Raw genomic sequence first — 72089 nt, forward strand, 5'->3', positions numbered from 1 at the left:
GTTATTGAATTTTCGAGCCCCTGGCAATATATTTTTGTTGCAGCCATGCATAGAAATATGCATTAAGTATATTACAGGCTCACAGATGTATTGGGTTGTCCAGAAAGTCATGATGCATTTTTGCATAGGAGAACATAGAAAAATACGTCTTGACTTTCCCAACAATCTAATATATCGTAGATGATATGAGTACAAGGTGACATATAAACTTTGCCACTGTGGCCCCAAGTCTTTCTTAAGTGCTGATAGTATGAGGGCAGAGGATTTATTTCTGTTTGGGGTAATGATCTGTTTTGGATCATTGTTGATCATTATAATTCTAAAGTGAAATATGTACTGCAATTCAAAAGATTTGTTTCCCCTTAGATCTCATTTGTAACTCTCCTATTTGTGATATAGAATTTCAATATATATTTATGATATATGCTGCTACAGATATGCTACAACAATGAAATAGGATTTGGGGCTAAAGTTTTTCTTCCTCTTTAATGAGTTTTAAAATATTTATGAGGAGAAAGGCATATAATATACTATTTTAAGGGTGCACCAGCTGTTCTTCACACCAAGTACTTATAAATACATATTTTAGTCAGTGTTCAAACACATTATTATGTCTGGTAAAAATTAAGAAGATAATTTTGGAAGTTGGTTTAGAGGAGAAGGGAGGTAGACTGGGTGTGGTATCGAATTTAATATGGAACATTCAGTGTTTAAAATTTACTCTTATCTCATTCTTCATTAAATAAGCAAGTTGCAAATGCTAAAATTACTTGTAGTTTGGAGGCTGTGTTGCTTATTCATACCTTATGTATTATAGAGGTTTAAACTTGCAAAATGCTTTCACATATCTTGGATAATAATCTGAAGAAAAATCAGGTCAGCTAGACATCAAATAAGTGGTTGAATCAGTGTTGGTGATGTCATCTCTGCTTCTCCTCACCAAGTTTTGAAGTCTTTTCACTCCTATTCTAGTATTCCTTGAACTACAATCAGATATACTTAGTGCAATGTACTTACCTTAAAGATCTTAATACTATATGGATAATTTACTCATATATTGTATATAATTATAAGTAAAAGTATAATCAATTTTTGAAGCTTCACATAAATATAAAATTAAGCATAAATTAAGGTCTTTTCTAAACTTATTATTTGTAAGATACATTTATAAAGTAAGTTAACTTCTTCTAAAACAGAGCAGTTACATATAACTCTCATAATACATATACAGGATTTGTATTCAGAAAACTATAACTCACTGATGAAAGAAATCAAAGATTCAAATAAAGGGAGAAATAATTCGTGTTTATAGATTGGAACACTAATTATTGTTAAAAGGTTAATTCTAATTTGATTAATAAATTCAATGCAATCCCAAATAAAATTGTGGAAAGTTACATAGAGATGGAAAAAAAAAACTGATGCTAAAGTTAATATGGTTAAATCAGTTTGTGCTCCATAAATATATAATTATTTTTTATTTGTTACAGAAGTAAAATTGAATTAAAATATGAAAAGGCAAAAGACCTAGAATAATCACTACACACACACACACACACACACACTCACACACACACACACACACACAGCTGGAGAAAACACACTACTTAATTGCAAGATTTTTATAAAGCTAGAATATTTGGTGCAGTGTGGTATTGATGAAAGGATAGGCACATAGATTTCTGGATCAAAATAGAGAACCCCAAAATAGATCCACACAGATATACTTAATTGACATTTGACAGAAGAGCACGGACAATTCAGTGGAGAAAGGATTATCTCAAAATAAGTGGTGCTGGTCCACCTGGTGTGGCGGCACTTGAAGTGACTGGATCCCATGTGGCCAACTACAGTGTTGGAGTCTTGGGTCCAGTGGCTTGAGAGGCATGCCTGTCACATGTATATGTGTACCTAAAATCCCGAGAGGAAAATGAAGAAGTGATTGTGGCATAGCCATCCCTTTGGGGGAGTGCTAATTTGGTGGCTGTGTTGCTTATTTATACCTATTCTTACTTTCTCTCTCTCTCTCTCACTCTTGGGCAAGTTCATATGCCTTCTAACAAATTAAAAATAAATGATGCTTGCAGTCTTTTATAAATAATTAAATGAGTAAATGCATTTATATTACACAGGTAAGAACTGATGTTGCCTCAGATGAAGGTGTGGTGATGGAGGTGTTGAAAGTGGTGAGATATACTATATGTCTTGACCACAGAGTCAACATGATTTTCTAATGAATTGGATACAGATTGTGAGAGAAAGAATTTTTCCTAATTGGGGGCTTTTGTAGTTGAAAGAGTAGATTTGCCACTAATCAAGTTTGAGTAGTCTATAGTAGAATAGATGAGAGTGAGTCGATAGTAGCCAAGGGTTCAGTTTTGGATGTGCTAAGCTGGTAGTGTCATTTACATACCCAAGTGGAAATGCTTGATAGACAGATGTATAAATCTGCATTCAGTGCAAAGGACTGGGCTAGAAATAAAGTTTCAGAAAATTTTAGCTTTCTGTGATATTTAAAGCTGTAAGATTGAATGAAATCCTGTGAAGAAGAAGTATAGAAGAGAGGACAGTAAAAGTTATGATAATAATTGCCTCTTTTTGTGTTATATTACCAAAAGAACAAACAACAATAAAAACAAAGCTGGATAGTAATTAAAGCAGTAAAACTAATTTTTTTTTTTTTTTACGTTTAATCACTTTACATCTTTACAGTACGCAACATGGTTTTTCCTAGCATGAATACAATTTTCTTCAAGACAATAGCAATAGAGGAAAGAGACCTCTCAGTACAGAACTTGGGCTCAATTCTGATACAGTATCGGCATGTGTGAGTGTATAGGTAAGGAGCATAGTGAAGGTTGGTGCAAAGAAAATTACTAAGAGGAAACATTAGGGGCTGACAGGTGGTGTGGTGGTTAAGGCACTGGATTCACACATAGTCAAACACAGTTTGAGTCCCAGCATTCTCTCTCTCTCTCTCTCTGTAGTCAAATTGAAGAAGAAGAAGAAGAAATAAAATTAAAAAAAAATATTTTAAAAATTGGTATTATTTTCTTAAAGAGAAAACATCAGGGATAAGGAGATTTCTGACTAAGCTAACCTTTAGAATTCTTTCTAAAGAGATTTGTAAGAGGGTGGGTAGACATCAGGTTGACCAAGACAGAGGATGAGGAACCAGAGCAGGTCTTTTCTAAACTGAAATTTTAGGGCCCCCTTCTTATCAAATCATAATTCATCTTGACTTAGCAAGATTCTTCTCTAAAATAGGGTTTTACGAGGAAGTGCACAGAAATTTCAGGAGTCTGATTGAAGTGTGTTTAAGCAAAGACTCTGTAAATTATAATCCAATATTGTAGTTCATAAATAATTTAAAAATAATTTTCTCCATTTTATTTTCATAGGAATCCTTAAGTAGACATATTGTAAAACTTTTATTTTTTTAAATTGAGGAAACTGACAAAAAAGTGAAATTGCTTTCCTAATATGATTCCACTTTCAAATGGCATAGACCAGGCTTAAACTCATTTCTATATATATTTTTTTTTCTTTTTTTTTTTGGAGAGATTTTTGCTATAGGGCATGTGTGCTCGCCAGAAAGACAGAGAGAGACAAAGAGAGAGACAGAAAGCAAAAAATCACTCCCCGGGGGGATGGCCACGCCACAATAACTTCTCCTTCATTCTCCTCTTGGGATCTTGGGCATGCTCGCACATGTGCCCGGTGTGAGTTTAAGCCACTGAGTCCAGGACTTGAACAGCAGTCGACTACATGGGAGTTCAGCGACAGCCATTACGCTAACTGCTGGTCCTAAAATCGTGCACTCGCCCAGAGGGACAGAGAGGGAAGGTGAGATGGACTCGATGCTGCAATCCTCTAGCCTTCATAGGTTTTGCCATAGGGCGGGTGCCACCATGCCCTCATTTATATAATTTTTAAATCTACTAAGTTAGTGTCTTGCTAAGATATTTTATATCACATGGTTGACTCATATTATTCTTTTTTCAAATTTTCCCTTTCTTTTTTAAGAATATTATTCTAGTAATAGCTCTACGCAGAGATGCTAAAGCAGCAGTAAGGACCAGTCCCATAGTACAATGGTTAAGCACTGTGCATAGGGAGCCAGATCCCACACGGCTGACCTCCTCTGAATCCTGATCACACCAACTTGAAAAACACATACAATGCATCTGACCACATCCTCAGAATCCTGATGGGAGAGAGAAATGGAGGGAAAAGGATCACAGTGTGACCATACCCCATTGAGGATAGTTTCTCTCTGGCAAACAGACACACTGAGACAAAAAAAATAAAAGATTAATTCATATATTGACTATTTATTAATATGACAATATGGTTGGTTCAAGGAAAACAAAACAAAATAATCCTACTCTTTGAAAGTTCACATTAGAGCATGAGAGACAAATACTTGTAATGCAGTATGATAGGTACTATGACAGGGGTAATTGGAAAGGACTAAGGGAATGCCAAGAAGAAATAACTACCAGCATGAGTGGTTGGACTAAAGTGGCACATTGTAGGAAAAAGTCAAGATGATTGAAAACAGAATGATGAATACGCTGTTCTTCTCACTCAGCACACTGAGCTGTGCAAGCCTCGAGGTAGTTATGACGGCTCACATATCCATCACCAGCTTTATCTTAGCACCAGACACATCAAGGTCAGGACAACAAGGAAACATCCCAGACCCAAGCAAGCATCAGTGTTGATGGATGACTTAATTATCTTTGTCCCCTGATGAATGAATAGAGTAACCATTCCCAGGAGATATTTTGTAGTCTTGAAGTTGACAATGACTTAGTTAAGTGGGATATTACAACCATGATCTGATAAGATAAAAACATTTCTGGAAAACTACAAAGCTTCTGTGGTTTTCCTTTAGCTGGATATACCTTGGGCTTGACAATGTATTAGTGACATAACAAGATAACTGACTTATGAATGGATGCCACTGGTATCTGTTTGGATAAGCTTTCAAAGAAAGACATATTTGTCATTTGTTGCAGCAGATGTTTTGTCAGACAAGTTCAACAGAGAGGACTAATTGAATGCCTAGTTTAAAATATACACACACAAACACATGCACACACACATGACTATAGTTAATAGAGGAAAGAAAAGAAACACTTCTGTCAGACTATCTAAAAATATTCAAAAGAGACATGACAATTCGCTTTCAATAAGAGGACTAATAAATTGTCTAGAAATTGATAATTGGGCATGCAGTAATTCAGGGAAGGGTATGTATTTGGTTTATCTAGGAAGTATTTTTATATTCAGTTTAAATCACAACTTCTAAAATAGTCCCACAGTTGCAATAACTAATCCCATTTTTTCTCTCTTTTTTATATAGAAAGGAGATATATTCAGAGCTATGAAACTTTTCAACAAGAACTTGTTTTCCAAGCACAGACTTAGAAATATTCTATTTTGAGACTAGATGTTTATAATGGATATTCAGAATTGGTATGCTCAATCAATTTAGAAAAGCCCAAATTTCCCACATATGCTGAATTCCAAACCAGTCTCCTCTATGTTCACTCTAAACTCTCATAAATTGGGAGGGGCCTCATCCCAATTGGAACCCAGCCATCAACTGGGATAGCAGTACCTGGACTTAATTCACTAATTAACTTCACACTGTTCCCACTGATTCTATATACATTTTGACTTTATTACAAGTCTTAATTCCACTCCACATTTGCCTGATTTTTCTTTTTTATAATCATCCTGTTCCTGTAGACATACTGGAAATGTTCTTGGCTAAGAAGCTTTATTAACTGTAATTTTCAATACCATGTTTAAGTCTTTTAACTTCAGCTTGTTCATCTATAAAATGGGCTTGATTATGTTACCCCTCACAGACATCTTAAAAAAGATTACATAAAGCAAAATGCAATAAATACATGTAAATTACTCAGCAAAGCGATCAGTACGTAACAATCAAGAGCTGTTTTTATTATTTGAGTCTATGTCTTCAGTCTCATTCCTATTTTCTTTCTTAACATTTGTCTCTGTCCTCTAATATATGCTACCATATACTTACTCTATACTGTTTTCTGGGCACATGATTTAAAACTTTAGATAGATTTTTTTTATTTATTTTTATTTATTTTTTTTATTTTGTCATAGGCATGTGTTCTTGCTGGAGAGAGACAGAGAGAGAAAGAGAGATGGAAAGTTAGAAACCACCCTCCCAGTGGAGACAGCCATGCCATAATCCCTTCTCTATTCTTCTCCTGGGATTTTGGGCATGTGTGCTGACACACACACCTGAGATGATTTTTTCAAGTCCTAACGTCGGGACTCAAACCATGCAGTTGGCCAAGTAGGATTACATTGTATTAGTCTCCATGTCACATGTTGGCCTAGAGTTTTTATTGTTTAGGGTAGATATATACTAACTCTTTATGTCAGTGTTCTTTATATAAAGACATCTCTTCCCCGTCTCTACCACTGACCAAAAATTACTTCTTTACATGCTGAAGGATAGTTTAGCATGGAATCTAAGCATGGTGATCGTGTAGACATTTATCTAAGACTTGAGAAGCCCCAGCTCCAGATCCTGTGAACCGTGAGACTAATGTCAGCTCACTAAATTTAAATTTTCTTAACTTTAAAATGGGGTTCTTAATTATAGTGCCTACATTATAGAGTTTTGACAATTAACCTATGCCAAATACCTGGCATGCCATAAGTACTTAATATTTGATACCATTAAGAATATTTACTCAAGGGACCAGTAGATGGCATAATGGTTACATCACTGAACTCCCACCTACTCGACTATAGTTTAAGTCCTGGACCTTGTGGCTTAAAACTCATACTGTGTGCATGCGCATGTGCCTAAGATTCCTGGAGGAGAATGGAGAAGGGATTGTAGCATGACCATCCCCCCTGGGAGGAGATTTCTTGCTTTCTGTCTCTGTCTCTCTGGTGAGCACATGTACTCTATAGCAAAAATCTCTCTCTCCAAAAACCAAAAGAATATTTGCTCAAGGGACCAGGAGTTGGTGTAGTGGTTAAGGCACTGCACTCTCACATGGTCAATTATGGTTTGAATGTTGGACCTGGTGTGGTTGCTTTCTCATTTTCTCTCTCTCTTTGTGTTGCTCTCTGGTGAGCTCATGTGCCCCGTGATAAAATTTTAAAAACAATAATAATAAATATAATTCTAAAAAAAATTTATTCAATGCACAGAAATATTTTTGTGTACCAATTCAATGTCAGATACTGTTCTTAATAATTAAGATGTATCATTGAATAAAACATGGAAAAATACTACCTCAGAGCCTATATTCTAGTTATGGGAGTGGACATGAGGGAGACAATAACTAATAAACATTTAAAAAGATGATATATTTTTATTGGCTGAATTGTGTCTCCTCAAAGGTTTATGTGTTGAAATCCTAACCCTCAGTACCATAAAATGTAAATGTATTTGAATATAAGGTCCTTTAAGAAATGATCAAATTAAAATGATATCATTGGGGTGAGTCCTCAATCAATACGTCTGATGTCCTTTTTAAGAAGAGGCCTTGCAGATACAGGCACACAGAGGCAAGACGATAGGATGAAGATGATCATCTACAAGTCAAAAAGAGAGCCCTGGAGAAGATCCTTCCCTTACAGTCTCAGAAAAACATAAACCCTGCTGACACTTTGATTTCAGATTCCCAGTCTTTGCAAGTGAGACAGTTTTCTATTAAGTTTCCAATTTGTCACAGCATCTGCAATATACTAACACTTAGCGTCTCTTAGAAGTTAATAAATCCTACACAAAAGAAACCTAAGCAAGAAAGTTTTAATGCAGTTACAGAGAGCTTCTGACAGTATGTCATCACTTTACTTCCTCCGAGAGGGCCTGGTCTGGCCATTATGGACAGTTCTGAGTCCCATATCATATAAAATATATCATTCACTATCATTAGTAAAAGATATCCATGATAAGCATTATACAATGGTTTTGAACTTATGTTAGGACTGGCCCCATGGCATAGTGGTTAAAGGGAGCCAGATACCACATGACTGACTGCAGTTTGGTTTCTTCTGCAGCAGCTTAAGAAATGTCAGGCATTTGTGTATGAGTGCACAACATTTTGATGAGAAGGAGGAATGGAGGATAAAGAACTGTGTCATGACCATGCTCTGTTGGAATTCTCTCTTTCTTCCTCTCTCTTTGTCTCCATTTCTCCTTCTTTTTGTCTCCCTTTCTCCCTCTTTCTCTTAGGCAAGTTAAAGCACCTTGTAGCATGAATGAATGAATGAATGAATTTTTATTTTGTAGCCAGGCACAGTAGCCTGTACTTGAAATCCATCTCAGGAGGCTGAGGCAGGAGAATCATGGGCCTCTGTCTGGCCCTGGGAACATACTGCCTATCTAAAAAAAGGCAGGTGTAGTGGTGTGTGCCTGTGGTCTCAGTTGGGAGGCTGAGGAAGGAGGATTGCAACAGCTCATGACCCTATCTGAAAAAAAAAAAAAATTATAAAGTTACAGTTTGGAATACAAAATGAATTTCCCCTGGAAACACTTTATATTTCAATAACTTATTCCCTCAACAATCAACAGCACAATTGACCAAATTTGTTTTCCTAATTTCATATCAATCCCTGTGGAGATCCTAATGGCTAGTTGATTAATGACAAATGCTACCCAGTGGTTAAGATAAAACCTGTGATTCTTTGCCCCATATTTAGTAATAATTTTTTTGGCAGTAGCGTGATGAATACAAATGCTTCTGAGCCCCAGTTTTCTTCTCCGGTAATTTATATCAAGTGTCCATGACAAGTATTATGCCCACAGTTCCCCCTTTACAAATGCCTGTTTTTTTGCATGCTTGTAAGGTGACTGAAATACAAAATGAACTTTTTATTCCTAAACAAAATGATAAATATTATATTTTCAGGACAATTTGAGAATGCATTTTCCTATTTGGAGCATAAATTATATACATAATATTAACAGCAATTATTCTGAGTATTTCTGAGAATCAAGTGAATCCTGTGTGTGAAAAAACTTTGTAAAACTGAATATACATACTATTACTCTCAATACTGCTCCCTGGAAACTGAACTATAAAAGCTAGATGAGTGACCAGCAGTTAGCGTAATGGCTATGTCGCTGGACTCCCACATAGGCGACCACGGTTTGAGTCCCAGACCCGGTGGCTTAAACTCACGCTGGGTGCGTGCGTGTGTGTGTGTGTGCCCAAGATCCCAAGAGGAGTATGGAGAAGAAGGGATTGTGATGTGGCCATCCCCCCTGGGGGGTGATTTCTCGCTTTCTATCTCTCTGTCTCTCTCTGTCTGTCTGGTGAGCACACGCGCCCTATAGCAAAAACCTCTTCAAAAAAAAACAAAAAAAAATGCTAGATTGTCCCAACCAGTGGGACAGTCGAACAGGTTCCCTGGGGGAGGGAGGCACACACAAACGAGATGCTGATCAAGTCTTCTTCTTCCTCAGTCTTCTTCAGTTTATTGAGGAGAAATGGCGAGTTATATACAGCTGGTGGGCACTAATTGGTTGCCCGAAATGCAAATGAAACAGAACAGCATGAACCAATCATTGATGTGGGTGGATCTCTCCCATTGCCTAGAAACCCAACCACTTCCAGGGAGAACGTTGGTCACATGATTTCTGAGAAATGGTTTGCTCAGTGAGGAAGTGAAGCCTAATGATTTCCAAGATGGTGGATAGCTCAAGATGGCGGATAGCTCAAGATGGCTTCCGTAGGCTGGGAACCAGCAGTTAGCGTAATGGCTATGTCGCTGGACTCCCACGTAGTCGACTGCTGTTCACGTCTGGACCCCGTGGCTTAAAACTCACACTGGGCGCATGTGCGTGCGTGCCCAAGATCCCGAGAAGAGAATGGAGGAGAAGGGATTGCGGCGTGACCATCCCCCCTGGGGGGGGTGATTACTCGCTTTCTGTCTCTATGTCTCTCTCTGTCTGTCTGGCGAGTGCACACACCCTATTGCGAAAACCTCTCCCCCCCAAAAAAATAAATAAATAAATAAAAAGATGGCTTCCGTATGCAGTGCCTGCCACACTAGATGAGACAAATAATGTCCTAACTTCTCCTTTCTGATCTGGTCAAAATGATACAAGTATTTGTTCAAGTCTTGGCCTGAGAGGCTTGAAAAGCACCCCAGGTGCATGTGCATGCATGCTCAAAATCCTGATGGGAAGGAGAATTGGACGAAACTGGGTCGTAGTGTAACCATGCCCTCTTCCTCTCTCTCTTACTCTCTCTGACAAGTAGACATGGCCTCTGACCTCTGGCAACAGAGATATACATAGTACATTTGTTGTAATGAATGATTTTGGTACCTTATTATTAACTAAAGTCACAGTTTCTTCAGGCTGTTGACTTGATCACCTGATGAAGGTAGTGTTTGCTAGGTATCTGCCCTGGAAACTTACTCTTTATTTTTTCTTGTTTCTATATTGTACTATTTAAAAGAAGTACTATGCTAAACTCACATACTGAAGAAAGATATGGTTATGCTAACTTCATTAAGAGAAGAAAATTTACATAAATTAGTTTCAATTCTTTATGAGAAATTGTTTTCATCCATTCATTAATGTGTCCAGTCATGCCTTTATATAAGTACAGACTCATGAATGTTTATTGTATACTTTGAGCTATGATCTAGTAACATTTTATGTATTTGGTGTTCAGTCCTTCCAATTTTGGCCAATGGGAGCCAAATCAATATGAATTTTTTATCACCTTTCTCACTCTCTGTTTCCCCTCCCCTCCCCTGCTGTCCCCTTCCCTACCCTTCCCTTCCCTTCCCTTCCCTTCCCTTCAGTACATCCTTGCTTTTGGACACTGTAAGTTGCTCCAGGCTCAATTTGTATATAATCTGCCTCAGTATGAAAGTCAGTGATTTTTCCAAAGAGCGATTTTTCCAAAAGAGATTTTTGCTATAGTTCCTTTGATTAGAGAATGGCTTTAAAACATTGGGACCAGCAGTTAGCATAATGGCTATGTCGCTAGACTCCCACATAGTCGACCTTGGTTTAAGTCCCAGACCCGGCGGTTTAAACTCACACCCGGCATGTGCGCATGTGTGCCCAAGATCCCAAGAAGAGAATGGAGAAGAAGGGATTCCGGCATGGCCATCCCCCCTAGGGGGTGATTTCTCGCTTTCTATCTCTCTGTCTCTCTGGCAAGTGCACGCGACCTATAGCAACCTCTCCAGAAAAAAATTTTTAAAAAAAAATCAAGAATTTATCTTTGTGCATAAGAAATTGACTCCTGGGGACCAGCAGTTAGCGTAATGGCTATGTCGCTGGACTCCCATGTAGTCAACCGCGGTTCGCGTTCCTGGTCCTGGTGGCTTAAAACTCACGCTGGGCACGTGTGCCTGCGTGCCCAAGATCCCGAGAGGAGAATGGAGGAGAAAGGATTGTGGCATGGCCATCCACCCTGGGTGGTGATTTCTTGCTTTCTGTCTCTCTGTCTCTCTCTGTCTTTCTGGTGAGTGCATGTGCCCTATAGCAAAAACCTCTCAAAAAAATAATAAATTGTCTCCTTTATCATTTTGTTATGGTCACTTTATTTCTAATAATTTCCCTAGTTCTGAAGTCTTATTTCTTTGATCAATATAGGTTCAACTACCTTTTAATTAGTTGCATAATAGCATATTTTTCTCCATCTCTTTACTTTTCACCTGTCTGTTCTTTATGTTTAAAATGGAATTTATTTGTAGTTAACATATTATTTGGTCTCATTTTAAGAAATGTACTCTGACAGTGCTTGTCTTTTAATTGGTTTATTTATATCATTAGTATCTAAAGCAGTTCATGATATAGTTGTATTTATATTAACCATGTGGTAGCTGTTACCAATTTGTTCCTATATTTTTCTAGTTTGCCTCTCCTCTTTTTCTGCCTTCTCTGTTTTTTTGTTGTTGTTGTTTGTTTGTTTAAGAGAGATTTTTGCTATAGTTCTTATGTGCTCACCAAAGAGACACAGAGAGACAGAAAGCGAGAAATCACCTTCCCCCCAAAACAGGGATGGCCAAATCACAATCCCTTCTCCTCCATTCTCTTCTCAGGATTTTGAGCATACATGCACACATGCCCAGTATGAGTTTCAAGCTGCTAGGTCTGGAACTTGAACCGTGGTCAGCCATGAGGGAGTCCAGCACATTAACCCCTATGCCACCTTCTAGTCCCATGCGTTCTCTGGTTTAACTGAATATATAAAATGATTTAATTTTACCTTCTTTCATGACATATTATACTTTGCTTCTTAATTTGTCAGAGAACATGTGCACACTCACCAGAGAGAGACAGAGAAAGAGGGAGAGGGAGAAAGCACCCCTTAATGGGGGATGGTCATGCCACAATCTTTACACCTCCAGTTCTCCATCCTCTCAGGATCTTGGGTACATATGCAATACAACCAGCATGTTTTTCAAGTCTCTGAGGCTGAAAAAGTACAGTCAGCCACATGGGATTCAATTCCCTCAACCACCAGACCTATATATGTGTGTGTGTGTGTGTGTGTGTGTGTGTGTGTGTGTATGTATATATGTGTTTGTAATGTACCTTTACAACTTATTCAAGTCTACTGTCAAGTAGTACTATACCAGTTTCCAGAAAATACCAGTACTTAGTATATTACCAATTCCTTTTTCCTGCCCCTGATAATATTTATGTCACTCATTTTACTTCTCCTAACAATAAAGGCACCCAATACATTGTTACTATAATTACTCTGAACAGGTAAATATTACATCAAATAAGACTAAGAAAAATAAGCTATTTTATTTTACCTTCATTTTATTATTTTCTTCATGATGGCCCAATTTCCTAACCTATATCATTTTCATTTTTACAAAAAAAAAAAAACATAAGAAATTAAGGTGTATTTTAGAATAGATCTGTTACCAATGATTTCCTATATTTGTTTAAGAAAGAGTTGTCTTTTATTTTTAAAGGATAGTTTTACTGAATATAGAATTATAGGTTTGTATGTTTTTCTTTTTTTTTTTTTTGAGAGTTTTTTTTTCTTACTATAGGGCGTGTGCGCTCGCCAGACAGACAGAGAGAGACAGAGAGACATAAAGCGAGAAATCACCCCCCAGAGGGGATGGCCACGCTGCAATCCCTTCTCCTCCATTCTCCTCTCGGGATCTTGGGCATGCATGCACACGCACCTGGCATGGGTTTTAAGCCACCGGGTCTGGGACGTGAACTGCGGTCGACTACATGGGAGTCCAGCGACATAGCCATTATGCTAACTGCTGGTTCCCTGTATGTTTTTCTTAAACAATTATTTTTACCTCACTTTCCTCTTGTTTACATGGTTTTTGACAAGAAATATAATTTTTGTCTTTGTTTTTCTGTTAATAGGCATTTTTTTATAGCTGCTTTACAAGTTTTCTCATTGCCTTTGACTTTCTATAGTATGAATATGATATACCTACTTATTCATTTTAGTATTTTTCATGTTTGTTGTTTTTAGAGTTTCTGGGTATATGGGATCTGCCAATTTTGGGAAAATATGAGACATTATTTTTTTCCAAATATCTCTACTTCATTTGATGTTTCAATATATCTGTTACACCTTTAGGAATTATCCCACTGCTCTTGAATATTATGATACATTTTAAAATTTATTTTTGACTGTCAGTTTGGGATGTTTCTATTGCTATATCTTTTTTTTTTTTAATAAGTTTTAGCTATAGGGCATGTGTGCTTGCCAGAGAGACAGAAAGAGAGAAATCACATCCCTGGGGGGATTTCTCCTCTATTCTTCTCTTGGGATCTTGGACATGCACGCACACTTGCCTGGTGTGAGTTTAAGCCACCGGGTCCAGAATTCTATCCACGATTGACTACATGGGAGTCCAGTGAATAGCCATTACACCAACTGCTAGTCCCTCTACTGATTTATCTTGAAGCTTATTGACTCTTTCCTTAGTGGAGTCCAATTCAATGACAGCCCATCAAAGCTTTCTTTCATTTCTATTTCAGTTGTTTTTGAAATAATTTTTAGAAGTCAAATTTTTCTTAATGTTTCCTCTCTATGGTTACATTATCTACTTACTTTTGCATGCTGTATGTTGTTTCCTTTAAAGTTCTTAATATAAATACATCATCATGTTATTTATTTATTTATTATTTATTTATTTATTTATTTATTTATTTATTTATAGTTTTGTTATAAGGCACATGCAATTGCTGGAGACTGAGAGAGAGAGAGAGAGAGAGAGAGAGAGAAAGAGAGAGAGGGAGAGAGGGAGAAAGAGACCAGGTCTGGGACTTGAACCACGGTAGGCTACATGGGAGTTCAGCGACATAGCCATTACACTAAGTGCTGGTCTGTGTCCTTTTGTCTTTTAGCATGCCTTGTAATTACTGGTGGAATGCCAGTTGTGATGTGTGGAGTAATAGGAATTGAGGTAAATAGGCATTTAAGATGTGATGGTTTTATGATCTGACTAGTAGTGGTCTGTACTAGTGTTTCCTGCAATTGCAGGTACTAAAATGTCATTCTGTTTTGTTTTGTTTCTCCTTATGTCTTTGAGTTTTCCTGAAACTTCTTCCTTAAATAGTCTGACCTTGTGTGCACAGGGCACAAGCATATATAATCCAGGGCTCCCTGAAACTGAGGGTACATTATGGTTCTAAAACCCTGTTGGGTATTCCATCCCTCAGTCTCTCTCTTATGGAAAAAATAAATGGACACATTTTGAAAAAAGAAAAGCAAAGCTACTAGAAATGGACTCCATCCGAAAGAGAGACTGTGTCAGAAAGATGAATGGAGATGGTTTGAGAGACACTATAAAACTGTGGATGGAGGATGCCATTAGGTAATTCCTGTTATGGTCAGATGATCTCCACGGCCTCTTCTTATATTATTTTGACTACTTCTGATTTATTAATAGCAAGTTTTGGGGCCAGCAGATGGCATCACAGTTACATTGCTGGACTCCCACATGGCCAACCGCAGTTCAAGTACTGTACCAGATGGCTTGTGGTATGGTTATTTCACTCAGGGGGGGATTTTTCATTTTCCATCTCACTGTCTCTGTCTCTCTCTAGTGAGCATACACACTCTAAAGCAAAAACGTTAAAAAATAATAGCAAGTTTTAATACCCTACTTTTGTCCATATAAATAAAGTTGTTAAACTTTATTTTTCAGAATAAGTACCTATCTCTTGAAGTGGGTATGTTCATAATTGATAGTTGATAAAGTATTTGAATAAATGGCTCCCTTGTAATTTATTGGCAAGTACAAAGTAAAATTTTTCTTGCTAGATAATGTTGTTTCAGCAACATTTAAAAAAAATGTTTTGCCAGAGGGCACATACATTCACAAGAGAGAGAAAAGAGAGGAAGAGGGAGGAAGCACCGTGCCATGGAAAATGGCCATGCCACAATCCCATCTCCATTTCTTTTTCTTGGCAGAATTTGATGCATGCACATACATACGCATAGAATGTTTTCCAACCTACCAGGGCTTAAACTGTAGGGTTGACCACCTAAGATTCTGTCGCCTTTACCACTAGGCTATAGAGCTGGCCTTATAGCAACATTAAAGTAGGTGGTAATCAGAAAGGACTCACAACATGAATAAATGCCATTCTAGGAACTTCCAGCTTTGATACTTCATAATAATTTCTTCTTATGAGTAGTATTATGAGTTCTTAAGAGTAATATTAACAATGACAATGCTATTCTGACCCAGTACTTTGATAGGAAGTAATATTTCTCCATTGAAACTCCTTTGTGTGTGTGTATGTTTAATATTATTACTTTTTTTTTTTAACTTTTTTTTTTTGGAGAGGTTTTCACTATAGGGCGCACGCGTTCGCCAGACAACAGAGAGAGACAGAGAGACAGAAAGCCAGAAATCACCCCCCGGGAGGATGGCCATGCTGCAATCCCTTCTTCTCCATTCTCCCCTCAGGTTCTTGGGCATGCACACATATGAGCCCAGCGTGAGTTTTAAGCCACCGGGTCTGGGACGTAAACCACGGTCGACTACGTGGGAGTCCAGCGACATAGCCATTGAGCTAACTGCTGGTCCCTTGTTTTTCTTTTTAATTAGTTGAGACTCTATATCTTTGATGTGATGTAAGTGAAATAATTTAGGATTTCTTTCAGCCTCCTCCTCTTTTTTCTTTCTCTGTTTCATACACACACACACACACACACACACACACACACACACACTCCCAGAATTTTTGCTTTGTATTCAATATCATCTACACATTATGCGGGCTGCCACATTAGCAATTTTTACTCATAATAGTTTTATATCATATTGGCATTTGTTTTCATTAATATGACAAAAACCTCATTAGCAGAGACTCTTATTAGCATTTTGTCAAGGAAACTAGTTTCTTCATTTTATATTAGCACTATAATATGAGATAACAAATGACTACTTAAAATCTTCCCAACCCCTCAACTTGAGCAATGGAACTTCCACAGCACACTGAGAAGTAGGATACCATGTGTGCTGTTATTTGCCTTTGTTACTAGAAATTTGGTAAGTAACAGTTGAGTTATAGAGAAAGCAATTAGGCAGTACAATTGAATACTTGATATTGTATTGTCTTTTCTCATTGTTTTTAAATATAACTATCCTAGATCCTCATAGCTTGTCTGTAGGTGTAATAAGAGGGAAAATAATATCTAGACTCTGAAGCTAATTGGATTTTTATGAAAGTTGTTTCTATTCTTGCTGCACCATTGACAAAAATGAATGAGTGAATGTACTAGGGAATTTCAAAAAATTGATGGAAAATAAAATTAAGGTACGAGTTTATATTGGTGCTAAAATTTTGAAATCCATACATACATTTTTTCATAATATATACTTTCCCTATGCCTTTTAAAGACCACTGTAATTCCAACAATCTGTATTGTCTAAACCAATGTTATTTAGGAGAAGAGCAAAGGAAAAAGAGCTCTGTGTTTATGAAATGAACCCCAGGGGCCAGGAGATGGCATGATAGTTAAGACTCTTAACATCCACATGACCAATCACAGTTCGAGTTGTGGACCTGGAGGCTTGGAAAATCACGCTGGGTGGATGTGCACGCATTCTGAAAATCCTGAGAGGCAGTGGAGGAGAAGGGATTGCAGTGTGGCCATCCCCTTTGGGAGTAATTTCTCAATTTCCCTCTCACTGACTCTCTCCAGTGAGTGCATGCACTCTGAGGTAAAAACCTTAAAAATAGAAATTTAAATAAATAAATGGATCCCAATTTCATTAGTAAAATTCACGTATTTACTTGAGGGACACTTATGTGAATTATTTTAATAGTATCCCCCTGTCCTCAATTCTTGTCTATTATTTTTTTTTTATTGCCAGAGGCCACATGTGCTTGCTAGAGAAAGACAGAGATAGAGACAGAGAGAGAAGGTACCTGCCAGAGGGGCATGATCACACTGCAATCTCTTTTCCACTTTTCCCTACCCTGTTGGGAATTTGTGCATACACACATGGACACACACATTCTTCACACTGCTGAGGCTGGGATGTGAACTGCAGTTGGCTATATGGGATCTGACTCCCTAACTGCTAGGCTGTGTGGCTAGCCCTCTGATGTCTTTGGAAGGGACATTTCTATTTGGATCTCAAATGAAAAGAGAATAATTCAATTTAATACCAGAGAAGGTATAAGAGAGACATTAATCTTTAAAAACACAGTAAAAGTTTAAACGTTTGGGGCCAGATATATCTGGATTTCATTCCTGTGCTGGCCAATGAACTCCAGCTTATATTTATAGCCTATATTATTGGTCAATCTGTATTTCTCCAACCAGAAGAAATAGAATTAATTTGTTATATCACATAGTTGTTTTTAGAGTTAGGTAGAGTTGTGAATGTAAGACTACCTGTATATTGTCTGGTATGTAGTAAGTTCGAAATTAATATTGTCTTTTTCATGATTATATTCTTTTTTATAAAATATATTACTTTATATCATTACAGCTAGCAAGATGAATTTTCCAGCATGAATACACTGAATGTTAGTCCAGTTAAAGATGTTATCCTACATGTTATCATCGACAGATAATTTTCCATTTCCATATCCCTTAAATGTTTGCTTCTTTCTTTTTCCCCTTGATTCCTTTCTTCTCACCCCCAACCCAAGTAGATAAAAATATTTTAGACAGAAATGGTCCCTAGAGATTATTTAATATTATGTTCCAATCTTTGATTAAACACTTTATTCCTTTGGTAATTTACTTGGTAGCAGATGTCTACGACTTGGAAAGGAACACAATTTTGACTACTTTGTAACTGTTGAAGACACTTAGGCTTACACTTGGACTATAGCTGTATTTGGAACTATTGTTGTAATATTTTTCCCTCAAAATTCCTTATATGGGTAAAAAATATAAGCATATAACTTCCTGAAAATGCTACTTTTAGAATATAAGTCGGACATTAGGTTTAATTTTTTTAAAAAGTATTGGACAAGTAGAAAATGTGATCTTTTTAGGAGGGTAAGGGAAATGTTTCACTCAAGAGGAAAACAGTATCTTTATATTGTTTAACTGAGGTTGCAAGTGGATGAATAAAGATAAAGGGTGAGGAGGGAGGAAACTGAAAATGTTTTGTTTAAGATTTGCAGAATTTTTCTAGGTCAGAGATTCTGTCTTCTATATCTGAGATTCTATCTTCTGATTTTAATACTTTCATGGTCTAATCTGCTTTTAATACTTACAAGGGAGGTTTTAATTTCCTATATTACTCTTCATCTCTAACAGTTCCATTTGATTATCTTTTATGGAATACATCTCCTCTTTCAGATGTTACAGGAACTTCCTCACCTCCTTGAACTCATTGTCTCATTTTTCCTGCAACTTCTGGAGTTTGTTGTCTCTCTTCTCTTGCATCTCTGGTAGCTTTTTTTTTTTTTTTTTTTGGGGGGGTTTTTTCTATAGTGCCGGTGTGCTCAGACAGACAGAGAGAGACAGAGAGACAGAAAGCAAGAAATCACCCCCTGAGGGGATGACTACACCGCAATCCCTTCTCCTCCATTCTCCTCTTGGGGTCTTGGGCACACATGCACACGTGCCCGGCGTGAGTTTTAGCCACCGGGTCTGGGACGCGAAACGTGGTTGACTCCTTGGGAGTCCAGCGACATAGCCATTACACTAATTGCTGGTCCCCATCTCTGATAGCTTTGTCACTATGAATATTTAAATTATTTATCTGAGATGTCCACAAGTCCCCTTGTACTCTCTGTGGATTGTTCTTTCCCCTTGGGGGAGAGATATTTTTATTGTTTCTCATATTTCTTGTGCTGCTGGGGTGGTTTCTGGTCATCTGATAGATTATACATTATCTCCTAATTTCTTGGAGTTAACTCTGAATGTTCAAGGCATGCAGGAGGAGATGACCTGCAATATTTCTGCAGTTCTGTTTCCCTGATTCTCACTAAGCAACCTGCACTTTTGTCCCTGACAGTGCATTGTTGTTTCCTTTGGAAGAAAACAATGCTTTCTTCCATTTCAATTTAACTCGCATTTTTAGACCATTTGGGGTAGTTATGAAAAAGTAATGAAGCAGTCTTTGTTATGGTTTCTAAATCACTAGAATCTTTCCATTATAGAAAATTCTTTTTTCTTTTTACATTTTTAGCATTTTTTTTTTTTTTAGAGATTTTTGCTATAGGGCGTGTGCGCTCGCCAGACAGACAGAGAGAGACATAGAGACAGAAAGCGAGAAATCACCCACCAGGGGGGATGGCCACGCCACAATCCCTTCTCCTCCATTCTCCTCTCGGGATCTTGGGCATGCATGCACATGCGACCGGCGTGAGTTTTAAGCCACTGGGTCTGGGACGCGAACCGCGGTCGACTATGTGGGAGTCCAGCGACACAGTCATTACGCTAACTGCTGGTTCCCTAGCATCTTTTTTATACTATATTTTATTTTCTTTTAATTTCCTTTATACATTCAATTACTATACATCACTTAGCTTGTAAAGTGAATTTTCCAACATGAATACATTTCACACCGTTTCAGCTGGGAATACTATACATGTTATCAACAGATAATAATCCATTTCTGTTTCCCATAAATATTTTGCCTATTTTTCTCCTTGATGTTTTTCTTCATATTCTCCTCTTCCTTCCACCCTCTTCCCACACTATATCTAAGATCTATAATCATTTTCCATGTTCTATATCTTCTAATCTTTCAATTTCAGCATAGAGTGTGGACAGTCGGTATATATTAAGTGGAGACATACAATGTCTCTCATATCCTGGCTTGCTTCACTCAGCAGTAAATCTTCCATATTCATCCACTTTCTATCAAAACCCAGGGTCTTATTTTTTTTTAATTTTATTATTTTATTTTTTCATGACTGAGTAGTATTCCATAGAGTATATGTGCCATACTTTTTCAATGCATTCTTCTGTTTGTGGACATTTGGGTTGGTACCATTTTTAGCCATTGTGAGAAATGCTGCAATAAACATTGATATGCAAGCACTTTTCCAACTAAATGTTTTCCTTTCCTTTGAGTAGATACCTAGTAGTGGGATTGCTAGATCATATGGCAGTTCTATTTGTAGATCTTTGAGGAATCTCCATATTGTTCTCCACACTGTCTGGACCAATTTACAGTTTCACCAGTAGTGTGGGAGAGTTCCCCTTTCACCGCATCTTTGCCAGCACTTATCATTCTTTATCTTTAATATTAGTCATTCCAACTGGGATTAGGTGGTATTTCATTGTGGTTTTGATCTGCATCTTCCTTATGATGAAGCATGTTGAACATTCTTTCATATGCCTTTTGTCTGTTTGTATGTCTTCTTTAGAGAATTGTCTTTTCAACTCATTTTCCCATTTTTTTAATTGGGTTGATCTTTTTTTTCTTTTCATGGGTACATTTACAGTCTCTTAATATCACTTGGATGGCTAGCTGATGTAGCACAGGTTGTTTACCATTTCACCATGTTCTATTGTCATACTGATCCAAGTGGGAATTTTGAAATCTAGACTTGACCAAGAGACTCTTGTTTAAAATTTGTATCTTCCTTCCTGTTTTATATCATTATTCCATGGTCTATTTCCTAGAGATCTATATTAAGTTCTAATTGACAACTTGGCCAAGGGATGAACAGAGAGAGTCTGGGAACAGCTGAGGCTAGAGTGATGAAAAATGTTATGTTAGGGTAAAAGCAAGAATTAATGGATAGAAACACATAGCAGAAAAGTATGTATTTGCTCAAGATGAGCACAAAGAGAAAACCCTGGGGAAAGAATTTGGTTCATATGGATGCGTAAAATAAAACTGAATTCATTCAAAAGCCAACTAAAAGTATAAAGTGGATGATCTCTAGAGTTTAGTTTTACTTTTTTTTTTCTTTTGGCAGAGGTTATATACACCCACCAGAGAGAGTGAAAGAGAACCCTCCTCCACCCCGATTGGGGCATGATCATTCTACAATCCCTTTTTCTCCACTTGTCCATCCCATCAGGTTTTGAAGCACATGCCTGGCATGTTTTTCAAGTGACCAAGTACTGGGATTCAAACCACAGTCAGCCAATGAGATTTTGTTCTATAAATATGGATTGGAATTCAGAGAAATTCCATGTTGTTTCAGAAGAGTGATTGCAACCTCCCAAAATGTAGTTGGAATATGTCAAGAGAGTGAGGTTCATTCTCATTGGCTGACTGATATTGATTATATTTGATCCATTTTCCTTCTTATAGTTAATATATTCTGTGCTCAGCATTCAAGTTTATGATTGAGGTGAAGGAAACATTTATTTATCTCTTTCATAAATGATAAAAGACTAAAGAAGGACATTTGAACCGTTAATCAAGGATGGGTGGCAGATGTGAGAATATGAGCTAAATGAATTTGAGCTCAGAATCATCTTCATGCAGATTGTTACACACCATCTAAATTAAACAGAGCAGTTAGGATAAATATGAGTAAGTGTCACTCTTAGCTCAGTAGGGAAGCATTTTAAAGTTACCTAAACATCAAGCTTTTGCATCAACTGTGTCTTTTCAAAATATGTTCATTTAAATTATAAAATCCTGCACAGAATTTGATAATTGTGTAAGTGTTGCACAAAACGCTTTGTAATACTATATGCAAATATAAATGTCATATTGTCTCATTAGCCATGTGTGAATCTTTATTACGATAAAACCCAGATCTAATTTGGAGTTTTTACATAATATATTTTCATTCGTGGATGAAGATCTGCATTGTAATTACAAAACTTAATTTAATTAAGCCATCCATCTGATAAGAACATTTATGCAGATTTATACATATTTAACTAACATCAAAGCTGATAGAATTTTTAAGCTAAGTTTTATCCTGGTTTCCAGTATTTGGGCTCTCAACATATAATTTCCATATAGTAGTGAAGATAAATACTGATGCTTTGGTGCATGTATTACAGCAGAGAAAATTCCTCCATCCTTTTTCGATTTTTTAGAGATGTTTAATTCCCATTCTCTATGACATTCTTAGACACTGTAACATTCAGTTTCAATATAACTTTTTAGTTGAAGACACTTTTGTATCATATTCTTTTTTTTTTTTTTTTTTTTTACTTCTTTTATTTTTCCTATAGGGAATGTGTGTTCATCAGAGTGACAGAAAGAGGGAAATCACCCCCTTGTGGCATAGTCTGTTCTCCTCCATTCTCTTCTTGGGATTTTACACATGTGCACACACATGCCTGCTAAGCTTTTCCAGCAGCCAAGTCTGAGACTCGAATCATGCTGTCACCGTATGGAATCCAGGCGCCCCAACCAGCATCATACCAGCTGGCCCCTTTTGTCTCATATTAATACTGTTAGGGAAATCCAGGTAATTGCACTCAAGGATGAGAAACTTTTCGAAAACTAAGGCAAATTTCATCTGAAATAACTCAATTGCTAAGTTGAGTAGCTAGACCAAGATTCCCTTCTACACTGCTCTCTGTTTTAAATGCCCAGGGCACATGCTACACTATTCACTTTGACTTTTAATGAAATACTGCCTTAGAAAAATAATATACTATGAGCCAAATAATATACACTTCATGGGCTAAAAAAGAAGTACTGGAAAAATCAAATCTCTATTATCTATTATTGCACTTTAACCCTGAAATTTAATTGAGCATTTAGTATGTGTGATTAAAAAAAATTGTTAGGTTTCATATACACTATTACATATAACATTTGTAGCAACCTAGTAAGACAGATATTATGTTTTTACCTTGTTTTTCTTCAAACAAGAAAACTAAGATAAGTGAAAGAAATTTCCCATGGTTATACAAGTAGCAGTGGCAGAGTTAGGATTAAACTTATGCTATTTCAGGGTAAAATCTGGTGTTTAATACTATTCTAATGCCTCATCGATGTGCATACTTCTTCAACTTCAGAAACTTTCAAAATAGGGAAAAAGTTAAAATGTATCTCAATAAAACTGTGACATTCAGTATAATTGATGGAAAAAATATAAGACTTGGAATTTAAAGTGTTTAATAAACATCACAGTGTTTGGTTTTCATTTTTATTTCATTTTAATGTGTGTCTTTCCTCCACTGCAAAATTTGAATAGAATGTGCAGTTTGAAAAGTGTTGCTTGTTGATTAGAAGGATTTAATGAGGGCAATGCATAAACATGAATGTTTCTCTTCCAAATCTGATCCTATATAATGGACTAAAAATAAAATTACTTTTATTTAAAGTAAAAAATCATATTTGACGGTTATTCTGTTTTCATTTCTTGGAACTTTTTTATTTCCTCATGAACTCAAAGAAGTTTATTATTTCTTGGAACTTTTTGAATGTGGGAATTCAATAGAAATAAGTGGACAAAATTCCACAAAAGCCCCCCTTCATACAGCAGAAGCATGAAACTCACAGATAAGTGTTCCAAATTTCAAGCCAATTGCTCTTAAGCCTTGCAAAACGTCAGTGTGTGAAAGCAGGTCATTTGCACTGAACCACTGCCAACATATCGGAGTAAAACATATTTCTTGTTGAAATGTAAATGACTGGACCCTGAACTCTTTCATAATATGTCTGGCATTATAGAAGACTTGAGGTCATTGTTTGACCTATGCTAAAAATAAAAACCACAGACACTGGTAGACCTCAGTTTATTGACTGGAAAATACTCTTCTGTTGGGGAGAAAAGGTCTTAGGAAGAGTTGGAGACTGAATTTCTAGTTCTAGTCTGCATAGAGTAGTTAGACTTGTAAGTGGTAAACTAAATATCCATAGAATGCACATCTCCATGACAAGAATTTTTTTTATAAAATAGGAATTTTATATTACAAATGAAATTTCCATCAAATCGCACATTTTGAATTGAATCTGTAGTTAAGTCATTCCAGGTAAATGTTGTTTCCATTAATAGCAGAAGATTGAGGGTTAAAAGTATGATTTTAGTCATGAAGAAATATGATTTTTGTCATAACTACATGCTTGAAAACATTTAGAAGGGTTTTGCTGGGTCATCAGAAAAGTCGTGACGTTGTTTTGTATCAACAAACGTGAAAAAATACATCATGACTTTTCCTATGGCCCAACAGTTCATTCTGCTTTATCTAAATGATCTCAACTCATGTTCACATTATTCCTATAAAGAAGTTGATTCTGACTAATTTGATTCTCTTATTCTGACTTGGCCATATTCACTGTTGCAAAGTTACTCCACATTCATACACCATACTCATATGCTTTTTCTTTTTTCTTCCACAGAGTCAGGGTGAAGCCTCTGGTCTGTATAACAGGAGACTTTGTCATCTTCAGGTTTATCTCCCAGTGAGAGATATAAAAGAATATGACTACTGCATAAATGATAAGCTGATCTAGCTAGTCTTCTGTCACTATTTTCATCTTTCTTTCCATTGGGTCAGTCATAAAATGGCTAAATCCCTAAGTTCAGAGTTAGACTTAAGAGGTAAAAGGGAATAGCATAGGCCCAAATGACCTCTCCAACCTTGAAAACTAAATTAAAACTTGAGATATAATCCTAAATAAAAGCATTATTTTCTCACATTTGATGGTGTCTCTTACACATTTATTTTTTTTAAATAAAACAAAGAAAAGGGAGCTGCTCAAGATAGGGTTTGTTTATTTCTTGACTTGATGGCATCTCAAAACTCTTCCTTTTCATGGTCCTATATAATCTTTGGAATGGAAATGTACTCAATTCAGTCATTCCAAGATTTGTTCTACCTCACTCATGATTAGTTGCATGTGTGATAATCTTTTTGGGATAGGCAGATTTTTTTTTTTTTTTTTTACATTTTTGTCTGGCTTTCTACAGGGTCAATTAAATGCAATTCACTACATCCTCACAAGTAATAACAACTCACCTGGGTGTTGGGATTTCATAGTAAACAAATACACAAAAGAATGTGTGAATTATGACATTGGGCTTGGGCAGTGTTTTATGAGGTTCTTTACTCTTCTAAAGGGTAGGTTTAACAGAGACATAGAGAGTTGGACAAAGATACAAGGCACTGATGTCATGTTGCTTACTGACTGAGTTTAGTGGGAGCTCACATCACAGAGCTCTTAGTAGGCCTCCAAAACCCGTAGCAGCACTCAAAAGTGCTTCCTCCCTCTTGTAGCTAGTAACACATGTGCCAAATGCACAGAGTGGCATCCTCTGTCTCGGAGCTCACAGCTCATGGAGCTAAGCTGAGCCGAGCTGAGCCGAGCTGAGCTGAGCCAAAGACCACCAGGGCTCTCCAGCCTAAACCAAGGCCAAACAGAGCAGGGCTAACTAGCTCAGTAGAGCAGGGCAGTGCAGAATTGGGCAGGGCTGAGCAACATAGAGCTGACCTTAATCTTTAAAAGGCTGCAGACAGTAGTGGCTCATTGCCAAATCTGCGCTGTCACATATGCACATTATATTCAGTGGTGTAGAACAGCAAAGGTGTACTTATGTAAGCTCACAATTGCAATACTAACATAATAGCATAAATAATTTACCCCATGGCCTTCAAACATAGTACGATAGGAAATGAGGGAGCCAGACTAAACCATTCTGACTCCATCTGCAATACAGAGTGGCACATTTGAACAGGAAAGGAGATAAGATACAAACTGGAGTTACCTTACTCATGTAAATAAGCTCATAAAGTAACATGAACTGATCCTGTAGTAAGCAGCTATTAGAACTTCCACCAGTCACTTACCTTCTCTGAAAGTCAGTTTCTTCATTTTTGTTACTAGATTTTTGAATTAATAGATAATAACCAGCTCTAATAGGAGACTAAACTTTGTAAGGTGAACAATTTTTTATTTCTCCTCCTAAATTATTGGTATCCCAGAATAAGTGATAGGTTAGTAGAAACTCAGAACTTAAAGAGATACAAAACAATCAAAAAGAATTACTCCAGAGAATCTTTGAACTGATAGCTGGATTAAAGTTCATCCACCTTGAGTGCATGCCAAGCCCTGATTTAGGATGTAGTTCAAGAATTATCAGAGCAGTCGGACAATCTTTACGTAGAACAAAAGAAATACTGTGCAGAAAAGCTACTTGGAAGCAGCAAGCTGCTGTTGTCCATCTCTGCACTATTGCTTTCAATAGCTGAAGTCAGTCTTTGCCCTAGGTACTCCATTAGAAGGTCTTAGCCTTTAAGTGACTCAAAGTTTGAGTTTTATTATTTCTATTCTCACTTTCTTCCATGGCATAAATACAGGAAAGGGTTGCTTTAACAAAACTCCCTTAAGAGGTTAATTGGTACATTTATCATGCTTGAAATCCTTCCTAGAAAGTTGATTCCTTTAGCTCAACATTTGATTTTTATAAAAATGTAATCTTCTATGGGAGAAGTACAGCTTTAGTTTGAGTGTTTTTGATAATAGGGTTTTATATGGCATCACCATGAAGATCAGGAGCCCTAAAGGAGGAAGCGGAATCAAGAAAGGAGAGCTATGGGTGAGGGTCATCCTATTTTGATTTCCCCATCAGAAATTTCAAATTAATTATCCCCTTAACAAGGGATACGACTGTATATAAGCATCAGCATCACTTATCAAACTCTTTAAAAACCTTTTAACTTATTTTCTCTAAAGAAAAATTACAACCTCAGTGTCAGGTCTATAAATGATATGCATGCCTATAAAGCCATCTTATATGGCAATGATAAATCAGGCAAAACCTGCTTCTCGTTCAGGATAGGGTTACAGCGGCAATAACATTTACAGGATTTAAATGTAAACCTGTGGAAGAAAAACACTTCTCAAGGGATACATTTGGACTCTGTATTGGCCCAACGTAAATATTAGGCCTTTACCTATTAGTTGTTACAAGGTTTGGAGGGAGTAAAATGGAACAGGTGAATTTGCATTGTTGATGTGAAAATGTGTGTGGTGAGTATTGAGAGGGGTGAATTCATTAAAGTGAAAATTATTAATTTATTTAATATATTTTAAGCATAGCAAATCAGTTAGTCAGACGTATTTATTGTGGCCATCCATTGTAACTAGCACAGTTTTTATCCAGCTTTTATGTTGCTATAACATGTGATAACATACACATGCATGAGAAACCCATGACAGACTCAGGTTATATTAGCTGAAATAAGAGAAACATGTCTAAGAAAAATTGAGCATGAGCAATTTATATTTTGACCTCCTGTGCAAACTTTTAATACTGTGCGAAGAGGGCCAGTGGTTGAGTACTACCCACATGGCACATAGTAGAGATTTAATAAATAGTGATTGTGTCAAAGAATGCATGAATGTCTAGCTTGGCACAGACCATATTAAAATATGAATACCCTTGTCATAAATTTGTTTAATATAATGATGTCTCAGCATCCATTTCTAAGCCTGAGGGAAGTTGTAACCTAGAAACCCAGTTGTACCATTCACCTTTTGCCTAGTTAAAACTTCTCTTCCCCATGTGGTTGTGTTCGATCTCACTTGCTTCTTATCCCACTGATGAAAATACCTAACACACTGCACAGCTGCTGACCATGAGAAACCCTAATGGTCAGCACCAGATCGGTAACTAACAACGCCCCTTCACGCACATTTTCTTTACACTGGCTAATTCACAACCCCTTGAAAAAGCCTAAGGAGAAAGCCAGGCATCTTAATAAGAGCTTGGACCCTGCCACCACCGCCAAGATCTTCCTTCTTTTGCTCCCAGCTCACCGGGTGATGCTCCATGCTGGTCCAGACTTGTCAGCCTCCTGTTGGCATCCCCAACATCTCCGGAATCTGTAAGTAAGACATTTATTCTGTTTCATGCATTTCGGCTTAATTTCCTCAGCATTTTACCTGAACAGCACACCTGATACTAATGTCTGACCTGTTCAGGGTTCTCTGAAAGAGAACTTCTGGCATCTCTAGAGAGACAAAAATTAAAAAGAAATTATGACAGTATAAATCACACCAACCCTCAAAGAAGACAACTTTTGGGGGGAAGCTGAATTAAGAGGAATAGTACAGGAGAGAATGTTTTTACTGTAGATATGGTTTTTAAAGGGAGAAGGATTGCTGTGTGTTTGTATTGTTTATCTTCAAGATAATTTGAATTTATCCTTTTGACACACATATTGAGCTTACCAAGAATAAACTATGTACTAGGCATCTGTAATACAAGAGTGAATATGACTGAGCTCTGTCTTTTAAATGTCTTCGTTCTCTTGGGAGTAATTGCCTTATAAAGAAAGAGTTATTTACTAAACCAGATACCTTTCTGAAAAGATAGAAGATAGAGTGTGGCAGAGCAAATATAAAATTAAAATACCAGTCCTCTATTATTTAACAACCTTGTAACTGCCTGGGAAGATGGTTACTTTTAAGTTACAGTGCTATAATTCTATAATCCATGAGAAATATGTATCGAAGGGGAACAGATCTTGGGAATTAAACATATTTGTAAATTTAATTGTGGTTATGTGCAGAGATAGTTGAAAACCGTTTGCTTCAGAATTCCTTGCACACAACAAAATTTAGTATCATTTTGTCATAGAACATACTCTGCTCTTTATTCACTGGAATTTGAGAACGCTGCTGGTCAAAAGACGGATTTCATATCCTCATCTGATAGAGGTAGATGATGTGCTTTTCTGAACTCCGAGTGGCGTGACTGTTTTTTTTCCCCTGTGTGGGACCCAAGATGCATTTTTGAATGTCAGGGTGGCATTTAACATTTGAGACTCATATCTGATGAGTCCATTAGACCTTTACAAGTCCACTTCCCGGGGCCTTTTTCAAAGGAGAGCCATAGATACTTTGCACTAAGCAAAGAAGAAGCATGAACTCTTGTAAAAGAGGGAGTGGTTCAATTAAAGGCATTAAATTGGATGGGGTAAGGAAAGTACACAACGAAAATGACTTACCATGTTAGTAACCTTGTGCTAAGAAGGGCAAGCTCTGTTGGAGTTCATGGCAGAAGCTCCATACAGCTTCCCAAGATGAAAGCCATCAGAGCTTTCTAAATGTGAGAGGTTTGATCAGAAAGCTTGTTTTCCTTATTGTTCTTGTTCACACACAATTTCCCAAAGTAAAAGGATTAGGAAAAGTAACACCGCATTCCTTTAGTCTGACTTTTTACGCACCTGTATCATCAGTGTTTATTTATAGAGCAATAACAACAGCCTCTGCAAACTTCTTCCTAAATAACCACATTTCCCCAGCCATTATTTAAAACTACTGAATAGATTAATTTTTTTTTCTATTTTACACCTTCCTATGGAAACTATTATTTACACCTGTCACAGGTGGGGATTCAGCAAAATATAAATGAACCAGAACCTGAACAAAATGCATGAAAGAGGTGGAAAAGAGGCTGTGGGTGCTGACTAAGCTACAGGCATGTAAGTGCTATTTACTTACTGTAGCTGACAAACAATACATTAGAGTTCCTGTGTTCTCTGGCTATTGTCCAGACAAAATATTATCATATGGAGTTCAGAATGAAATTGTACTTTATTCTACAGTGATAGGGAACCCAATATTAATATTAAATGCTTAAGAAGACTGAGGGACTGGGAACATTGTTCTGAGTGGTATTAAGACTCTAGTTACAATGATGTTCAAGAACAGACTTGAACATTTGCAAACAGAATTGGAAAATCCTAGGGTTTAACCTAGGTAGGAGCAAAAATGCTAACTGGTAGTAAGACTAGGACATTAGAATCTGGAACAAAGGCCTTGTTAAGCACTAAGAGGTACACACAAGATGTTTTAAATAATAATGCCTCTGAAAAATTCAGGAGATGTCAAAAAGAGAAACGTGACTAACTTCTGAAAGAGGTACGTGGAAACTGATTGCTGTCATGGTCTTGGGGTAGTGAGAGGTTTCTTAGCGGCCACTGTAGTGGGCAGTGCCATGAATTTGAATGCAACTTTCCTTGTTAGGGTTTGCATGATGGTGTGTTCCTCCAAAGTTTCATGTTTTGGAATTCGATACGGGGAGATGATGATGTCTTGCCATAGGATGGAGGAAACACTCTCACAAATGAATTAATCTGTCACACAAGAACCAGTGAGTTCCATCTCTGGTGAGAAGGGGTTCGCTCTCAGAACATCTGGTTGTTATAAAAGAGAGAGTTATCAGAAGCTCACATATTTTCTCTGTCTTGGCACATGTCTGCCATCCTCTGAGCTTCCACGGTCCTATCATAGGCTGACCTGATGCTAGGCCTATACCTTTGGACTTTCCAGGCACCAGAATAGTGATTAAACCACACATCTCTTAAATTCAGCCAATCTCTGTTAGCAAAGCAAAAATGGATTAACATCTTCTCTATAGCTTTTGTTTTGGCTTGCTCTCTGTTGCTTAATAACGGAGTACCACAAATTAGGAAATTGATGAAATACACGGGTTTATTTAGCTCATGATTTTGAAGGTCCAAGACCAAAGGGCCACATCTGGTGGGACTCTGCAGAGTTGCAAGGTTATGTAGGGACTCGCATGGCAAGACCAAGCAAGAATGTATTGTCTCACTGGTCTTACTGTGTCCCGCAGGACTTCTGTGTTCTATTATAATATATTAGAACTTTTCTAATGGAAATAATTTAAGCCAGAAAGTTGTGAATCAATTTCTCTAATCTGTTGGGTGCAGTCTCAAAGAATACCTGATAGACTGCCACACTTTTAATTTTAATTACTCTCCGATATCATTACTTTATTGTCTAGAAGTTTGTGAAGAAATTGTAAGGTTCAGAATACTGAAGGTTTCTGTTGAAATCCTGCCTTACCTTGTTGTTTCACCCAGCTGCCTGTTTCTCCATCTGTGAAATGGAGATGACAATATTAGTGATAACTATTTTTAAGTTTGTTTTATTAAATAGCAAGTTACTTTATCATATGTAAAATAGTAAATGGCTAAGTGCCCAAATATTAGTTTTTACTAGTTTGTCCCTTGGCACCTATCATTTGGGTCTTTGTAATCATCTTCTATTGGTTACGCTAAGCTCTGAATCTCACTATCCTTTAATATATTTCCCATATTTTTATCATAGAAAATCTTAGAATTTATAAATCTGTAGACTCATTTCTCAAAATGCTTTGAAAACTTAATGTATTTAAATGAGTTAGTATAAAGCCTAAAATAGAGAAGTGTTCCAAAAGGTCATGGAAAATGCATTATTAAAACAATGCATGGGTTTAAAAATTTATTTGCACCAAAATAAATGTGTACTTGAATTCCATTGCTCCACAACTGTTTCAAGTTGTCTTTCAGAAAACACATAAGGGCTTTCAGTTTCTCCTTCACTGAAGATCTTTGCTTTCTGGCTGTCCTCTTTATGTCTCCATTTTCCTGGAAGTTTCTCAGATACAACTAGCCTTTTCATGCCACCAGTGTATTTTATGTATTAAGTTCTCTGTTAGTCTTCTCCCTTTTGACACCTTCTCTCTCTCCCACCTTTCCATTTTCTCTGCCTGCCTGCCTTTTCTCTTTCCTTTAATTTTCAATTAAAATTACTTGGCAAATTACTCATCTGCAAGCCATACTGCACCACTTTACTCAGCTTTTCTCATTGCTTCTACAGATCTTTAAACTTCCCTGGCTTATAGTCATCATCACTGACTTAAACAATTGTGTTTGCATATCTGTGTGTGCACTAGGTTCTAAAGACCACTATCTTCTACTCTCAGCAGCTAGAACAATGTCTGAAACATAACAGCCATTAAATAAATATTTGTGGACAATGAATTATTTTACTCAATATTCTGAATCTGTGGGAGAGAACAGTGGAATCTGGTTATTTGATGACAGCTATTTAGTGGAAGAACTGGGGTGTAACTGCAATCTCCAGGTGAAGGATCTGAGGGATTGCCTAGTAGGCGATGTCACCATGTCATAAATAGTAGGGACTATCCTGTAATGCTGTGAAAGGACGCATGACATGCACACATTTTTATTTGATTGATTATACTAGTTTTGAGTAAAGTTTTAAGGCTTTATCATAAGTACCAGATTATATATTAAGTCCATTTATGATAAAGTTTAAAGTACTTTAACACAGTATAACCAGTGGTTTAGTAATAATGATGCATCAAATAACAGTGTTTACTGAATCATTAATAACCACGTCAATTTGGTCAAACTCCTTTCCTCAACAGTGCCCAAGAGTTGGCTGGCTGGCTTGCTTATTTGTTTATGACTGCCTTTCATTTTAATATGTTGGGCTACCTCCAACAAAATAAACTTTGAACATCTGAGCCCAAGTTTTTACATAGGCTCAGCACCTGGGAAAATGTCTGAAAGATTTTATCAGAAAAGTATTTGAAATTATTTTTTGCCTTTTTGTCTGGCTAAAACATGAAGCAAACCATTGTGGCCCCACCCTACTTAGCCAGAATTTAGGGGTTCCTGCATCATCGGCACTAACAGTTAAATCTACTCACAGGCTCTGTGTAAAGTGCTCTCCATCCATTAACTCATTAACAGAATCTAAACTTCATCAGTTTCCACCTCAAAAATCACTATTCATAACATACATTATTCTGACAACCATATGTTCACTTCTAAATAACATACTTTCCAGCTATAAAAATGAATGCAAGGAAGATAAATGCTTTACATGAAGATAGTTGAATACGTTGTACCATATAAATAAAATTAGAAATTGAATCTTTAAATGGCAAATTTTAGGAAGGAGGAAAGTATTAAAGAACAGTGGGTACTAAAGGGCAAAATTTTTACCACTTCACTGTAGACTGAATTTGATGCAAAACTACAAGACATCATATATATATATATATACACATATATATACACACAGATAGAAATGTCAGGGATGGGATCAGCAGGTGGCATGGTGGTTAGGGTGCTGGACGCTCCCACATGGCTGATCAAGGGTTCAGTTTGTTGCATATATACTAATTTTGAGATAGATGCTCATTAGAAATCTTAGGGAAAGTCTTGATTGTACAGTTATGATTCTGGAGTTTAGGGGAGTAGAACAGCTTGGAACATAAGGGCACAAGGAAACTTTGGGAGGCATTTGAATATATCTGTTACTCTGGTTACGATGAGTTATGGATATTTGCTTATGTCCGATCTCAAAGTTTATACATTTAACGTGTAGGTTTTCGTGTACAAATTATTTCAAAGCTATTACAAAAGGGAAATAGATAATTAAGAAAGCTCAGTATTGAGGCCAGGAGGTGGTATGGTGGTTAAGGTGCTGGATTCTCACATGGCCAACAGTGGCTTGAGTGCTGGACTTGCAGGCTTGAAAATCACACTGGAAGGGGCCAGTAGGTGGCATAGTGGTTGAGGCACTAGACTCCCACATGACCTACCACAGATCAAGTCCTGGACCTGGCTTGCTTTCTCATTTTTGCTGTTTCTCTTTAGTGAGCACAAGTGATTTATAGAAAACTTAAATAACAATTATAATAATAAATAATTTAAAAGAAAATCATGCTGGGCATGCGTGCATGTGAGCCCAAAATCCCTAGAGAAGAAGGGATTGCAGTGTGATCATCCCCCTTGGCAGGGAAGTTTATTTCTCACTTTCCCTCTGTTTGTCTCTGGGTAGTGCATGTGCCCTGTACAAAAACCTAAAAGTCAATGTTTCTGTTATCACTGACTGTCTTCTATAGAGCTTGAAGTCTATCTTTCATCAGATAGTAGAAATGCTGTAGTAAGTACTTTGTTACGGAAAATGATCATCGTTTTTATAACATTTATTCTCTTTATTTTACTGCTAATTTTAATTAAAGAAAACATCAGGTCTAACTTAGGCAGACCTAGGACAGGCTGTGCCAAACAACCCAGGAAAAACAGTTCTGGTGCTTCTGAAGGCCGTAGTAAGAAATATGCACCTGCCAACCAACAGTCTGACTTTTCCTCACAGTCATTTTTTTCTCACATATTCACAGACGTAAAAAAGAAGGAAACAATGAATAGTCCTCCACTGACTACTTTTTTCCTAAGTCGAAATTTAGTAATTTGCTGAGCTTGGTTGATCTTTTCCAAAATGAGGGCAGTTCCAGAGGGTGTCTGGCAGCACACATCACTGCCACTGGAGTGTCGGTCTCCAGCAAGATAATTGCATTGCAGGCTTTGTGGCTACTGTTTCCATCAGCCAATTGCTCCTTATCCTCAGCTGCTAAATAAAACTATTCTTTCCAGTTTGTGGGTAAGGTTTTAAATTTTTATACACACATATACATGCACCTGTTTGTACGTACTGCAGTCTCACTCACGTATTATGGGAACACCGGCTTCTACGAGTAGGAAAATATCAAGGTTGCAATGGAAACATTAACTGCTGTACAAATCTAACACATCCTTCGAATAGCACTTTGTGGAAGGGATGAAGGGATGAAGTAAAACTTAGCCTTTTAGCAGGGAGTTGTAATGTTACAAAGACTATTTCAGTTATGAAGAAAAATGTAACATATTCTGAGAAGTGATTGTCTGATCTAAAGTAAAGATGAGCGAATAAGGGGATGCATGTGTTTCTGAATAGGCAAATCCATGGGCCATGGAGGTGACAGGAAATGAAGAACATTTAACTTGATGACAGGATGCTTCTTTGAGGAAGAAGCAGACATTTAGGATTCAACCAAAAAGAGCTCAAAATGTGGGTGTTTCACAGTGATGACAGCACAAATATTTAATGTACTTACAGCAGTACAAGCAGCTAACGTTTGCATAGTGTTTTATACTTTGCACAAATGTCACAACTTCATTTAATCATATTACAGTTCTATGAGAAGGATAAAATTGTGACCTTTTGGGGGCCAGCAGGTAGCATGGTGGTTAAGGTGTTGTACTCCACGTGGCCAGCCATGATTTGAATCTTGGAACTGGTGGTTTGCTTCCTCATTTTCCATCTCTCTGGTTGTGTTTTTTTGTTTGCTTGTTTGTTTTGTTTTTTTAAATTCTTGCTGTAGGGCATGTCTCTGGGGAGACAGAGACAGAAACTGGGAAATCATCCCCCAGGAGGAATGGCCCAGTCACAATCCCTTCTCCTCCATTCTCCTCTTGGGACCTTGGGCATTGCACGTACATGCACCTAGCATGAGCTTTAAGTCGTCATGTCCAGGACTTGAACTGCAGTCAACTATGTGGAAGTCCAACAACACAATCGTTATGCCACCTGCTGTTACTATCTGGTCAAATTAAAAAAAAAAAATACTGGGTTGTTGGAAAAGTAATGCTGCATTTTTGCATAGAAAATTATGTCATGACTTCTCTGACAACCCAATAATAATAATAAATAAAATTAAGTAATTCTTTTAAAAGATTTTTTCATGAAGATTAAGATACTAAAATCCATAGTAGATCATTAAATTGCCCAAGATGCTACAGTCAACAAGTTTAGTGAGAACTTGTGTATGATTATGAGGTGTCATGTGCACTGTTACTCCCCTTCGTGTTTACACTGAATTATTAGTTGACGGAAAAGTCATGATACATGTTTGCTAGAAAACGTGTCATGACTTTCCTGATGACCTAATACTTTCTATAAACACATCCCATTATTAACAATTTATAGCATTCCACATGCCTATATAATTTATCTAGTTTCAATCCACAGTAATCCTAAAATCAATGTATAAGAAAAAACTTTGTAAAATACTATCGCTTAAATAGGATTTAGTGAAAGGCTAATAGGACGACTTAGTAAGTGAATTCCTATAATCAGTTCTGGAAATTTCAGGGTTTTTTTTCTTTTACTAAATAAAATTAATGTCTATTTAAGACTGAGGAAAAAATATGATTATTGAAATTAGCACTGTATGGTTTTTTAAAGAATTGCTTTCCCTCTTTCTGTCCTTCTCTCTCTTCCACTATCTCAAGAGCTCAAGTGTTCTATGGATAAAACCTAAATGAAAGAAAAAAATTGCATCTTTGAAAACAAGACAAGGTTAGATAAAGCTCAGCATGTGAGCAAAATAGTTCATGAAAATGAGTATTAAGATAGAACTATGGGAGGACTAGCAGATGGCATAATGGTTATGTTGCTGGACTTTCATGTAGTCAACCGCAGTTAAAGTCCCAGATCCAAGGCTTAAAACTAATGCCAGGGGCATGTGTGTGAATGCCCAAAATCCCGAAAGGAGAACATAGGAGAAGGGATTGTGGCATGGTGATTCTCCAAAAGGCGATTTGTCACTTTTTGTCTCTCTTCATTTTTCTCTGGTGAGCACACGCATCCTATAGCAAAAAGCTCTTATGGGGCGGGGTGGTGGTGGTGGTAGTGGGAGGGTGGATAACAAACTATGGAGCCAGTGGGTTCTGTGGTAGTTGAGGCGCTGGATTCCATATAGCCCGGCTGCGGCTCAGGTCCTGGTCCTGGTGGCTTGCTCTCTCTCTTTCTCTTTTTCTTTCACATGCCCTGTAGCAAACTAAGAAATAATAAGGATACAATTTTAAAAATTAAGTAAATAAGTCTAAAAAAAGGAACTATGCATAGATTTTATTTTTCTTTGCACCAAAATATTTTCATCTCATCTTCCACAAACTTTCAAAGTCCCCTCGTATTTTAAGACACACATTTATCTTTTAACATGACTACAAGAAACTTGAAATTACTCAAAACACATCCTGTGTTGTTTTAAAATACCAGTAATAACCAGTACTCAGCTCTATATCCTTGATAAATATATAATTATATACTTTGAGGCACATGATCCTTGCTGGAGGCTGGAGATATTTACAGAGAAAAGATACACACATGAGTTGGATGGCATTTAATGAACTAATCAATTGTACAAATTCCTCAAAGGTAAGAGTTTGAATACGCTCATTACATAAATTCTGGATGTGAAGGTAAAAAGAGAACACTGAAGTGCTGATTTAATGAAGTTTTCTGCTTAATGCATAACCATGACTAACCACAGCATGGGGGAGCTTTCTGTTAATGAGGCAAGCTTTCCTTGATACAAGTGAGCAACTAATAATGTCTACCTTTAGGGCAGATGAATCTATTATTTTAGTCCTGGAGAAAGAATAGATCAGAAAATGTAATATAGTTAGTTCACTTAAAGGAAAATCCACTTTCCTTTGAGACACTGTATAATTTCTTTTCTGGCTTCATAGTAATGCATGCTTGCTGCTATTTTTTTTTTCTTTAAAAAAAAAATGCAGCATGAAGCCAGGTATTCATTCTATAGAGCAAACTGACTTCCCTTTAACGTTTTAGGTTATATTGACTGAATTAATAAGCCACGTGCGTTTTCTAACTACATCTCATTCTTTTCTTTTCTTTTTCTTTTTTATTTTTTTTCCGCCATAGAGCATGTATGCTTGCCAGAGAAGCACAGAAAGGGAACGTGAGAATCAACCCTCCCACCCCTGCCACCTCAGGAAGGATGGCCAAGCTACATTTCCCTCTCCTCCATTCTCCTCTGAGGATTTTGGGCACGTATGAATATGTGTCTGGTGTGATTTTTTTCAAGCCACAGATTACAGGACCTGAACTGCAATTGGCCACATTCTGGCCCCATTACATCTCATTCTTATTACTAATTATTTCAGTTTATTAAACAAACAAAAAACAAAAAACAAAAACAAAAAAACACATGTGATTTACATAGAGTTTTCCCCTTCCCTCCCTTCCTTTCTTCCTTCCTTTACAGGAAATATCACTGTGTTAAGCCCCTCATGCCTCAGCCTCTTGGGGACCTGGGACCACAGGCATGAGACACCACACCTCGTTTTTTTAGACAGGAGCTCCCTGTTACACTAGTCATGAACTCCCAGTGCTCCTCCTTCAGTTTCCCATGTAGCTAGGAATAGTAGTTGAGTCACTGCACCCAGCTCTTGGGAGTGGGCCAGAAATCAGATGTGGGCCTCCTATGTAGCCTTAGCCTGCCATGTAATAGCATCTACCAGTGTCTGTTACTATGATGGCTGCGAACGAAGCTCCTATTTTATGTGTGGTCTAATCTGAACCCAGTCAAGATATAAAATGAAATCCGGTTCCAAATGATTTTCTAAAAAAAAAACCCCAAACTACAAAAACAACAACAAAGGCTTGCTTCATGGAGCCAGATCCTACATGGCCTACTATGGTTTGATTTCTGACCCCATTGGGTTCATATACATGTCAGGTGCCTTCAAAGTACGCCCCCATCTCCAATAGGATGGCAAAATGGAGAAGGGATTATGGCATGACCATACCCCACTGGGTGTTGTGTTGTCCCTCCTCAGTCCCTCTGGCAAATATATGTACTCCCTGACAATTAAAAAGAAAAAAAAAACATAGAGAAAAGGATACAACAAAGTGGTATAAGAGTGGGATGGAGAAATATCTGGAAAAGGCAAACACCCTGAAACATGAGGCACTGTGGGGCAATGGAAATGAAAACGTCCTACAGTAGAGAGATTGAGGTTTAAACTCAAACATTGCTGTTAAATACCTAAAGGACGTTTGGCAAGTCTCTCAACCTCACTGAGTCTCATTTTCTCATTTATATCAGAAATAAGAACACCTCATAGTTTTAGAGATTCATAGTATTTTTTAAGAGCTCCTTTCTGTTCCCATTCCTTGTGTTTGACTATTGCTGTTTTTTCCCCCATCTGTAGTTCCCATCTGTGCCCTTGGGAAGAGCATACAATCTCTTTTAATGTGATGTTCTTCCCACTAATTTCAGTAAGCCCTGTAACAGGCAGCCATGTCTATGCAGAGTGAAGCACATGGGAAAATTAACCCAGTTGGCAAGCCATTCTCAGCTCCTATGGACTCATTTATTGACATTCATTTGAGCTGGAATGACATGGGAAGCTAAAATTCCTGTAAATTCTGGTGCCAGTTTCTCTTATCATTACTATTTTAGGGTTAAAATATTTTAATAGTCTATTTGGGAAGTGAAATGGAAATTGATAGTCTCTGAGCTCTACTTTGTTTCTATTCCCCACTAACCAGGACCAGATGATGAGTCTTCACTTAGCAGACCTGATTCCAGCACAGGGATAGCACCATATTGGTTTTATTTGGTTATTATCTCATTCTAAATTTTTAATTAAAAATAAGTGAAACATTATTAGAGATTGGGAGGCTCAGCTGCCATAGTCAAGCCCAATGTGAATCAAATTACTGAATAGGTGATTTAAAATAATTTGAAAATATTATGGATATTAATAGGCCATGAAGCAAGTTAGAAAAGATAAAACAATATGTGCATGACAACCACTTCCATGTTATACCTTGGAAATGTCCAGCTTAGGTTCCAGACGTGGTAGCCCAGACATGTTGGCCTCTTTACTAAGTCACTATACTGGAAAACCGATCATGATGTAGGTCTTAGAACATCAATCAGTAAGAGTCATGACATGCATTAATTCAAGTATGTGGAATGAAATTTCTGTAGTGATTGCTTCAGTTTCCAGCCTGTAGCAGCTCTGGTAGTATTTATCCTTCAGGATAAGAAAACTTGGAAACTGTATCTTGAGCTATAAGGTTTTGTTAGATCAGATCACAAAACTATGTAACAACTATTTCCAGCTGATGACTCTAAAAATCTGGCTCAATACATCATTAAGATACTAATCCATGGGACCAGCAGTTAGCATAATGGCTATGTTGCTGAACTCCCATGTAGTCGACCGCGGTTCGCATCCCGAACCCGGTGGCTTAGAACTCACGCTGGGCGTGTGTGCGTACATGCCCAAGATCCCGAGAGGAGAATGGAGGAGAAGGGATTGCAGCGTGACCCTCCCCCCTTGGGGGTGATTTCTCACTTTCTGTCTCTCTGTCTCTGTCTGTCTGGCGAGCGCAGACGCCCTATAGCAAAAGCCTCTTTAAAAAAAAAAAGATGCTAATCCTATGCTTAGCTATAGAAAAGTATTATTATTATTATTATTATTATTATTATTAATTATTTTGGCAGGCCAACACCCTAATTTATTTCAGCATCAACACCATCTTAGCCATCAAAAAAAAAATAAATAAACTCTACCAAGGACAACAGGAGTCTCTACAGTGAAGTTAAGGGCTCAGCTGCGAGGGGGCAGGTGGAAGGTATTATGTAAAGAGTTTCTCTACAGGTCTGTCTAGGACTCATGAGGAATGCTTATGCATTTTGCAATGCATTCTGGTTGTTATTTGTTACCTTGGCTAACTATCTAGTAGGTCTCTAAACCACTGACTTATTTTTTCCTGTGCTTTCTCCTTTTGTTAACCAAAATTTTATGCAAGTTCTGCTTCTGCTATACTGCTTTACATTTTGCAAAGGGTGGGACCTTTCTAAATTAAGTGATTGTACATACCAGGTTTGGCCATCTAACAGAATTTACCTGAAGACTTGGACAAACTAACAGAAGTTGGAACAGCAAACTCTAAATTAGTGTTAGTCTAGTCCAAAATCGTTTGTCAGGATTTGCTTCTGTGTTACCTTTCTCCTTCATTCATTCAATTTATCTGCTGCAGGGGCCAGACTAGAAGCTCATTGCTTGAAGGTAATAGGCCCGAGCTTTAACTCCTGCCTTAGAATCTGAGCCTCCATTTCTAGATGATGGGGGAAGAGGGAGAGGACAGGGGGAGAAAGTGGACTGTTTTTGTAAAAGAAAAGGTTAATGTAATGAAAAGCAAAAATGACCATAACGCCAAATTTCATTAGTATGCCAAATTTGACTTTACATCAGCTTAAAGTTCCATTTAAAATAAAATTTTGCCTTACCATTGTATAAGAAGATACTTGTATACAAAAAAGGCAGATTGTACTCAGGGTGAAAAATGTAGAGAAACGTTCATTAAGCAGTTCTCCTCTCTTTTCTAACCATCAAAAGCTTGCAAAAATGGAACCAGCTGTTGGCCTAGTGGCTATGTCGCTGGACTCCCACGTAGTCGACTGTGGTTTGCGGCTCGGACTTGGTGGCTTAAAACTCACGCTGGGCGTATGTGTGTGCGTGGCCAAGATCCCAAGAGAAGAATGGAGGAGAAGGGATCGTGGCGTGGCCATCCCCACTGGGGGGTAATTTCTCTCTTTCTGTCTCTCTGTCTCGCTCTGCCTGTCTGGCGAGCGCATGCGCCCTATGGCAAAAACATCTCAAAAAGCAAAACAAAACAAAACAAACAAGCAAACAAAACAAACAAATAAACTTGCAAAAATAACCAGTCTAGGATTATCTGTCTCGCCCTATCCCTTACTGGAAAATTACTTCATACATTTGTATTAATATTATCTACTCAATATTTAGTTGAAGTTGCTTTTCCTTATCTCTAGTAATCAATCTAATTTCTAGGAAACCTTCTGTTTGTTGTTATTATCTGTATGACCTAAATGGCTTTGGGGAAAAAAATTATATTTACTATGTAAGCAGTTTACAGAATCATTTTCTTCTTCTGGGAAATAGATTTAATAATACCTTCCCTTTCACATTCATTGGTTGTCAGCTTAATCCCAACACCCTTATAACTAGGCCTGTGCTGATGTGGGGTCTGCTGGGTTTGATTTAAGGAGCCCTGTGTCTGATCAGTACTGCCTACATTTACCTATTTCCTCACTGCTTCCCACCCTTCCCCACTCATTATCATCGTCTCCTATAAAATTGACAGACTAAGAATACCTAAAATGCCTTATTTTACACCATAAATTCATCCATGATTCACTTTAAGGTATTTCCAGCTACATCAATGATAATGGTATGATGAGGTCATACCTATGTAAAAAGAAATCTATGCTTATTTATTTATCTTTTTGAAGAGGTTTTTGCTATAGGATATGAGCACTCACCAGAAAGTGAGACAGAGAGACATAAAGTGAGAAATCACCCTCTCCCCAGGGAAGATGGTCACACCACAATCCCTTCTCCCCCATTATCCTCTAGAGATCTTGGGCACACATGCACACGTGCCCAGCGTGAGTTTAAGCCACTGGGTCCAGGACTCGAACCGTGATCAACTTCTGGTCCCATAAATCTATGATTATTAAACATGTTTTCATCTCATATAATCTGATTAAATGTGATAAAACTTGAAATCAAGTTTGAAAGCTCCTGCCAGCTGTATTTAGTCAACAGATTACAGTGTGAATAAAGGTAGGTTTTTGCTGGCATTTCCTATTTACAAATATGTGTTATTCCTTTTACCTTTTGTGTATAATCCTGAAAAGGAAAAAAGTGATAAAGGTGAATGTTCACAAATGGCATATTTGCATACACACAGGTAGCTTGTGTAGTGGAGAAATACAAAGTCCAAAAAAAAAAAAAAAACTCATCAAAATAAGGAAGTATAATGGACTACTTATGGTGTTGAAATATAATTCACATTGATAATGACTTTGTTTATAGGACTTTAATAGCTAAATTGATTACATTTGCAATAATAAATTTCTTCTGTTAATAAACAGTAATTGGAATTTATTTGCTTAAACACCTATGATTACTGATTTCAGTTACCCAATAATGGGAAGTTAAGATTCTACAATTAAATGAATTGTGTCAAGCTTTCATTGGGGGAAAGCACATATTCATTCTTACGTAAAAACGGTCTTAATGCTGGCTTTAAGTAATGAGTTTATTTTAAATTAAAAAGGACAGATGTAATTATGTCAGCATGCCTTTTATGCAGATATGCCTAGTTTTAGTGTGGACCCAGTACATACAGAGTATTTTTTCTGAGGATCATTTCCCCCCTAATACTTCATGTTTTTAAGTGCTTTTAAATAGGTTTTCCTAGGGTCTTTGTCACAAGCACCTTGAGATGAGTGAAAGTGTTCCCCATTTCATAGTTGAATCTGTAGGATTATTAATGATTAAAGTAATTCTTCAAAGTAATGCACACAGGTAGCTGATGTTCCTATGTGCACAATAACTTTATATAGATAGGTTAGCACAGTATTTGGTCCAGAGAAACTGACTCCCAAAAGAAATCGTGAAATATTGAATTAAGTTCCAGTGTGCTACTTACTTGAAAGCTTGTCTTCTAGCCTTTTTTTTTTTTTTGGAGAGGTTTTTGCTATAGGGCGCGTGCGCTCGCCAGACAGACAGAGAGAGACATAGAGACAGAAAGCGAGAAATCACCCCCCAGAGGGAATGGTCACGCCACAATCCCTTCTCCTCCATTCTCCTCTCGGGATCTTGGGCACGCACGCACACGCGCCCAGCGTGAGTTTTAAGCCACCGAGTCCGGGACGCGAACCACGGTCGACTACGTGGGAGTCCAGCGACATAGCCATTACGCTAACTGCTGGTTCCCTCTTCTAGCCTTTTAAGGATGAATACTGGTAATGACGTAACTGACTTGAATTCTATTAGACAGACTCTGTATCCTGGCCTAGGGAAATGGTACTCACATGGCTGTACCAGGGATTTACCATATACGGGGTTGTCGGGAAAGTCATGACACATCTTTACATAGAAAAACAGAGAAATACGGATGCCTTCCCCGATGACCTAATAGATCTATGAAATCGTTCTGTGGGATTAAAATATTGTGCTGCCCAAAGATGTTTCTTCTATGTAAATTAAATCTTTGTCTTGCAGAGTTGTGGGAATTAAACAAGATGAATAATGAAGTATCTAGACCAGTGTCTACTGCATATACAATGTACTCAATACTTTTTTGATACTCATAGTTTCAGATTAAAATCAGTGATTTATGAAGACGAGTAAATTATTCAACATTTTAAAATCACTCAGTAAGTAGCAATAATTTCAAATCATAACTTCTTACCCTTTCACAAACATTGTTACACTGTTTAAAGGCCATGTTTTTCTTCTTTTTTCTCTCTGTGTGCTTCGTAAGATTTATGTGCCAAATTACTTGCTGTGGTGTAACACACATGTCCTTTTCTCTAATTTCTTAGAAGATGTACTCCGTAAAAAAGCTGAAACATCCTCAGCAGGCGTTGTACTTCTCATATCCGTTATCCAACCATAGTACCCAGATTCTGAATGGAACTGCAAAGGGTATGATATAGAAGTCTGTAGAAGTATATGGGGAGGAAGACCACGTTTTTCCTGTTTTCACACAGTTAACTCAACAGAACACTTCTGATAGCAGTTCTGTGGGTCCCCGCGTGCTGCCCCCACCTCATACACCAGGCAATCAAATCTCTAGTGAAACCTATTTTCTAGTGAAAACTCAGTTTTCAGACTATCTCCCTATAGATATTATCAGATTCTACAGGTTAAGATCTTAGTTCTGTCAGACTACCTTCCACTTCAGATGCCAATCTTGAGCCCCAGATTATTGTGTCTGTGATTCTCACCAATCAACTACAAGTTGGGGCTCCCAAGACCATCTCATCAAGTTTGATTAGTTTGCTGACGTGGTACACAAAACTCAGTGAAACACATTGCTTACATTTGTTACAAAGAATATTAGGAAGAATTCAGATGGAAGAGATGTATAGGGCAAAGTATATGGGATGGGATGTTAAGTTTCCATGTGTTCTGGGAATTTTATAAATGTGTTGAATGTTAGAGTCAATAATGAAATATGCTTCCAGGATAAAAAATATCGGTACATACACCAAAGGTAATAACAATGCATATAACATGTCAGAACTGTATACAAGTTTTGACTAAACTTCCTCTAGGAACCTCCACATGTTCATGAATCTGAATGCTCTCTAAATCCAATTCTTGGAGGAATTATTTTTTTTTAATGGAGGTTTCATTACGTGGGCATAATAGATTAAATAACTGGCTACTGGTGATGGAGTCAATTTTCAGCCTTTCTCCCAGAGATTGGGGGATTAAGACTGAAAGTTTCAACTTGAATCGTATGGTTGGTTCTCCTGGCAAACAGCTTCACCCCTTAGTTGTTCAGAAGCTCCCAGCCATCAGGCATTTCATACAAAAAGAAACTAATCACCTTGGCTATTGCAAAGGCTTTTAGGCTGTGTGTCAGGGATCAAGGACAGACACCAAATGTATATTTATTTATTTATTCTTTTTTTTTTTTAAGAGAGGTTTTCACTCTAGGGATCATGCACTCATCAGAGAGAGACAGAGAGACAGTGAGACAGAAAGCCAGAAATGACCCCCCAGGGTGGATGGCCACATTGCAGTCCCTTCTCCTACAGTCTCTTTTTAGGATTTTGAGCATGCATGCACATGTACCCAGGGTAAGTTTGAATCCACTGAGTCTGGGACTTGAACCATGGTTTACATGGGAGTCCAGCGACGTAACCATTACTCCATCTAGTGGTCCCCAAATGTATGCTACTTCTTACAATATCATAGGAGGTTTGCTGGGTTGTCACCAACACTGCTCCCATGAGTTTGCAGCAAAACATTGAGCAGGGCAGCTAGACTAGGAGTTGGGCTGGGTGAGAAGTAAGTATAAAGAAGGACAAACTGGAACTTTCTGGCACATTTGGGTCTGCCCCTCACAGATTCTAATTAATCTAATTAAATGGCATGCAAATTTCTCAAGTGGTAAACCTGAACTTAAAATCATACAAAGAAGTGAATCTGGAAAATCACATTTCCAGTGTGTTTCAACTGAAATGGCGTAATACCATCACATGAACATAACTGAGCCATTCCAAAGAGTCTTTCAAAGTTCTATCAATGTATAACCCCATCATTATATGAGGTTTCTCTTGCTCTGTATTCTTAGTAGCATTTCATCTGGCAGACTTTCCTTTTGCATATTTAGTAAGTGTAAAAAAGCATTTGTTATAATGTATATTTTCCTTATTATAGAGGTTAAACATCTCTCAGATACTTAAAGTGCATTCAAATTTCCTCTTCTATAAAATATCTATTAATGGGATTTTGATCTTTTTTTTCTAATTAGCTTATCCTCTTTTTTCTTAGATATTTATAGGAGTTCCTTTTATATTCAAATAATTATGTTTTAGAAGTATCTTTTCTTTTTATAAAAAAATACTAGTATGTTCATGTTTCTCTTATTTTGTTCTGGTATTTATTTATTTATTTTTTTAACTCCAACACGTCAAAGATTTAGTCACTTCTACTCATAAAGTAGTTTTACTTTTGGAGAGTTCATTTTTTTCTTAAGTAACAGTAAAAACTTCAAACTGTCTCCCCTACTTTGAATTTGCTTTATGCTAAAGAAAAGCGTAGTTAGAGATTTGACTGGTTATTCAGTTTTCTTTCATTTCTTAACCTGTTGCGAGTTGAGTAGCTACGATTTCTGAGCACTTCATTATGTGAGCACAATGAACTTAGAACCAAGTAAGGGCAATTAAGAAAGAAATTTTTATTTTACTTCCCAGGTCTTATCTTGATTTAATTCTAGGGTTTTCTGGAATTAGTGGATATGAACATGCTTATTCTCTTTCAGTAATAGTTCTGCGGCCTTGGACTTTCCAAGATACGTGTGATGTTTTCTTTTTTCCTCTAGCCCACCGAAGTTATCTAGTCATTGGGAATCTGACGTCCATTTTCTCTGTCATGATCATATCACTCTTATACCCTGGCCTTTGGCACAACTTCAGAGAGCTCCGGACCACTTTGCTCTAATACCTATTCTCACCCATTTGTAATATTCATGCATTACTTGCCCCCATGTTAAGTGGAAATAAAGGTTTCTCTTATGGCCATCATTTTTCTTTCCCTTTCATGCTCTGGCAGATAGATCCATCCTCCCTAACTTTATATTTTTCAAGAGTCATCTTTGGTTAACATCATGACCATATCTTACCCCTTCATCCCCAATGCCAAGAAGTTCATACACATGTACGCACTTGGCATAGCTCCTTTAAATGATCTCTTACAAGGGCTGGCAGGCAGTGTGGTGGTTAAAGGCACTGGACTTCCACATGACCAATTGCCTTGAGCTCTGGACCTGGCAGCTTGCATTCTCACTTTCCCTCTCTCTCTCTCTCTCACTCTGTCCCTCTCTGGTCAAATTAAAATTAATTAATATGTTAAATAACATTATTCTTTAAAAAAATTTTCTTCAAGCAAGATTAAGCTAGGGAAAAAGCACTTTCTGCAAAGGAGAGAGACGTTCACAGTACTTTCTAATCTACTCTCCCAACTTCTTCAAACTCAACTCAGTTTTATTCCTGACTGGGTTTTAGAATAAAGATCTGAAAAACAATTTAAGATACTTCTTAAAGTTTTTTTTTTTTTTTGGCAAATTTTCTTTAGAGTGTGGGAGAACATGTCACACAATCAAGGCATTTTATATCCTCGATCGAATCTAAAATAAAAAAAAAAGTCTCATATTAACCTTACAGTATATATAACAAATAAAAACTGCCAGGTGGAGATCACCAGATAGTATAATGGTTATATCTCTGGACTCCAACATAGTCAACCCTAGTATAAGTCCTGGACCAGGTGGCTTAAAATTAATGCCAGGCACATGTACATGCATGCCCAAAAACCCAAGAGAAGAATGACAGAGAAGGGATTGTGGAGATGGTTTCTCGCTTTCTGTTTCTGTCTTTCTCTGTCTCTCTGGTGAGTGCATGTACCTTGTAGCAAAATCTCTCTAAAACAAACAAATAAACAAAAAAAAGCGCAAAACTGCCTGGCACCTATTATATGTTTAAAAAACGAAGTACTTTAATTTGTGATTGTCATTTCATGGAAAAGACATTGAGTTAGATTTTCCAAGACCAACTCTCAATTTTAATCTTAGATACTGAATTGGAAATTCTACCATTTTTGATGCTTGAATTTGTGTTTAAAAATCTTTGTCAAGGAAATGACTTAAAAATAACTGAGTTTGTTTCATTGGTCTCTGAACAAACTTTCCAGAAGTAGAAAGGTGTATCTTTTCTTCCCTCTCCTATTGTGGGATCCTACTGAAGCCTATCCCACCTACTCCACTCCATTTTAAAGTCAAAGATAAAAGGATTCCATTTATAAACCTAAAATGTATTTTCTCTTTGCAAACTTACCCAGAAGTCAAACTCCTAACTAAGTTACTTCTTATCTCTCAATATTTGACTCAATTCAGGCTTGGGTAAATTTTTTTTTTTATTATGTTGGTGATTGCATATTCAGGGAGACTACAAATAGTTCATGGAATATGGAACTAAAAATTTACTTATTTTTGTGCAAAATTTTGAAAAGTATTGTTTTCCTGAAATGTGCATTTTCCATTAAGTTTTTGAAGACCTTTTGTATGATAGTAATTTTTCTCTCAGTCAGGTATTACATTAAAGAAGTAGAACAACACAGGAGAGAACACTTGCATTTCTGTCTCAGTTGGGCTTGTGACGGGGCTTGAGTCCTGGCTCGGATAATTACCCAGGGAAATTTTGGGCGGGTTATAGACCTGTCAGTTACATGGTTATTTTCTCTTTGACCACTTGCCTTAGCCCAAACTCTAAGTCTGTTTCTTTCTAGTCTTTTCCTTGCTCTAAATCTCTTGCATCCTACATCCTCTGGAACTCAATGGTTTAGGTGTAAGCCAGTCACGTACTATAGCTAACTCATGCCAGCTTCCGAGAGCTAATTGTGTACAACTCTTCCCAACTCCAGTTTAGTGAAACAGCACTGGTAGACTGAAAACAACCATGAAGGTTGTTATTACACCACAGTTAATTGAAATTTCTGATATTGATGTTTAGTTTTTGTTTTGAAAGTGATTTTCTAATCATTTCACATATCAACCTATTTCTGGTGTGCCTGGTGGGAGGTACTGGCCAGGAGATCAGATTGCAAGAAGGAAGAAAAGTTGAGACACTTTTCCCCTAATTCCTTCTTATTTCAGTGCCCCATTTTTGAAAGTATCCCCTCAAGTTCTCTCCTACAGCTCTGTATTGCAGGCCCACCTGCCTAGAGTCAGGCCTCAGAGTAAATATGATAATGTCATTTCATCCCTGTCCCTTTAGCCCTAGGGCTTTGTCTGCTGCTGTCACTGTTGCCTTCACACCCTTCACAGGTTTCCTTGACACTGCCCACCATTCTGTAAGTAGGACCTTCATTAAATCCCATTTGAACCATCTGGCATGAATTCTGTTTCCTTCCCGGCCATGAATGATGCATCAATCATGACAGATATTCCGAAATCATCCAATGCAGCCTCAGAATTTTGCTAAATATAGTGACCCTGACAGTTTCTATCATTGTGTGGGACTTGGTATACAGGATAGGATGCCTTTACAACCTAGACCTGCCTTTACAGTCTATGGAATGGTGATCGTTAGCCTGGTAACTAAGTACAGCAGACTTTCTGAAACTATGCATGTTTCTCATTTTCATATTGACTAATTAAAAATTAAAAAGGTCAGATATTTAGCTTTGGGAGACATCCTAACTATCTTCTAAGTCTAGGTACATGTAACATTTTTTTCTTTCCTTCAAATCACAATGGTTTTCAGTCTGTTAAGAATCTAAGAAACTTTGTAGTCATTACTTCGGTAATGTGCCCCCAGAGAGCTCACAGACTGACATGATTTTATGAGGGGCAGGAAGAATGGGAATTTATTTTGATATTTTATAAAAATTCAGTTTTCATGAGAGACACAAGAAGGATGTTAGTATTTGCTCCCCCTTTCACAAGCTCTTAGTCACTAAAAACCACTGTGTGTCAAATAAGGTAAAATTCAGATTTTAAAAAAAAAAAAAAAAAACAAGCCAGAATTTTAGTGGATGTGGCATCCTTTATTGTCATATTTCCTTTGTAAAGGTCGATTTACTTGGCAGATGATAAACTGTACATAATTTATTTCTGAGATTAAAGAAAGAAAAATAAAAACTACCTAAAGACCATATGTCAATTGGAAATATTTTACATTATGATTCTCAGGAAACTCATTTCCTTTCCATTTTTATTCTCAGTTTTGATTCTTGTATCAACATACTTCTGTGTAACCTGTATACCTGTATACCTCTCGGATAGTTTTGTGTCTGTTGTCTTTATCACTTCAAATAATAGTAATTTATTTCTATAGATGACAGTGGAAAAGTCTCATTTCTCATTCTGGGGACCTTTCTAATTTCTAGTACTTCATGCTTAGCTGCATTAAGAGATTAAAAAAATAATGGTTCTATGGAACTCAAAATGAGGACCAATGTCAAAATTATACCTATAAATCCCATGTATGATTTTTGCAAAAAAAAAAAAATATATATATATAAATATATAAAATTTTTTCTACTGGTTCTTTCTTTGGAAAACCCTGAATAATACAGAATTAGCTTTAAATAATAAAGCTTTTGAAATAATTTTGCTTTTATCATAGTAACCTAATAATATCAAACACCTTAGTCTAACAGTCCTAATAATTTTGAATTAAAAAATATTTATGGAGTACCCACACAATGAAAGATACTTGTAGCATATTTCTGGACATGTTTTTCAATGTGAGACCCCAATTACTATGGTCTATGTTAGGCTCTTTTTCCTTTTAGAAATTCAAAATAGGGGCCAGCAGGTGGCATAATTGTTACACCATCGGACTCCCACATAGTTACTGTGGTTTGAGTTCCAGACCTGGTAGCATAAAATTCAGGTTAGCTGCATGTGTGCGCATGCCGAAAATTTTGAAAGGAAAACGGAGAAGAAGGGATTGCAGCATGGTTATCCCCTCTAGGTGGTGATTGCTATTTTACTGTCTCTCTTGGGAGTGCTCATGCCCTATAGCAGAGGTCTCTTTACAGATACACACATGTGCACATGTGCACACACACACAGACATTCAAAATAATTGAATTCATACTTATAATTGTCTTTTTTATCACCATTTAGTGTTTACTTAGGATTATTCGTTCATTGACTTTATTTTTTTTTACAATTACATACAGTTCTAAAGATATTGTCAAAAGCAAATCCAGAAGATTAATTAATGTTACAGGTATATAATAACTTATCAAATTAAATGGCCCATAGGCCCATGGAACTGAACTACTCTTTAGGATTAATTAGTAGAATCATAGTAGAGATGAAATTGCTGTCTTATGTTTAAAGATGGTGATTTTCAACTATAAATGAATAAGTCTTTTAAAATCATTTTCCTTAACAACGTCTGAACATTTTTCCCATGAACATTGATACGCATTGAGCATGTGTTTACAAAACATGTTTCTGTTAACAGAAAAGTTAAATTAGGCCTGAGACCATCAGATGGCATGATGATTACATTGCTGGACTCCCACAGAGTCAACCGTGGTTTGCATCCTGGACCCAATGGCTTAAAACTCAAAGTGAATATATGTGTGTGTGCCCAAGATCTGGAAAAGGAGGAGAATGGATTGCGGTGTGGCCATCCCTCCTGAGGCAGGGGATCTCTTGCTTTCTGTCTCTGTCTCTGTCTCTCCAGCTAGCACATGCACCTTATAGCAAAAAGTGCTCTCTTTAAAAAAATAATTAAATTAGACCTTAATGGACTATTGGGAAAAAAAAAAGTGTTTCTATAAAACCACTCATTAAGAGTGAACCAATGGCTTCTTTAATAACATTATTGACAGTTTCAACTTGGAACAGTTCAACTTTTAAAACTTTTCAGCTTTAAAGGGTGTTGAATCAATCAATACTCATTCAGTAGAAACTGAAAGTTTGAATTTTAGTCTCATCTAGGGCTAGCAATATGGTGTAAAATATATCTATGTTCTGTGAAGTTTGGTAGGTTAAGTGTATTAAATGCATTTTCAACTTATGGGTTTAATAGGATATAACTTTATCGTAAGTTAAGGAGCCTTGATAATCTTACCTGAAATATTTTTATCTCATTGCTCATAGATTCATATATCTGTGAATTAAAGGTATTAAGGCCTATTGCAATGATAAACAATCAGGAAAACCCAATAACTCAGGCCCAGTCAATAGGTGGCAACTCAGAAAAATTTCAGATGAAACAGACATAAACTTTATAAATTAAGATTGTTTGTAGTCAATATCTTTTATAAAACTGAAAAAAATTCTTTAATGTTAACAGGAAACTTTACACTTAGACTTTGTAACTAATTGCACACAGGTAGGATGAAGCAGATATAAACTTTATAAATTAAGACTGTTTGTAGTCAATATCTTTTATAAAACTGAAAAAAATTAATGTTAACAGGAAACTTTGCACTTAGCCATTGTAACTAATTGCACACAGGTAGGATGAAGCAGTTTAAAGTAGGTCCATGGTCATACTTAACAAAATATAACAGAAAATCAGAATAAAAAACATCAAAGAGGTAGAACATACAAGTATTAGACATTTTTTTGAGGAGGGAAGACCTTTCAGAGTTGAGCTGAGGATTTGTAGACATTTTCCCCCCGGGGCTGGATTTCATTTCTTAGTGCTGAGGAAGGGCTACTGTTCAGTGTCGGCGATTGAAGGATTCAACAGGAACAAAAGAACCCAGCTGTGCTTTGAACAGTTGTACATGGCTGGTGTGACAACATAGAGAATTCAGGATTTCAACAGGACATCTATCCCAAGATTTCTGAATTTTGAGCTACCATGCTGGTTAAAGGGCTAATCAAAGTTTCTAGAATTGGACTGTCCCATGCAGTATCCACTAACCACATAAAATTAGCACTTAAAATGGGGCTACTGCAGGAACCAGCAGTTAGCGTAATGGCTATGTCGCTGGACTCCCACGTAGTTGACCACGGTTCGTGTCCTGGACCTGGTGGCTTAAAACTCACGCCGGGCGCGTGTGCGTGCGTGCCCAAGATCCCGAGAGGAGAATGGAGGAGAAGGGATTGCGGTGTGAACATCCCCCCTGGGGGGTGATTTCTCGCTTTCTGTCTCTATGTCTCTCTCTGTCTGTCTGGCGAGCGCACGCGCCCTACAGTGAAAATCTCTCTCAAAAAAAAAAAAAAAATGGGGCTACTGCTATAAATGATTTTCAAAGACTTAGTACAAAGATTAAAAATATATATGTTGGGACCAGTCGATGGCAGAGTAGTTACATCTTTGGACTCAATTTTCAAAGATTTAGTACAAAGATTAAAAATATATGTGTTGGGACCAGTCGATGAGTAGTTACATCTCTGGACTCCCATGTAATCAACTGCAGTTCAAGTCTTAGACCCACTGGCTTAAAATTCATGCCAGGCATGTGGGTATGCATGCCCAAAATCCTTAGAGGAGAAGGGATTGTGTCATGGGCATCCCCCATGAGGGGTGATTTCACACTTTCTGTCTCTCTTGTGAGTGCATGAGCCCTATAGCAAAAATCTCTCAAAAAATGTTAAGTATAATGTTTCAATAATCTTTATATTAAGGAATATGGCTTATTTAATCATTTCAGTAGTGTACTACATTAGATTAGATAAACTACATTATTAAAGTTTTCTGTATCTCTTTTAAATATGGCTACTCATACAGGATATAGATTAAGGGTCATGGCAGAGACCATGTTCTGCACCTGATTGCAAATAGTACACTGACCTGTCTGGTAGCTTTAGTTCAGTTAAATAACATTTTCCAAGCTTTGAGATGATTTTTAGAATTGCCTTAATTCTAAGATAGTAAAAAAGATAGTAAAGTAAGACAGTAAGAAAAGGATTCACTCAACTTCCTGATACACACATGCACACAAATGTATGCCTGTATTTTATCAGTGTTTACCAAAAATATTTTTATCAACACAATACCATGTCTGTCTTCCTCAGAGAAATTAAACATTATTATCCTCACATATTTGAGGATTTAATTTCTCAATTTAAGTTCATTATATGAGAATAAAGACATTTGAACTCACACTATTTTACCACTAGTGCTGTTTGTTGTTGTTGTTGTTGTTGCTCTATCTCACAATAGAATTGTTAGAGTACATAAGACCCCTTGACATGAACTCGTTCTGCCAAAATGGGATATTTTCTATCATTTCAACAGGTTGTGTCAGTAATAGCAACATCTGTGAATTATATCATAGCTTTTTTTAGAAATGGTTTTTGCAGAATTAAAGTACAATATTAGAATTGGCTTTTTAGATGACTAAAAGGAAAAACTGCTGTTGAGTGAAAGTTTTGGGGGTGAATATTTCCAGATTACAGATTTAAATATCCAACTGCCTATATGCACATCAAATTCACTATGTTTGAAACTGAACTCTGTTCTCCTCTTCTCCCTAAACGTGCTCTTCATAGCTTCTATATGTCAATAAAAGGCCATTCCAGATTCCCTAGTTGTTCAAGTAAAAAATAAATAAATAAAAGGTTTTTCTTAATGCCTTTTTCTCACACTCCATACAAAATCAGTAAATCATGTTAATACTTCTTTAAATGATATTCAGTGTCAAGTCCCTACGTTCTCTTCTGTTGCCACATCACTATAGCTGACTTTTGACTCGATTACGAAAGAGACTTCTTACTGGTTGGTCAGACCAGTTTGCCGCTATTCTCAAATCAGCCAGAGCAATCATAGGCAGAAATTTTTGTTTATCTTGTGACTCATGCTCTCCTGAGCCTGGAAAAATCCTGGCACATTACAGATTGTCAATGATTTTTCACTGAGTGAACGCATGAATAATTGAAAAAGCCTCTTCCATCAATCTGCATTTTCTTTATCTCTAAGGCTCTTTCCTGTTTAAATGAACTGTGTTTCTATACCTACTTCTAAAAAAATAATCAGAATTTAATTTTGAAATGTATTAAGTCTATTGTCTATTTCATACTTCCTTTAATTGCCACTATTTTTTTTAAGAGATTTCTTGCTATAGGGCGCGTGCGCTCGCCAGACAGACAGAGAGAGACATAGAGACAGAAAGGGAGAAATCACCACCCAGGGGCGATCGGCACGCCACAATCCCTTCTCCTCCATTCTCCTCTCGGGATCTTGGGCACGCACGCACACGCGCCTGGTGTGAGTTTTAAGCCACTGGGACCAGGACGCAAACCGCGGTCCATTACGTGGGAGTCCAGCGACATAGCCATTACGCTAACTGCTGGTTCCCAATTGCCACGTTTTCTAAAAAAGCAAAACTTATTTGACTTTTTTGATATTTGAATTAGAAAGTATATAAAGTAATATATAAATTTGTTTTATATTAATTTCCATTATTAGTTTCTATTAGCAATTACATATTTTTCATTTCATTTTATTATAGAGAATTTTATAAAATAACAAGCTATTTGATCATCAGTTCTTTATTTTTTGAATGTTTCTATTTTTTGAATAATTGCTCCTAAATACTATTTCTGCATAAATATTTTGTTTCTAACATTATTTTCTAAGTGTGAATTATAAATACAGACATATGCACACACTTGAAAAATACTTTGTCTAACTAATTCCCAGAAAGTGAACACAAGCTATTTCATGTGATTACATCAAATGTGTTTATGTGTACTTTGATTTTTCCATTTCTTAATTTTTATGCTAGAATAAAGTAAATATCATGAGGCCTGGAAATTCAAAAATACTGGAACTTGACTTTAATATTCTTCTCCTTGATAAGATTATTGAAGAGAGATTTATATAAGAAAAAAAAAAAGCAGACTTGAAAAAAAAGCAGACTTTATAGATTTGGAAGCTGTTTTAGAACTCAAAGTACAGAACTATAACCCAAGGAAAATAAGAGTAACATGCCCATATTCATGCATGGCTTTCAGGCCTTACAACCACCTTGTGGGCCAGCAAAAACTGAGCTGAAGGGTGTAATTATGCAGCGTAGCACAAGTTACTGATCAATTGTATTAACACAACTTTCCTTTGTGGAGTAGAACAAAGCAATGAATTTTGGGGAAATGGACTTCCTTTTCTCAAAGGTCAAACAATTCTCATTCCATATGATAAAATATTTCCTGCAGCAATCATCAGGTTGTTGTGAGCTGAGATGATTTTTTTTTTTCCGTATCAGCAATAGTATGTTTATCAAATGTGTTATTCAAAGACAAAATCAGTAAATACCACTTCACCACACATGGAATGAATTGTTCTTGAGAACTAGAACAAAGCAAATGAAATTGGGATTATTTTGTGATAATGTCCTTTGTCCAGAGATACATGGGGCACAATTATATATAAATTCAGTGTCACCTTGATACAAATGGGAACACTTTCTAGCCTAAGCTTGAAAATCTGGACAAAACAAAGTGACTAGCAATTACACAAAAGTAATACAGGCCTGGCATACTAATGACGTGGGAACTTAAAGAAGTAAAAATCAAAATATTTAAGTAGGGCCTACAGTACATGGTGAAGCAAGGTGCCTTGGAAGCTGAATCTCATGTGACACTGAAGTTTGAATCCCAGGCCTGATGGCTGGAAACACACACCAGGCACATGTGCATGCATGCCCTAACTCCTGGCATGATGGAGAAATAGGAAAAAAGAATTGTGGATGAGCACATCAGATTGAGGAGTTCTCTCTCTCTTTCTCTCTGTCACATGCATGTGGCCTCTGACACAATGACTAAATGAATGAATGAATGAAGCAAGCAAGACTGGTAAATCAAAGAAGAAAAAAAATTCAACATTTTGAAAACTTCACTAAAGTTATCTGTACGGAAGTAAGATATTATCTTTCCTGCTTTGTTTCGTGTTATATTTGGGCTCCAATACCTGTAGCATACTTACTTGACTCTTCACTGAAACTAAGAGCAAATGCATATATATTATCTTAGTTTATATAAATCATTTGATTCTTATTTACACTGAAATCCATTTTTATATTGCCTCCTCAGTTTTTTTGGTTTTCTTTTTTAATTTCAGTTGCATTGATCTGTATTTTCCTCCTTACTATCATTTGTCTTTGGGTACTTGCCTTCTTGACGTTGTGTATACAGTCAGCCATTTCTAACCTCCTCCAGAGCATTTTAACACACAATTGTCTTTTTTAAATCAATGACTTTAACGATCTTCAGATCTCTGAAAATGCATTTTAATTCTACTAACTTTGTAACTCTGTAATGTATTAAGAAATCTTGAAAACAGCTGATGAAACAAAATTTCAGAAGAGCTGTGCTATGAATTTATTAATGAAAAACTCAGAGGATAATAGTTTTATCAATCTATGGTAGGATATTATTATTAATATAATTGCATGGTGGGTTGCTGAAATTACAGGGCTGAGAATCAAAATAATTATAGGCATTTTAGGATATTATCAGACTCTTTTTTTCTTAAATGATGCTCAAGCCCAGTATGTAAACTGATGGTTGAGAGGATTTTCTGCCTTTTTAATTCTATAAAATACAAGGTAAGAGAGCAATAGACGAGGTTAGAATTCAACATCACATCAACTTACTCTGTCTCACAGAAATTGTGATTTCATGTGAGATAGCTAATATTGCTGAGTCTCTGTTGCTTCATTTGTAGAAATAGAACAACGACAACATACTTGCTGAGTTCTCTCTTCTTTCTTAGGGCTGGCTCTGTGGCACAGTGGTCACAGGGAGTCAGATCCCACATGGCTGACTACAATCATAGGTGGCATGGTAGAGGAGGGATAAAAAAATGATGAAGCTCTTCTTCCACCAGTCATCTTATTGTCATCTCATTCATTCTCTGCCCACCCTGAGTCTCTTTGCCTGCTCTGTCCACTGGATATTCACAACAGTTGAACTCAGCCTCAAGATGTGTCTGGTGTTTCTGGTCTTACTTACATTTGTTTTTGAACTTATTACCTGGAATCCATCTTAATCTTTTTTTTTTTTTTTTTTTTTTTTTCCTATAATGTCACTAGAGTTCATCTTGGATGTGATAACTTATAACCTTGCCAGTTCACCATCTTGGTGGAATCCAAGGTGCCCTGGAACATGTCCGACTTCTGTGTTGGTATCGTTAAGTATCCACTGATGTGTGCTCCTGGCCATGGCTTGTGATGACCGTACTCCATCCCAGCCCCCTAAGTGCCAACTCTGCCTGTTCCTTGCATCAGCTCCCACCAGTCCTGTAAAGTATTTAAGACTATAAAGAGTATAATACATCATAGAATATATTTTTAAAAGCAACTGGAGTAGAATGGAGCTTCTTAGGTAATTGTACTCCTACTCATTTTCTTAGGTTAATTCTCCCGTTAGTGAAAAGGAGGAGAGGGCAGGAGAAATAATACCCAGATTGTTTTCTCATCTGTAGCCTGTTTCATATTTTCAGTGTATTGAGCACATGACCATCATATTGTGTCAGGGTGGGGCGCTTAAAGGTCTCTATTCCAGGTTCTTTTTTGTTACTGTGAACTCAGAAAGTGGTTAGTTGGATGACTATGAAATCCCAGAGAATATAAACATACAGAAATATTTTTCTTAAAAAAGTTAGGTGTCCATTTTCTGTGGGGATTTGTGCATATTAGGAATGGGTTTGGATGAGGATTGAGGTGTTAAATCATAATCAGTTCCTGTGCACACACACAAAAAGAGTAACAATTGGCAAATGCCTAGCACAGCTGCATTATTGCCTATAAAAACGGGAATGAAGCAAACTCATATCTGGTGTAATTGAGATAGTGAAGCCCTTATTCTCTGCCTCCAGAAATGATTTTTACTCATCATCTGTAATGTGAATAGCGTCTAAATGGCTCTACGAGACATTTGAAATTTACGTGGTTTGATGCAATTTTTAAAAAATATCTAAAGCAGCATTAAAAATAGCCAAACTAAGAGATTAAAATATGCTATAGTCTGACCTGTAACTCCATGTCAGGAAAGATTTACCTTAGAGCAACATCTGAAACAAAGTGCTAGTTTAAGCTTTACAGTTATTTTTTTTAGAGCAAATCAGTAAAAATATCAAGGGAAGATATAATTGGCACATTCAGTTTTAAAACTTAGGAAAACTTAGGATCAGTTAGTGTGAGACGTGCTAACTCACAGGCACAAACATGTTTATATATGGAATTAGTAGGTATCTTAAAATTTACTCTTAGTAATAATGATAATATCTGTGCTTTAATTTCAAGCTGAGCTCTTTTATAAAGTGTTCAATACCTCTTGCCCAACTTCATGATGCATCTTTAGGTATGTGAAATTTCTTTAAAAAATGACAATTCCAAATCTATTGGCATAGAATCGAAAAGTTGCAACAGTGGCAAACTTTCAAAATAAGAATATTCTGCCTTGGGTTATGTATCTTCTTAGGGGTTTTAAGTTCCCACCAGAAATTTTCTACTGTTTGTCTACTAATTTTCTTCTGTTGTAGCTCTAGATAAAGGGATCCTTTGATTTTTCTTTTCCAAAATATACACTACAAAAAATGTATAGATAAGTTTTTGTTTGTTTTATGATTTTTTGCCATAGAGCATGTATGCTGGCCAGAGAGTGAAAGTGAGAGGGAAAGTGAAAAATCACCCGCTAGGGGATGGGCATGCTGCTTTCCCTTCTCTTCCTTTCTCCTGGAATTTTGGGTATACATGCACACACACTCAGCATGATTTTTAGGCTGCAATGTCCAGGACTTGAATTGCTATCTGCCATGTGGAAGTCCAGTATCTTAACAACCACGCCACCTACTGGTGCCAATACGTTTTGATTTTTAAGAAAAGGGTCTTTCAGTTCTGCAGTGCTTTTCTTTCTTCTCTGCTATTTTCACTTGTGCTTAAGTTATTGATACATTGAATTTGTTTTTTAAAACCCAAGATACTGTTTAATCAATGTCTAGCTTTTCTTATCCTTTTCTTGTGTTCTGGCAACTGACATAACCAATTTCTCTCCACTCAATAAAAATGCAGAATTTAAGGAACATTTCGATTGAAGCCTGCTTTCTCCACCCTCATGGTTGTGATGGCAGTTACTACAAAGGATGGACATATAAAGATGAAGAAAATCTCTCTCTCACTCTGGAAGTTTCTCTGAAAATTATTGATAGGCATATTAATAGAAAAAAAAAGACATACGGTTTTGAGTGTACATGCATGTATATGGGAGCCACAGAAAATATGAACTCCAAAATAAACCAAATGATCCAGCCAGTGGTGATAGTTAAGGCAGTTGGTTCCCACGTAGCAGACTTTGCAGTTTGAGTCCCAAAGATGGTGACTCGAAAAACATGCCAGGAGCAGACACCATGTATGCCCACAATCCCCAGAGGAGAAGGGATTGTGATGTTATCATCCCCTCTGAGGAGTGATTTCTCACTTTCCCTCCCTCCCTCCTTCCCCCTGGCAAGCACTTACACCCTATAGGATGGCTGTGGTTTAATTACCTTTCAGAGAAGAGATGGAAATTGTGCAGTGGTGAATGGACCCTATATTTGGTCTTTTGTGAATGATTGTTTCTGGGTGCAGGACATGACCAAGTTACTGAATGGTAAGGGGTGGGGAGTGGGGATGAAACTGCACAGGAACAAAGCTTGTCTTATACAAATAAAATTTCTTAGGTAATCTCTCAGAACTACCCTAAGAGTAGGTGTCCTGGGTATAGAGAACTTGCCTTTCTAGAGTCTGGTTTCATGAGATTCTTAGACATTGCATTTTTTTTTGGAAAGAACTCTCAGTGAGGTAAGTAAATCCCAGAGAGATCTACTCCTGTGTTTGGGGTAGAGGAGAAGAGACAGGTTCAGAGACCTCAATTGTACATCTAAGTATCTTGGCATGTCTGAGTGCCAGTCTTTAGGGTGTCAATTTCTGACACTCGACATTCCTTTGTCTGGAACTTGCCTAGAAGTTTCATATAATAGAAGCTGCTTTTGTTGCTATAGGGAAATAAATGGGTTTGGTTAGGTGTGAAGCAAAAGAGCTTATTAAATTAGTCCCTTATTCCTTGGAAAGAATAGGCCAGTCCAATTAAACAGTTGTGTTTTATTCGGAAACATGGTGTTGTGGATGTGCTTCCTAAGCTAAGCCTTTATATGGTATAAGTAAACAAGTGCTTCAAGTAAGAAGCATTTTAAGGAAGGAAAGAAAACACCATTAATGTTTGGACCAGTATATGATTCTAGAGGGTAGCCATCTGAGAAAATTTTAGATGTTGGCCCCAAAACAGATTTAATTTACAGCATTTCATGGTTAACAATTTGGATATTTTAACGGTTGTCTATCTACAAGTCATCATGGTAATTTTTCTTCAAAAGCACTTTGGCCAGTTTAAGTTTGTAGTGCCTCTTACTACATGTAGTCAAAAATAAATTTAGAATTCAGCTAAAATTGTTAGCAAATAGTAAAACTCAAGAACAAGAACAGGGCTAGAACCTAAAAACCAATGCAATAAAGGTTTGTTTTTATTCCCCCTTCCTTGGAACATAATATTTTTTCTCTAAAGTCCCTATTTTTATAAAAGATAATCACAGTAAATCTAATTTATTTAGAAAATGAGTTTAATATTTGCCCTGATTATTTACATAAGTACAATTAAAGTTGGCTTTGCTGGAATTTTTTTTTTTTAAAGAGGTTTTTACCTAAGGGTGTGTGCTCACCAGAGAGAGAGAGAGAAACAGAGACAGAGAAAAAGTGAGAAATCACCACCTTGGGGGATGGCCATGCTGCAATCTCTTCTCCTCCTGGGATATTGGGCATATGCACATACTTGTTGGTTTGAGTTCTAAGCCACCAGGTCCAGGACTCACACTGTGGTTACCCATGTGGAGTCCAGAGATGTAACCACTACGCCATAAGGACCCCCATTTTAGAGTTTTAAAAGTCCCTTCAAACTAGAAAGTCAAGCAGAGGACTTGCTATCTAATTGCACCTGTATAATTTGGGTGAATTTCTTCTATCTTAAAGTTTTCCAAAATATCTGGATCCAGACAAAATATGTCTTTTTTAATATTAATTTTTCCTTATCATGAAGCCAGGAACCCTGTAAGGGAATCATATCAAAAAGTTATAGGCTTTTATTGGCTTTTACATTATCCTTAGTTTTTAGCTGTCTGCTCATATCTGAAGATAAGGCATTTCATTAACAGTTCTGGCTATATCACCAATGTTTTTAATGTCTGTTATAAAGTGACAATTTTTTATTGATCTTATATAAATAACTATACTGTCATAAAATTAAGAATATTTATTGGTAGTGTTACAATTTGGAGGGGTTAGGTAGTGAGAAAGATAAATGTCTTAATTTTGTTTTTAAACATAGACTTATCAAACTAGTATAAGCTATAGATGGCTTACACAAAAAAATGTGGAAAACAAAACAAAAAAAGTAATACTTTAACCAAAAGGTTATTTTAAAAATTAATTTTTAACCATATGTAATTCATTATTATCTGACTCATTGAATTACTAATTTTTCATTAGAATTTTGGAAATTTAAGAATATGGTTATAAATTTATCAGAAACCTGTATATAAAAGTGCTTAGGGGGGCTGGCAGGTGGCATGATGGTTAAAGGCACTGGACTCCCACATGGCCAAATGTGGTTTGAGTCCCAGACCTGACTGCTTTCTCTCTCTAGGTTGCTCTCTGATCAAAATTGAAAAATAATGATAATAAATAATTCTTCTAAAAAAGAGGACTATGGAACCAGCAGATGATGTAATGGCTACATTGCTGGACTCCCATGTAGGTTCGAGTCCTGGACCCAGTGACTTAAACTCGCACTGAGCGCATGTGCATGTCTGCTCAAAATCCCAAGAGGAGAATGGAGGAGAAGGGATTGTGGTGTGGCCATGCCCTCTGAAGGGGCATTTCTAGTTTTCTGTCTCTCTGTCTTTCTGGCAAGCGCATGTGCCCTATAGCAAAAAATTCTGAAGCAATATTTAGACTATAGTTAATTGTAAAACGTTTTTGGAAAGAGCATAAGAATAAAGTAATTGTGTACAAGACTTAAAATAGCCAAGGTTAAAAATTCAAAGCGATTTTAATATAACCTATAATTGACAAGGAAAGTTAGTCATTTCTGTGGCATACGATTTCATAATAAAATTATGATTGGTAATATATCCTAATAAATACAATATTTTAAAGAATTTAATGCAATCTTGGAACATATATTAACACATTTATACAAATACAACTTTAAAAGGTTAAATATCATTTTGCACTTGACAATGTTCCTTGTATGGTCTTGATATATGAAATAAGCCTAATTACTTTTCTCTTGACTGTCTAAGGGCCCTTCTGCAATTTACCAAAATTAGTTTAATGTTAAAAAACTTAATTTAGAATTTGATTATTGAAAGACTGTATAATATCAAAGGTTTAAGACAATAGATCTAATAGGATTATAAGTCACTGTGAAATAATGGTTTTTAATTGGGAAGAGTGATTTTAAGACTTTAACTTAAATACAATAATTTACAAAGCTAACAAAAACTTATTTTAGGGGAAAAACTGACTTTTATTAAGTAATCAAGGACCTAAAATTAATAAAAGTTAATACAAACTACAAGAGATTATTTTGAGGACATATAATCTGTCCTTAAATTTTTTACAGTTTTCTTAAAATCTGAAAACTGTTAATTTTTATTATACAAAAATATTTTTTAGGGGACCAGCAGTTAGCGTAGTGGTTATGTCGCTGGACTCCCACGTGGTCAACAGTGGTTGGAGTCCTGGACTCGGTGGCTTAAACTCATGCTGGGCACATGTGCCTGTGTGCCCAAGATCCTGAGAGGAGAATGGAGGAGAATTGTGGTGTGGCCATCCCCCCTGGGGGGTGCTTTCTCACTTTCTATCTCTCTCTCTCTATGTCTGTCTGGCGAGTGCACGTGCCCTATAGCAAAAAAAAAATTAAAAATAAAAAAAATTAAAAAAATTAAAAAATTACAAAGAGGAAACCACATGTTAGGTTTGTTTTAGTGCATTTTTCATAAGGCTAAATTTAAAACCCTTATAGTAAATTTAGTCTTAGTTTAATCATACAATATTTTTTAAACTCTTTGTCCATCCTATCTATAATATTTTTATATCCATTTATTATAGTTGTAACAAAACCATTTTCAGTTTAGTGGTTTTCTTTAAACACTAAACAAAATTCTCTTTTTTAAACAAACAAAATAAAACATATTTTTTCAGGTTTCACTGTAACCATTTTTACTTAAAAAATCTTTTACTGTAAACTTTATATACACTTTTTTGTTTAGTGCCATGCCTTAGTTAGAAATTTGATCTTTAGAAATTGAGAGTCAGTACTTTGTACACTAAAACCATTTTATAATTCTTAGAAATGTGTGTTTGTTTATAACAAATTTATTTTACAGTTTTATTTATCTCTTCTTTGAGAGAAAGACCAGGCTGGGGTACAACCCCAATAGAGTCTTTACATCATGGGCTACCACTACCTTGGCCAACCTTGACCACAGTCATTCATGTGTCTGGTGTGTACATACAGATAGACCACGCTTCGCCAGGCCAGGACCTTCCCATGTGGGCCCATCATTGCAGATTATTGTGGTATCCCTGTGCCACCACCCTGACACAGCTATGAAAATTTTACCTGGCCCAAATATATTCAGCTATTATATACCATGTAAAAACAAAGTTAAATATATAAGCTTTCAATTTAATAATTAATGCTTCAGTATTTAAAAATAATTCATACTTTTTATTAATATTTATTACTCAATTTAGCATTACATGACTTTTAAGAATTTAAATTACTGAAAAGGTTTTTGAACCTATGATAAAGTTAGTTATATTTATACCATTTATATTTAACTTTCTTGTTTATAACTATTACACTTGAATTGTTCATGGAAAACAAAGCTAGTCATTTGAGATCTTTTATTTTTGAGAATGTAAAATCAGCATCTACTAGTTGGGTTGACTAAATTTATTTTCCTTGACTCTCTCTGACAACTACAAGATAACTTCAAAAAATTCATGGAAAATGGAATCAAATTGAGTTTATTTTGGTGTAAACAAATGCTGAAATCCATGCACAATATTTTTGTACATATAAATATGCATTTTCCATGAACTTTTTGAAGACTCGCCATGTATACTCCTCCTGTCTGCTGACATGATGTTACATCTTTACTCTGTTCTCCTCTGAGTTCTTACTTTCTTTTAGTGACACAAGGCTTCCTGGAGGAAGACAAAAAAAAGGGCTACTGACTGTTTTCAGATCCTGTCTTCCTCATGGAGCCCCAAGATTTCATATATAATGCGTTGGTGTTGTTAAAAGGGGATGTAAAACAAACAGACAAAAACTTCAAACAGCTGAATTTAGTGGAGTTTAATTGAGCAAAAAATAATACAATTTGACTTAGGGATCCTGGGATAGCTTTCAAGGGGTCTCTGGGTAGCCTCATGGTCAGGGATACTTACGTTCCAGAATGAGGATGTTTCCTATAAAAACAGAAGTAAAAGAATAAGTAGAGAAACAGTTGGATTGGTTACATCTTGAAGACTGTCTGCTAACAAGTTTAAAAGGTGGGATTTCCAAGATTGACTGAAGCCTAGCTACTGTGATTGGCTATAACCTAGCAACCAACTAATAAAGCAGCCTTCTAAGTGAGGTTACAGTTTGTTTATGGAAGCCAAAGCTGGAGTAAGGGAGCTTTTTCAAGTCAAGCTTTAACAGTGCTGTTTCAGTGTGTGCTGCTTATAATCTTACAGTGTCTGGAGTTTGTATTTTTAGGCTGGTCACCAGATATGACCCCCAAGTCATTCTCTTCAGATGGCAGGGACTCAGAGAGTTTCCAGTTGATCACTGATCATACTCAAAGATATAAAGCAAAACGAGAGGGCTTGCCCTTATGAACGAATGACAGAGACAGAGGAAAGTGGAGAGCATTTTTGGAAGCAAAGAAGCAGAGTATGAATATTCACATCAAAACATTATAGCGAAGCTGCCACACCTGAGACTCACACAGATCTTTTTGACTGATCAATATAAATTTGGAGATAATTTTTATTGTCTGCTCACCTGGAGTCCACAAACATAGATTACAAGTATGACTAGTGAGAAATTATTACCCTACATACTGGCCTGTCAGGTCCTCAGTGCTCTAGTTTGTGGCTCCCAGAAGAGCAGAGGTTTTGGTTCACTCTGCTGTCTACCAAATCTGTAGGATTAGAAAAAGTTTCCTTTCCCTATGGTGTTCCTGGAGATCACTGACAATAGGCAAATAAATAAGAAAAAAGGCAGATTATGATATACACGTGTTTGTGTGTGTGTGTGTGTGTGTGTGTGTGTATAAATGAAGGAATGGATGAATGGGAATCACAGGAAATAGAAAATTGAAAAGGGGCCCAATGGTTGTGGCTTAAATGCCCTTCATAGGAGAGAGAAATATGTCAGGTGGTAGGTAGATGAAAGGACCCTATTATTAGACAATGGTTAGTAAATGGTTGTCTTTGGGTAGTGGATTAGACCAATAAATTATACAGAAGTTAATGGGCAGGAGGCAAAACTTCACAGGAACAAAGTTTGTCTTATTATCTAGATAATGTTCCTTAGGTAATCTTGCAGACCTGCCCTCAGAATAGTTGTCCTGTATGTGAGACCTAGTCTTTCTTACCTCTGATTGATGGGATTCTCAGTGAGGAGGTTTTAGACCATTGCATTTCTACTGGGGAGAACTTCCTTTAGTGAAATATTCAAATTTTAGAGAGGACCCTTACTTGTGCTTGGAAGAGGGATGAACAACTCAAGATTATAAGGACCACTTCTAAGACTTCTCAGGATATCCAAGCACCAGGCTTTAGGATGGCAGTTTCTGAGCTCCAGCACAGGGGTAAGGGAGTGTGTGAGTATACACTGTGTGTGTGTATGTGTCTGTCTGTCTGACAGAGTTGGGGGGCAGAAACAGGATTTCTATAAGTTTTTTTTTTTTTTTTGTCAGATAAACATGTTTCTGGCACTTACTGATCTGAGACTCAGTAAGTTTAAAGCTAGACTCTCCAAAAAGGATGTCGATACCTTGTTTTAAGTGAAAGCCCAATGTAAATAGAACTATAATTAACTCATGTATCCACCTAACAAACATTTATGGACCACCTCCTCTATCTTTAAAACCCTGAGATAGCCCAACAGGGTATCCCATGTTATACAGCTTACCACCTCTACCTTCAGGAAGTTCTGTGTGTGAGCACAGGCAGATGAAACCACAGACTATCTCTACTTAAAGTATAAATGGAGAGTCACTGGGGTTATCATCTTTTCAGGTTATTGTGGATAATATAATAAAATGGTGAAGTTCAAATGATTCTCCAGTGAAATAAAGTGTTCTGAGAATTCTGGTACTTACTAATAGAGTAGTCATAGCTTACTCCTACATCGAAATGGGTTCTCCTGTTTCCAAGTTCAACCAAAGACTATACAGATTTCTGGGGTTCATTACTACTGTTATCTCTTTCCATGTGTTAGTGTTATAAAACTCACTTTTGACCACATATTCTTACTTGATTCCTATAACAGACCTGTGTAGGAGGCAGGAAACACTGAGCTTAGTAGTTATGTACACTGCTTCTGAAGTTGGATGATCTGATTAGAATCCCAGCTCTTTCTTTTATTGTCTCATTTACCTTAAGTGAGTTAAACTCTCTGAGCCTCTGTGTGCTTATCCAATAAAGGTAGACAATGATGATAATAGCACACAAATATGTGGTCCTGTGAGTATTAAACAAGTTAATATTAGTTTATCAGGAAAGTTAGAATGTTTTTTCCTATGTTTTTCTATGCAAGAATGCATCATGACATTTCTGACAACCCAATACATAATTGCAAGAATAGACCAATGATCTATTTTTGCTATCTAAGACAACAGCACGCATGTTCTCTAGGTTCCACAGTTTGTTTAGGCTACATGGTAATTATATCATGTTTACTGTAGGAGAAATTGCCTACCTAGATCTCTATTTTTTTTTTTAACTCTGTGTGGTAATTTTTTCTTTAACTGTAAAATCTTTTTCACTCAGATACTTGTGATCTGTTGATTTACAGTCAATTATGTTGTAGTACCTTGTTCCTATTAGAGCGGTTGAGGTAGCTTTTGAGCATATCACTAATTCTAAGCAATTGACAGTGACTGCCTGGAATTGGGCATTGCAAAAAATGCTGAAGTGAAGAAAAAAAAAAAACATTACAGATACATTATTGATTTGTACTTAAGCCATAGAAGAGCATACATATGGGAATCTGAATTTGTTTCCATCCCTGATGCACCGAATCCACTTATTTTCTATATTCTATAATGTCATTTATTGGGGTTTAAAAACTGCTACAATTAGGGGGCAGTAGGAAACATAGATGCACATGTAAACATCCTAGTTCTTTCCAAAGAACTTGTGCATCTGGACTGGCCGAGGCTGGGGTGGATTGCAGCATGAAGTCCCTGTTGGGAATAGCTCTGTCTCTGTCTCTCTCTCTTTCTTTCTCTCACAAGAAATAAACTTTTAAGAATAGAAATTTCCTGAGTCTGGCAGATGGCTTGGTGGCTAAGGGTGCTTGACTCCCACATGGCTGACTGCAGTTTGAGTCCCGGCCCTGGAAGCTTTCTCTCTCTCGCTCTCTCATTCTCCCTCTTTCTCTCACCGTCTGTCTCTCACTCTGTCTCTCCATGGTAAAATTTAAATAAAGTTTTAAAATTAATTTCTTTTTTAAAATTTCCACAAGCAAACATATAAAATGATGTAAAATCCTTTGCGATATTCAAATAAAAAGTTCAGGAGATGTTAAGTGCTGGAAGTGGAATGTTTGGGGTGTGATAATTAGTGTTCATACCTGGCTCAGTTTAGAAAGATCAGAAATGATCTATCAGTAACACTATAGAATATATGTCCTCGTTAGGAGTTTTCTGGTAAACCATAAATTTATATTTTAATCTAAGGAAAAATAATGTAAACCTAGAACTCTTCTTGTCAATTTGTCAGGAACAACAATATTAACATGGCCCCAGGAGGGCAGCAATTATTAATGAATAGCCTTTAAGTTGATAACAAAAATGTCATCATCTCATTTGCTTAATTTATAATCAAATGGTAAAGGTGTATTATTTAAAACTCTATTCATTTAAGATTTGAAGAAACAAGCTACATGAAATTTTTATCCTATGAAATGCTGATTATGCATATTTTCCAAAAATCAGAGTTTTGAAAGTAAAAATACATACCCTAAAATATGTATATAAATGAGGAGGTTATTTTTATTGTCTTTTGTTTTTCTAAACTATTAGTGTATCATCTGGGTTTATATTAAATTTAAATGCAGACATCAAGCCAGGAGGTGGGGTGGTAGGTAAAGCACTGAATTCCCACCTGGCTGACTCCATGATTTGAGTCCCAGACCTGATAGCTTGAAACTCATGCTGGGCACATGTACATGTGTACCCAAAGTCCCCGGAGGAGAAGGGAGTAGGGCATGGTCATCCCCCCAAGGGATGATTTCTCATTTTCCCTCTCACTTTTCTCTTGTCTCTGCAGTGAACACATGGGCTCTATGGCAAGAACCTCATTTTTTTTAAAAAAAAGAAAAAAACACATGTTCATGCTTGCAAATTTTATATATTTTGATCTTTTAGAAATTATAGGGTTTTTTTGTGTTTTTTTTGTTTTTTTTTTTTAGAGGTTTTTGCTATAGGGCGCGTGTGCTCACCAGACAGACAGAGAGAGACAGAGAGACAGAAAGCAAGAAATCTCCCCCCAGGGGGGATGGCCACGCCGCAATCCCTTCTCCTCCATTCTCCTGTTGGGATCTTCGGCACGCACGCACACGCGCCCGGTGTGAGTTTTAAGCCACCGGGTCCAGGAGGCAAACCACGGTCAACTACATGGGAGTCCAGCGACATAGCCATTACGCTAACTGCTGGTCCCTAGAAATTATAGTTTAAAAGTCTGCGATAGTTTCTATAGCCACAGTGTACTGAGTTCTTGGTGCAGTAATTACACTGTGGTTACTGTATACTCTGCACGTTCTTCCATTTTTCTTCTTTTAGAGTTTATTAGGCTTTCCCTTTTTTTCCACTTCCTCACTTACCTTTTATTCATTTAGATTTTTCCTTGGATTGTTTTGATAGCATCATATCTGTCATCTCATTTTTGTTTTTAATATTCCTATTAATTGTATACCTCTTGATGTATCTAATGATTAGCAATCATTCTTACTTTATCTTTTCTTTTTTTAAATATCAGTCTCTATTTCTGGTCTAAGTCAAAGAATAGCTAGTTTATTTTGCAGAGACTCTCAGAATCTTCCTCCATATCATTACTAAAGATAAATTAAAACAAAGTGGTTTTCAATCTAATACATATGTGTGATTTGTTCATGCTTTAGTTGTTATCATGATCATATTAACGATAAAATATAGGCAGTGCAGGCCAGCCAGTGGTATGATGGATAAGGAAGTTGGATCTCCCATGTCTGACTGCATGATTCAAATCCTTGAGAAACACTTGAGGTAGACTTTCATGTGTGCCCAAAATCCTAAAAGAAGAGAGAACTGGAGAAGGGATGACACCATCTCCCACTAGGGGGGTGTGCTTTCTCACTCCCCCTCCCCCTCCAAACTCCTCTCTTGAGAGTATACACACCCTATAGCAGATATCAAAAAAAAAAAAAAATGGCATTGCTTTTTATCTGTGCCTTGCTTCTTTGCCACTGCAAATGAATGCCTTGATACAAACCTTACATGAAAATCTCAAAGTAAACACAGCAACTTTAATTTTCAGAGAGATTTATGCTATAGGCCATGTGCACTTGCCAGAGAGATAGAGAGACAGAAAGCAAGAAATTATCTCCGCAGAGGGGATAGCCACACTGCAATATCTTCTCCTCCATTTTCCACTTGGGATTTTGGTCATACATGCACACATGCCTGGGGGAAGTTTCAAGTTGCCGGGTCCAGGACTCAAATCACAGTCAACCACGTGGGAGCCCAGCAATGTAAACTTTGCACCACCTACTTGTCTCGAACAGTCTTTTTTAAAATTAATTTACTCAAATCCTTATTAAACTAAAAGGGGGGTGTTTGTGTATGTGTGTGTGTATACATAAATATACATACATATATATATCCTTTGTATTTCTGATGCTTGTATCTAATTTTAACACTCTATATTCTTGGCATATGATAAATTTTGACACTAAACTTATTTATCAGTAAAACTATGGGCTTTTATCTGTTTTATTTATTTTCAGTTATTCATTAACAGATTAATGTAATCTCCTGAAAAAATATATATAGGTGTTACTCAGTTGGCAAACCATTTGGAAATAGACACGTAAATAGATCTTAGGAATTCAATTTTGTAAAACATAATATCCTATTTAAAATATAGAGAAACAGAGAAATGATCGATAATACATCCTACATAGGGAAAGGCATGATATGAAGGCTTCTGAACTGAATTTATACCTAAGGTAAATTGCAGAGAATAACATTAGCCATCAAAACAATGAAGGAGAGAAGAGTATTCCGTATAGACACATGGGAAAAGGTATTGGATAGTGGCAGTGGTTTTGGGGATCAAGAGCTGGTAAGTACCTTGGACTGCTCAGTTGATAGGATTTGGCGAATTCGTGTATGTATCGTGAGAGGTGGGATGGAAGGGGAACATGTTTTTGGATTAATATTTTCAGACTAGGAAATGAAAACATAGATTTAATGTTAAACATTTTATTTGTGTGTATCATTTAATAATAATTGACATTGATCTTGTATTTTATTCTTTGCTAGTCAAGTCATACCACTTTCATGATCCTGTTTCTAACTGAGGTGAATATTTTGAGGTAATTCTCATTGTAACCATGAGAAATTAATTAAATTAATTAAGATGAATTAACTAGAGTCACAGAATTTATAACAGGGATTCAAAAACAGTTCATCTACTTCAAAGTCATCTCTACCTGCCTTCATCCATTAGGTCATTGTGAAAGTCATAATGTATTTTCCTGTTTTTCTATGCAAAAATGTGTTATGACTTTCCTGGCCACCTGATAATAGTATGGTAGGTATTGAGCAAAGCAAAACACTGTTCTAGGCATTAGTTAGGTGTGGGAATGGGAGATGAAATGGTTAGGATAATCTC

The sequence above is a fragment of the Tupaia chinensis genome, unplaced genomic scaffold (genome assembly GCF_000334495.1).
Source record: "Tupaia chinensis unplaced genomic scaffold, TupChi_1.0 Scaffold138791_1, whole genome shotgun sequence".
In the NCBI taxonomy this organism is placed as follows: Eukaryota; Metazoa; Chordata; class Mammalia; order Scandentia; family Tupaiidae; genus Tupaia; species Tupaia belangeri.